General features: G+C 41.5%; 1 pseudogene; it reads left to right on the forward strand.

The window, feature by feature from the left end:
• Nucleotides 1-30,623: 30,623 nt before the first annotated feature.
• Nucleotides 30,624-37,686, forward strand: LOC101678341 (annotated as a pseudogene).
• The last annotated feature ends 16,286 nt before the right edge of the window (nt 37,687-53,972 follow it).

Here is a 53,972-nt window from a genome sequence, read left to right on the forward strand (position 1 = left end):
GAATCTGGATAACTTACTTCAGGCCTCTATGCCTGTTTCCTTGTAAGGAAGAGGGGCATTCAGTAAGGAAATGTTCCATAGACCTGTTGGAGATAAGAGATGTTAATGCTTGTCGAGTACTAAGCACAGTGTCTGGCACATGGCGAGGTTGCAGTAAATATTATTACCAATCCTCATAGTCAGCCTGATACCAACTGTATTTTACAGATGAGTAGAGGGGTGCTTGAAGACCAGATTCAGGCTCTACGTGGTTGATCACCATGCGTCCCACCTCTTGGGTATTGGCAGTCATACATTCTTATTAGATCAGACTTGACGACTTGGGTCACTTGGTCTTAAAAAGTAATGAAAGCTTCCGGCTTGTTATTTGATAATTTTGAATTCTCTTTTCCCAGGTGGTATGTGCCAAGCCCTCTGATCTTTCTCTCTCGTCTCTACCCCCCACCAGACTATAGGAGCAAACTTCTAAGTTTGCAAGGGCAGCACAGTCTCCCGATACGGTTGAGCGGTCACATCCCAGCCGCCGACCCTCCCACCAGCTGTCACACCCTCTACCTGCTGCCAAGTGGCCCTGGAAGAATCATCCAAGTGATTTCCTGCCCCGGGAAACATCAAAGCCTTCCCCCTCTCTCTCCCCATTCTTTCTAGTGAATGTGCCACTGGTTGGTATAAATGGAGGCAAGTCCTCAGTAGCCTCAACAACTTGGGGAGAATTCATGGAAGGGGGGCTCAATGGCTAGGGCAGGGAGGTGAAAGCCCATGCAATGTCCAGGGATGTGGCCAGACACTGAGGTCCCCAGAAACACCCGTGAAAAGACTAGCAGGTTGGGTGTATCGTCATATACTTGCCACCCTGCGTGGGTTTCAACGGGAAGCCTGCTGCCTTGAGTTATTATTTCTATATTGTATAATAATCAGGCCACTGTTTTGAGATCATGTCAGAGATAACAAAGCATCAGAAGCCTCTTCTGTTGCTGAAGAACCAATCAACCTAAACTAATACCTTAATGACCACTTTTCCCAACGAGAAAACAAATTCAGGCAAAAAAAAAAAAAAAAAAAAAGCAAGCAGGGCTCTGAGAAGGACCTTGTCTGGTCAATGAAAAGAAGAAAGAGACGTCTGCAGCCATGGCAATGGAGTAGGGATTACTTTGATCTGGAAAATAGGTTGCTTTTTTTTTTTTTCCTCCAGTGCTTTTTCTCAGGCAGCCAAGAGATGCTATTGAGCTTGATGAGTGAGCCCTTTCAGAATGAAGGGGCACCTCAGAGGAGAATTGAATGACTGCTTTCATGGACAGCTACTTTAATAGTCTCATGTTTGAAAAATATGCAATTAAAGGAAGTACTATTACAAATAGCCCCTATTTGTGGCTCTAAAAATACTATCGATTAACTGAAAAAATGAGAGAGAGGTGTGCAAGATTATTATGTGAAGTGTAAACTGCAGATCGTAGGAGGGAAACACACGCATACACAGACACACGACCTATATACAACCCCCGAGGAGATGTGGGGAGGGGGGTGCACATGTCATGAATGCTAAGCTCTTTATTCCTTTCCATATAAAAAATGACTTGCGGAGAAAAGTCCTGCCCGCTAGAGTTTTTAATCACTTTCTTCATGTCAGTACTGTTCATAAGAACGAGCGTTATTGGTTAAGATTCAATTTCTTCTAAAGTTAATCTGCAGCAGTTGGGGGGCTTCGTGTGTGAGAATGATGCTTTTTGGTGAATGCTCTTTGGGCATTTTAAGTGAAACAATGGAGATCTTGGCAGTTTGATCTTGCATTTTCCACGGATATGACCCCTACCTTGTAGCCCCCTGCCAACTCTCTTTCCATTCCGCCACCTGCCTGCCCGCGACGTCCTCACTCCTCTCAGATCTTGCCCTGTGTTAATTGGGACATATTCAGCAATGTGTGGCTTTAGTGGAGGATAAAGGAAGACTTTGGCCCTCCCCAAAGAGACGGAAACGTCTCTGGCTATTCTTTTAAGAGATTTCCAAAATCTCTGTCCAGGTAACCTGCCTCGTTGTCATGGCAACAGCAGGATGGCTCTGGTCTCTTTCCGCCTTCACGGATTTATTTAACACTTTTATAACTGACATATAACTGATAGATAACTGCTTTTTAAAAATATTTCTGCACACCGGTAGAAATGGAGAAGGCGAAGGTATCTGAAAGCTTTGTTTGTTCCAGATTGTGCACAGATTTGCAGATGCGGCTGAGATGAGCCTTTTCACTGTTTAGGCCCCAGCTTGATTAGCATTTATGAGGAGCTAGGCACTCTGCTATGTCTTTTGTCTATATTTAGTCCTCAAGATCAAGTTTGCATGTAAACGCTGTTACCATGCCCATTTTATAGATGAGAACCTAAATCATTGAAAAGCTGAGTAATTTGCCCAATGTCACGTAGCTTATTAGTAGCTAATGAAAAACCGATGCATGGCAAGGAGGACTCTATGGCCACTGGGGCAGGCAGGCAAGGTGGACATGGTGAGGCACAGTTCCTGGGGCCTGCAGCTCACCAAAAGCCTCTGGGCAGCTCAGACTCCCCTCAGGGATAGGTTGGCCACCCCAGGACCGAGTTTTTGTGACATGCCTGAATTGGAAAACGGCTAATGTCCATTTCAGGGCAACCAGAGCCTCACCTGAAACTGTCAGAGGCCTACAGAGAGCTCCTTCAGCTGCTCTACGTAGGTTGCTTGAGCTCCTCCTGTGTCTTCAGGTGTGCAGGGCCTTCTGCCTGGACCATCCTTCCTCTCCCTCCCCAGTGACTAACCTACCTGAGAGGAAGGCTGGATTCCTGGTTAAAGGTGTGGTCTCTGGGCACCAGCCTGCCTGCATTTCAGTCTTCCTTCTTCCACTGACTAGGAACCCTGGGCTAATTATTCTCCTTCGGCTCCTCTTTTCTTACTGGTAACATGGAATAAGGTTAGCATCTTTTTAATAGAGTTATTGAGAGAATTATATGAGATTATATGACACATTAAAAGTGCTGGGAGGAGAAGGCACATTTGGTAAGAATTTATTGTAATTATGACACAATCCTTAAAAGTTCAGCCTAAACACCACACTGGCCAAACAATCTTCTTGTAGCCCCACAGGTTGGGGTGGCTGGTGCCACTCGGGGCTTCGCTAGGACCTGTGCTTCTTTGCCTCACACAGTTGCTTGTTTGGCCAGGTTCCCAGTCAATGGAAGAGGTTGGTCTTGCTTACCTGGGCCCAGCATGTTGTTTGTGGGTATTTGCCTGGATGGCATCTGGAATAGGAAAGCCAGCCTGGACTTGAGGAGGGCAAATAGAAGGTTTGTTAATGTCTTCAAGTCCTTGTTGAAGAGCTGCTCTGTTAACCTAGTATAGTCTTGAGCATGATGGAGACAGAGAGAGAGAGAGAGAGAGAGGAGACACATGCCACACAATCTGTGCCTTCATGGAAAAGCCAAGCTGGAGGACACATCTAAGACATGATTGACAGATCAGTGCAACCTAAGAGAGTGATCAGTATGAAACGGGATTTTGTGAGAGAGACATGTGCCAAAGCCATGGTTTTGGTGAGCTTGACGGGATCTAGAGGATTCAGTAAATCAGAGGAGACTAATTTAGGAAGTGAGAAGAACGGGGATAAAAAGCGCTGAAACACCCAGGGAGTGGATGTAGAATGGGGAGGAGGGTTCTGAGTAAAGAATTCACAGCTCTCTAGACGATCATCTAACAGTAGTGATGAGCATGGATTTTTTTCTCCCCTGTTTTATTGGGAAATAATTGATATGCATCCCTGTATAAATTTAAGGCATACAACAGGATGGTTTCATTTCCATATATTGTGAAGTGAGTACCACAATAGGTTGAGCTAACATTCACCTTCTCATATAGATATGACAAGAAGAAAAGTGAAAAGGAAAAAAATTCTTTGTGATGCAGACTCTTTACTCCTACCAACTTTTCTATTTGTTACACAGTATGGTTATCATGTCATACATCGTATTCCTAGCACTTATTCATCTGAATACTAGACATTTGTATCTTCTGACCACCTTCCTCCATGCCTGTCTCTTTCCACCAGCCCTCTGATCTCTTTTTCTGCAAATTTGGTTTTGTTTTTTAGATTCCACATGTGAGATCATGTAGTATTTGTCTTTGTCTCACGTGTTTCACTTTGCATAATGCCTTCAAGGTCCATCCATGGTGTTGCAAATGGTAGGATTTCCTTCCTGTTTTAAATAGGTGAATCATATTCCATTGTATGTGTATATACCACAGCTTCTGTATCTGTTCATCCATTGACGGACACTTCAGTTGTTTCCCTGTGTCTGCTGTTGTAAATGATGTTGCTATGGACATGGCAGGGCTGATATCTTTTCAAGTTAGTGTTTTCATTTCCTTTGGATATGTTCCCAGAAGTGGCATTCTCCATACTGCTTTCCATAGTGACTCTACCAATTTACATTCCTTCCGGTGGTGCACAAGGGTTCCCTTTTTTCCACATCTGTGCTAGCATTTTGTATCTCGTCTTTTTGGTGATGGTCATCCTTACATGTGTGAGGTAAGCTCACATTGTGGTTTTGCATTTCCCTAAGGACTAGTGATATTGAGTAGTTTTTCATGTATTTGTTGGCCTTTCATGTATCTTCTTTGGAGAAATGTCCATTTCGGTCCTTTGCACAATTTATAATTGAGTTACTCTTATTATTTCTTGCTATTTTATCCCTAAATATTTTATTGTTTTTGGTGCTGTTGTAATTGGAATTCATTTCTTTTTCAGAAATTATGTTGTTATTCTATAGAAACATGGCTGATTTTTGTAAGTTAATTTTGTATGATGAAGCTTTATTGAATTCATTGATTAGCTCTAACAGTTTTGGGTAAGTCTTTAGGATTCTTTATATGAAATTATGTTATCTACTACAAAGGTAGTGATCTGAAGGGGCACATGCACCCGAATGTTTATAGCAGCAATGTCCACAATAGCCAAACTATGGAAAGAACCTAGATGTCCATCAGCAGATGAATGGATAAAGAAGATGTGGTATATGTATACAATGAAATATTATACAGCCATCAAAAGAAATGAAATCATGCCATTTGCAACGATGTGGATGGAACTAGAGGGCATTATGCTGAGTGAAATAAGTCAGTCAGAGAAAGAAAATTATCATATGGTCTCTCTGATATGAGGAATTTGAGAGGCAACATAGAGAGTTTGGGGGATAGGGAAGGAAAAAATGAAACAAGATGGGATCAGGAGGGAGACAAACCATAAGAGATATTTTTTTTAAAGATTTTATTTATTTATTTGACAGAGATTATAAGTAGGCAGAGAGGCAGGCAGAGAGAGAGAGGAAGGGAAGCAAGCTCCCTGCCAAGCAGAGAGCCCAATGCAGGACTCGATCCCAAGACCCTGGGATCATGACCTGAGCCAAAGGCAGAGGCTCTAACCCACTGAGCCACCCAAGCACCCCACCATAAGAGATTCTTAATCTCTCTAAACAAACTTGGGGTTGCTGGGGGTGGGTAGGGAGAGGGTGGTGGGATTATGGACACTGGGGAGGGTATGTGCTTTGGTGAGTGCTGTGAAGTGTGTAAGCCTGACGATTCACAGACCTGTACCCCTAGGGCAAATAATACATTATATGTTAATAAAAAATTATGTCATCTACAAGTAGAGGTAATTTTATTTCTTCCTTTCTAATTCTGATACCTTTTATTTCTTTTGCTTTTCTTACTCCTCTAGATAGGACTTACAGTAATATATTGAATAAGAGTGGTGAGAGTGGGCACACTTGTCTTGCTTCTGATCTTAGAGGAAAAGCTTTCAACCTTTCACCATTGAGGATGATGTTAGCTCTGGGTTTGTCATACATGGCCTTTATTATGTTGGGGTTGTTCCTTTCTTTTTCTATTTATTATGTTCAATTCACCAACATATAGTACATCATTAGTTTTGATGTAATGTTCAATGATCATTAGTTGTGTATAATACCCAGTGGTCATCACATCATGTGGCCTCCTTAATACTCATCACCCAATTGTCCCATCCCCCCACCCCCTCCCTTCTGTAACTATCTGCCTAATTTGTTGAGGTTTTTCAAAAAATCCATGAATGGATGTTGAATTTTGTTGAGTGCTTTTCTATCTCTATTGGGAGGACCATATATTTTTTTCATATATACTATTAATGTGATATATTGATTGATCTGTTTATGTTGAACTGTACTTGCATGCATCATGGTGAATGACTCTTTTAGGTTGGTGAATGACTGAATTCAGTTTGTCGGCATTCTGTTTTAAAAATTTGCATCTATATTCATCAGGGATGTTAGCTTGTATTTTTCTTTTCTAGTAATTTCCTTTTCTGGCTTTGGTATCAGGATAATGCTGGCCTTCTAAAATGAGTTTGGAAGTGTGCACTCTTCTTCAGTTTTTTTGGGAAGGGTTTGAAAAGTATTGGGGCTAAGTCTTCTGTAAATGTTTAGAAAAATTCACCAGTGAATCCATCTGGTCCTGGGCTTTTCTTCAGCAGGAAACTTTAGATTACTGATTCAACCTTGTCACTAATAATTGGTCTATTTGGGTTTTCTATTTATTTTTTATTCAGTCTTGGTAAATTTGTATGTTTCTAAGAATTTTTCCATTTCTTCTGGGTTGCCCAGTTTGTTGGAGTATAATTGTTTATACTTCTTATGATCCTTTGAATTACTGTGGCATCTATAGTAATGTTTCCTTTTTCATTTATAATTTCATTGATTTGGGGTTTTTTTCTCTTTTTTTCCTTAGCTAAGGGCTTGTTAATTTTATTTATCTTTTGTTTTGCTTAACTCTTAGTTTGGTTAATATTTTTTCTATTGTTTTTCTATTCTCTGTTTCCTTTACTTTAAGCATTAAGGGTTTTATAGTCAGAATACCCAGGGTTTGAATGTTTGCTCGGTTGTCTGCTGGGAAGCGACAATGGGCAAAAATACTTAACTAAGGCTCAGGCATCTTCCCTGGAAATTGGAAGTAAGACTAGCTCGCTCTTAAGTTGTACATCTGAAACTAGCATCACATTGTACACCAACTATACTTCAGTTAAACGAAAAAAGACTAGAACCAGGACTAGAGTGTGTCCATCAGATTTATTTTTATTATTATTTTCAGATTTACTTTTAAAAAGTCAAACCTGAAGCCAAAAATAACAAAGAACAGTTGTCACATTAAAAAAAAAAAAAAAAAAACGCAAAAAACAAACAAAAAACACAAAAAGCCTGAGCAAGGGCTTGACTTATCCCCTATCAGTCTACTAAAAAAACATAATTGGTTAAAAATATGGGAAAGGATTAGGAAAAATAAGTCTTCCTCTGCTTCATATAAAAAATACAACTTTTGTTTAAAAAGAGAGAGTATCTCCCTTATAAGATTCCTGAGAGGATTCAATGAGAGGAGGCATGAATGAATTGAAGGCTCACATGGTGAGTGCTCAGCTATTAACTTGCTTACCAAATGTAGCTCTCAGAATTAAAACAAAAGCAAAACAAAACAAAACATTTTTTCTTGATTCTGACTATTGATGAGACATGTTATATTTCCAGGTCCAGTAAAGGAGAGTTTTATCTATTCTGCTTATTTAAGTTACCTAAGTTTTATCATTGATTGATCATGCATACAGCTACATGAATTGAAATTAAAATTTGCCAAAGGATTATTATATTTCAGTAATCTTCTTGTGAAGTAGGCTGAGGAAGGGTGGTTATTCCCATTTTCTAGCTGAGGCAACTGAGACAGGGAAATGTTGGAGGAGTTTTCCAGGGTTATGCCGTTAGTGGCTAGGGATGTTACTAATAGACTTAGGACTTCTGACCCCAGAACTTCCTCCCTCTTGTACCAGCTGGATGTGTATTCATGGTGATTGGCTTTGATGAAAACAAAGTCCTCTTCTCTGATGTCTGCCTTATCTTTGTAAATTTATGTCCCATCATAATTTTCAAACTTGGCAAAAGCAAGAATGGATAAAGGCATTTCAAGAGCAGTGATTTTGTGATATTATCTCCAAAGGACTATTGCAAGAAGAATATAAAGAAAGAAATCAATTTATCAAATAACAGGCTCAAAAGGACCAAGAATCAATTGTACCAGGTAGATGGAACCAAAAGGGACTGTGTGTTTACTGCCATCGGCGTCATGTATGCCGTGTATATTATGGGTCACTGTAGAGATTTTTGTTTATTTTGATATTGTGGAGTTGATGCTATCACATATTGGAGTTTTGCTTTGGAGTATTTGACTCCACTAAGTGATGTTGGCAGAAGACCTCATCACCCTTGCCTACTATAGCAGGAAATCTTCAGCGACCAGAAGAGGACCTTTTTAGGAGAGAGTTGGCAACTGTTGGTAGTGGAAATCCCCTCTCAGGTACTAAGAGTAACTGAATGTTTCTTCCAGCTGGAAACTGAGTAGATCCTGTATTTGAAAGGACTTCTTTGAGCCTGCTGGCCATTTTTTTCTTAAACTTCATTTCTGGAATTCATGTGGTGATAGACTACTCAAATAAAAAGTTCTGAAGCCACAAGTATGCTTAGCTTCTGATGGTTTCTGGGGTACAGACATAGGTAACAATTGTACCTGTCATAGTTCTTCTAAGACATTTGATAATTTGATACATGGTTGGGATTACTGAGGTGCTATTTTTGTTGTTGTTTGGTTTTGGTTTGTACTTATTTATTTATTTATTTTTAATTTTTAATTTTTTATAAACATATATTTTTATCCCGGGGGTACAGGTCTGTGAATGGCCAGGTTTACACACTTCACAGTGCTCACTGTTTGTTTTTAAATCCAAGAACCATCAGCCTTTGTTCAGAGGCAAATTTCATAAATGAAATCAATGATCTAGTTAGGACATTGTTGCTTATACTGCATAACTGAGCCATCTGCCTCAAACTATAAATTTGGGAATTTCTTTAAGATTTCATTGTGGGGAAGGAGTGGCATTTCTTGACTAAATCTTCAAAACACATGATATAAGGTGATAGAATGAGAAAATGTTGGAAAGGGACAGGATCACAAACTAGCAGAGAGCACTGTGGTCCTGATCATTTCCTACTGAAGAACAGTTTATATAAATACAGAATTGTAATCCACATTGAGAGGGAACCCTTGCTATTACTGTAGTGCTTAAGAAATTCCACATATGCTGTGAGAGGAGTGGTGATGCTTGTATATTTCTTTGGGGGGTTTCATTCAATGATGGGTTTTTATTCAATGATGGGTTTTCATTGTATTTATAAAATCAATTTTGCATTTGAAGACTTTGAGTAGTACATGTGTCCACACACTTCCCTACACATCTGGGAGAACAACTGGGAGAATATCAGTGTCACTCCAGGTTTTCTGGTCTGTATACACATAGTGTACTTCAAGCATGTCGCAAAGCTTTCTACTGTTAGACATTCCCAACTCACCTTTTCAAGTTGATAAAATTGTCTAACATATTTTAAATGATATAAGACTGATTTACTCTTAAACCAAAAAAAAGGGGGGGTAGGCAAAGGAACAATTCTGTGAAGAACTGGAAAAGCTCATAAGCAATAAAAATGATTTTTTTTGCACATAAAGGATGGTGGAAAAACTGCACTGTTATATCAGAAGGCCGTTCATCCCTACATTGGCTGAGCCATTTGCATGCAATTGAGTTAATTCAAATGAGAACGTTAATAGATGCCTTATGTGTTGATGTATAATTGATGATGACATTGGAAATATTGTCAATGAGTGTTAACATATTCCAAGCTATTCAGCTTATTCTACCAACGGTTTTTTCTCCAGGGGAATAGATAGAGAAGTCTATGACCCACATTATTTTGTGGAACTTTTCGAATATGCTCATAGATGGCACTCAAGATGTATTTTTGAAACAAACTCTAGCAGACTCTCAGAAAATGGTTCAAGATGCTCTTAATTCCATTGCAGAATCCTGCTGAAAAGTCACAGCATAGAGTTTATGTATTAGTCTTCTATTGTTGCACTTACTCAAGCTGTGAAACTTCTGTTTTGGGAAGGAATCCTTTTGAGAGCAAGCATTATTATGTCCCGGGAAGAACTTACTGTTAAGGTTAAAATCTTGTAGGTTAAATTAGACAATTAGATCCCTGGAAAATTCCAACATCTACATATGGATAAATAATGAACATAAGGTTTACATATGTCTTACCAAGGTCCTCTTTATGTACCATAGTTTAAACCCATGTGCCCCTGACATGGACAAGGGTAGCGACCATCATAACAATGTTAATCAACTCTACCTTCAAAACATTGGAAACAATCTGAGGATTTCAGAGGGGAAGGGGTGGGGGGATGAATGAGCCTGTTGATGGGTACTAAGGAGGGCACATATTGCATGGAGCACTTGGTGTTCTACACAAACAAAGAATCATGGAACACTGCATCAAAAACTAATTATGTACTGTATAGTGACTAACATAACATAGTAAAAATAATAATTAAAAACAAAACAAAACACATCTCTAAACAAAAGGTTGTTTTTCTCTCTCACTCACCACTATTTCTCACCGGGCTACCATGGGAGTACTACTTGAGTACTGGAGAACTAGCTAGCCTTCTGACTTGTTCCCAAGCATCTTTCCTTACCACTTCAAGATCCAGGCTTCACATTGTAGCCAGAGCTACATTTTTGAAAGGCATGGCAAACTATGCCTTTCTTTTGCTTAGAATTCTCCAGTCATGCTTAGAATAAGATCCAGATTCCTTCCTTGGGCCTACAAGCCTTACCGCATTCTTACGTATGATTAGGGGCTAGTATCTGCTTCAGAATGGGAGACTTGCTAGTCTCTTGCTTATCAGCTGGCTGGGAGAGGGTAAACCAGATCTAGGAGGATAAGCACAGCTGTAGGAATGTATTGGATCAGAACATCAAAGGCTGTGGCAGATTTGGGTCCAACACAGGCTGGATTCAATATACTTAGAGGGTCAGTCCAGGAGCAGGGTACTAGAATAGGGCTCTCGAATTTGGTGACAGCACTCCCCAGGCTAGTGATTCCAGGCATGTTAAGGTCGGAGCTCTACTCCGCAGCGTCCAGCCCTCCCACCCCCAACCTCTCCCACCCTCGTGACAGCTAACAAATCACCTGTGTTCAGGACTCCAGTCCAGGAGGGAACTGGTTTACGTTCTGGGATCCAGCAATTGGGAACAGGGAGGAGGAAGGAAGGCTACATTCTTGGTAGACTGACGTATACTCAAGGGCAGAATGAGACGTTGTGGGCTGCAGCTGCTATGGAGCTGCATAGGACTCATATTAACTCAGGGTCAGGCAGGACAAAGCCCTGCGTTTGATGGTTTTCAACACCCATAGCTGGATGGGGTCCTTTGGAATCCAGAGTTTGTTCTGAGCCTCAGAGCAAGGCTCTTTCCCTCTGAGTGGGGACCCGCTTCCTATTTCACTGTGACCTGTGTTGCCACAGAGTTCAATCAATCCTTGGTATTTAGTGGAAAAGGTCCTAGTCAGAAAAGTGTTTTTAAAATTAAAAGCTGAACCACAACTTTCCCTTCATACATTCAGCATGCTGGCCCTCACAGAGGGACACTTACTTATTTTATTTTAATTTAGTTTAACTTAATTTTAATTTCTTTTGTTTTATTTTATTTTTCGTTAAGGCTGAGGTACTTCCCCAGCATTCAGTGTCTGGTGAAGATGTTTGATAAGCCTCTGAGGGTGACAATGGAGTCTACATTTTCCTTTGAGCTTAATATGGTCTTTTCCATAGTTCCCTTAAGCATCTTCAGATTGGCCTATGTAGTCACCTCTTCACATTTCTGTCACTTCCTCTGGTAGTTCTTTCGTAAGCAACATTAATCCTTTTAAATCCTCAGCTTGTCCTTAGGATTTGCCTCCAGCACCCTTATTAGATCCTACCTAGCCTACTTTCTCTTTCCATTGTTTTCTTGCTGGGGTATAGTAACACTTCCTCTGCATTTTGATTCTCTGTTTCCCGTTTAAAAAGAAATCAAGCTTCTCAAAACTCCAAGGCACCAAAGACCATTTATTTTCAACCTTTAATTTCCTGGTGGAGAGAAAAGCACACATATTCCCTGGGAAGGCTCCTCGGATGTCCTTCATGAGGCCGATCTTGTGCTGGCGGGGGACATCAGAGACACGCCCAGCAGGAGGTGAAAGTTGATGTAGCTCATCTTGGGGAATTGAGAATTTTATTGTCTTGAGCCTCTTTCATCTGAAATATAGAGGTAAAGGGCAAAGAAGGAAAAGAGAATTGGATTGTTTCAAGAGGAGCATTCTCAGTTCCAGCAATAAAGGTAATAATTAAAGCATCAGTGAGTCATTAGGGTAGCTTACCCAGTGTGTTTGCGGAGTTCTTGGAAATCATTGAGAAAAAGAAGGGACAGTCACCTGTCTAGCTGGTTTTGGCAGTGTGCTGCCTTGCAAGCAGGTGGATGGGGTGCCCTGGAGATAGAACAGAGAACAGCTGACAGAATAAGGGAAATCACAGGTAGATGTGGGAGCCAGGCCGAGCATCTCCTGGACCAGGACAAGCAGATACTCTAACCCTCCTCATCTCCTTCACCCCTGTATCCAGCATATACACAGGATTGTGGTTTTAATTAGTTTTAATTATTTTCAGTAGTCCCATGTGCCTAGGGCTGCTATACTGGAGAGTACAGGACACTATGGGAGCCCACTACCCAGAACAGAGAGGTACTCAAGAATGCCCATTGGCTGACAGAATGAATGAATGAACACAGGAAAATAATGAAAATGATGAACGAACAATGGAGAAAATAAATATCTATCTACTAGTCTCACAGCATTGCTAGGAGGCTCAAGGGGTTTAAGATGCATGAGAACTTTAACAAACTTTCCAAGCTGCTCTTCTAGAGGAAAGTGCTACTTGGAAGTGAAACACTACTTAAAAATTTGCACATGACTGAATTTTATCATTTTTGGATGGAAACATATTAAAATGTAGAATATAATTTGTTGCCTTCTTAATCCTTCACTTGGTTGAACTTTGAGTATTTTTAAGAGCATTAACTGCGGGGAAGAGTTGGGTGCCCCGTGTCAGTTCTTCTTACCACATTATCAACTTGCATCTTCTCCCGTCATTACACTTAGTTTAAAAGCCCCGTCCTTCCCTTCCCCTCTAGTCTGTCTATAATCTGATATGTTCTGAACAACCAAGTAAAGAAGCTGATTAGAATTATATCGCAGTCAGTGAGTGCTGGTAAGACTCTGGCTGACCTACTGCATATGACCAGTAGTACATACAGACCTGTGTCTCCATATCTGGAGGGGATAGAGGTCAGGAAGGCATTCTCATGGAATTGAATTCAGAATTTCAGACATTGTTTGCTCTTACTTATTGCAGGACTTTATACAGAAAGAAAAGTATTGCCTTTTATGTGGTTGTGATCTTACTGTTTTGTGTGATTTCTACACAGAGTCTAAGTTAGGTTTTCTTGCAATGGGAATCTTGATCTATAGATAGGCCCCCTCTTGCAAAGGGATCAGTCGAGGACTAGATTGAGAGTATTAGGCGATGTTGTCTCCATTCCTGGCTTAGACAAAGCTTCTATTTGACTTTGAATGCAAATGAAATGAATGCTTCATTCATTCCACTACTTTGTTATGCACTTAAAAAGTTAAATAATTTTGATGGTCTTGTTGTATTAATAAGAACTGTGTCTTGTAGGTTTTTCACGAAAGGTTCCGACCAGTGCTTGAGAAACTAAATGCATTGTCAAAAGCAGCTACTAGCCTTCAGGCTTTGTGGTGCCTGGGACAGTGCGTACCCAGCACTTAAGACAGAGACAGGCACGGATTAGAGCTCTGTAAATAATTGCTGAGCGACTAGTGAATGGATGACGAGTGAATGAACCAGTATGTCTATGAAAGAACCAACAGTGCCCATAACTCACCACTCAGTTTTCGTGGGATTAGGCACAACCCAGTTCTTAGCTAGTCTGGGGAATTTGTGCTGACCTTACTTGATTGCCTGGAAGATTTTCCCTGGCACACTCAGACACAGCTGTCTGTTCAAATATTATCCAACAGCAGCCTGGTTTGTCCAACACCAGAAGCTGGTAGACTTGGTCTTTTTCACATCTTTAAGCAACATGAAATGAATATTACAAAGAGTCACTCTGAACCACCTGCTGGCAGTCACTATTTCCCTAGGGCCAGCTGAGTCAGAGACATCGACTCGATCCAATTTCGTCTCTCTGATTTAATTGGCAATTTTGCTGGGTAGCTGGAGGGGGCATGCTTTCATCTTTGGCAGATCTGGCTAAGTTGTATGTTGTAAAAGGGTGTGGAAGGGAACTGCTTTGGGACACTTGGGCCTCACTGGGCAGGCTGCTGGATGCCTTCTTCCTCAGGGTCTCATAAAAGGAGAAGCAGGGAGTGGACAGGCTAGAGCTGTCAGGTCAATAGCTCGCCCTGCAACTGGGATGTCTAGGAGGAGGTGCTCACTGCCCTTTTCTTGCCCCCAGGGCGCCCAGTGGAGGAGGAGCAGAGAGCCCTGGTCTTGGGTGTGGTCAAATTCACTTTGCTGTCTGAACCCCAGTTAGAGAGAACCAGGGGCCAATAGGCCAATTTGTACAAATTTTAACTTTTTTTGTTCTTGGAGAGATGGAGTTTCATGAAAGTAACTGACAAATCAGCCACATGAATTAATGTTCACATCAGAGGCACAGTGAGAGACCTGGCTTTCTAAGACATTTTCTTCAGACTTATGGAAGCCATTCTCATGCTGGGGGTGGGGAAGGAGGAAGAACCCTTCTTCTACTTTTTTTCTTTCCTTTCCACCCCAGTCTTGCACTGTACAGAGTTTGAAGTGGGCCAGACCATACATGGACCAAAGTGACTGTAGAATCACGGACCGTATGGGAGAGAGCAGATCAACAACAGTGGTGATCAACAATGAAATCAACAGATCCCAGGGTAGCCTGAATGTAGGCCATCCTGCAGGGGAGAGACTGATCAGCACCACTGGAGGGGACCGGCAGCCTTTCAAGGAGAGTAGTGAGCTATCCAGAGGCCCTGAAGTGGTCCAGGAGGAGCTGAGGCTCTAGCAGATTTGCCAAGGGGTCTCAGTATGTATACTCCCCTCCCCATGTTTGACTTTAACTCTCTGGTCTTTGAGGTCTGAGAAACTGGATTATGTTTAATTACTGATTCACAGGACTGCATTTCCACCTGCATACACTTAAACATCTCCTCTTGGATTTTTCCTGATGCTTTTGGGAGAGACAGGGTGGAATTAAAGAAGTCATTCACTACCCTCGAGGAATTTCAGTCATGTCATAGAAGCTGTAAGTACAGTGTTGACAGAAGTGCCAAATGTGTCAATTCCATGAGAGAAGACTGGATGAAAAACTTCTCTGAAGGTTTAGAAGAGATCCTGACTCCCACCAACTATTATTAGAGGGGGTCCTTCATAAAACTATGCCACAGCACCGCTAAGGAGCATAACTTTGAGGAATGTATACCTAAGTATTTGTTAGAGTGTGCTTTCACATGTTTTACTCATGACTGAATATAGAAATCTACAAGTGCCCCCCCCCCCCACACCCCGAACCCTTTCTGTAAGATGCTGACAAAATAGGTAGAGGTCTTATACAAATGTTCGGAGAAGAAGATAGGAGTGTTACATGCCAAGAGTTGATTGAAGGAGTAAGCATGACCCACGCTATTAGGAAGTCATACTTGACTAGTTGCAAGCTGATGAGTTAATTGAATAAAGTCAAAACAAAAGAAGAGCAAAGTATTTAAATGCACACACATAACACACACACACATACTACACACACACACACCCGCTGAACTCAAAGATCCATTAGCTTCTCTTTATTGTAAAACCTTAACTAATCAACCCATGTCAATCAGATGGCAAAACAGATAAAAGCGAATGATTTCATGCATCTGACATCAGAGATGGATTGAACACCAAATAGTCATCTAGGCATTGGCATTACTGACAGGTTTTTGGAATATCAAAAATATAGGTCTTCAAATCCAGTATGAACATGAAGCCTTTGGAATGAGAGCTCTTCAGAGATTAGAACCATCTTGCTTCAGGTTGACTGAAGAGTTCCAGCAAAGCCAGAAACGATGCTTTTGAGGGGGGGGGGGGAAGCCAAGCAGAGGTTCTCTCTAACTCGCATGTGCCTGAAAACCATGTTAAACCATTATTAAAATTGCACATTCCTGGACCCCACCAAGAGAGGCTGGGATTCAGTAAGCCCCAAGCAGGACTAGGGAATCTTCGTTTTTGACAAGTTCTCAGATGAGTCAGGGTTACATTCCGAAAAACACTGATCCTATGGCTACCATTGAATAATAGTAAATACTACATTAGCCATTTTCTTACTAATTTCTTTAATAAAAACTGATTAATCAGAACCTCACATGTACCACTGGCCCACTACCTGCTAGAGGAAATTAGTACCTAGATCCTATAAAACAGCTTTTGACTAACCTAGATGGATTCTAATAATCTAGATCGTTTGAGAGGATGTTATGCTATCATGTGAGTAGGCTTAAGGACTCATCTTGGTGTCCTAAAAAGTGTTATTCACCATTCTGGGTCTATGGAATCCATAGCACAACTAGTTTTAAGTGATCTCTTAAGATTATGCTGAAAATGAGTTGTAAAGCTAGAAAGTGAATTTCTGTTCCTAGGTACTGTTCATTAAGAATTTGTGATAGAGTATCCTTTATGTTTTCTCTTGACCGTGTTTCCTGGGGGAGGTGGGAATGACTAAGATAGATGTCTATGAGAGAATGAATATTGATGATACATTATGTAAGGCTCAATGAAAGTTGTGAATTCACCAGATGCTTAGAAAGTCAGCAGCTTCTCTATTATGCATTTGCTTGGTCTAAGCTTGGATGTTTTCCAAGAAGCGGTTACAGAAGCAAGTGGAAGGACCTGGTGTCAGTGAGTGTGTGTGTGCATGTGTATTTGTGTGTGTGTAAACTCTAACTTGTTAAAATGAGGAATGTGTGAGCAACTTCCAAATCTTCCTTTAACTGAATGATGAGCTTAGATTTTATAGGAAATCAAATTAGAGGCTGAAAAAAAAAAAAAAACCACCAGGATCCTTACTTCTAAACAAGCTGGCCTCTAGGCAATCGTTTTTACGGGAACCAGGTCCTTACTGCTAAGTTTGCTTAGCAACACGTTTTCTTGATGACGGTTCTCAAAGCAGAGGGAAGTGAATGGAGGTTTGATTAACCACAGGCCATAATGGCTATATCAGTTTCTTTTGTAAGTGAAAGATTGTCTTTGCATATTCATAAGGGGGGTGTCTAAGCAGCACTGCTGGAGCTGTCAAGACCTCTAAGCTGTGCTGGATTAGTAAGTGCATGGGAGGCCTCCCAATGGGTGGCCCTGGGGACATTTTTTCACAATCAAGGAATTCAGATTGTACAGAATTTACTCACTGTAAAAGTTGTTAGGCATAGAAGGAGGTTATAGAATTTATTTTTCCCATAGATCTTTAAGGACAGGACAGAAACTCACTGAATAGGTTGGACTCAATACAATCCCAAAGCCTTTGAAATGAACTATTACTAGAGTAATAGAAGGGCTAAAGGAAATGGAGAAACCCAGAAGCATGAAAGTCAATCCAATTATCTCAGCAGCTGGGGGTCGGGGTGGGCATATAAATTGGACATTGTGTGGGATGAAGGATAAATTTTGTATTTTAGGATAATTCAGATTTCCCTGGTCACATGCTACTGTAATGAGCTTGGCCCAGTGGGTCTAACCTGTTAAAATGTATCCATATACTAGGGTCATCTGAATTGGGAAAATAAATAAGAGGCTCACATTATTTATGCCAGAGTCAACCAAAGGCTAAAGTTTTATTTCATTCCTATAATTTTTTTCTTTTAAAGTCACTCATCATATATTATTTCATTTTATGCTCCAAACAGGTTCAACTAAATGATCATGGTCCAGATAACATTATTTGCAACAAACTCTCAGAATTATCGGCAAGGCTAAGGTTAGAATCTAATGCTCTTTCCACGAAACCATACTCCTTCCTTCCAAACGCTTCTCCTCTTGGCATTATCTTAATTCTGCAGTTTTATAAAAGGGTTCATGTGTCAAAGAGTATTGCATTCCAGAGATCTGAGTCAAGAGAGGTGATCACATGGGGTGCCTGGGTGGCTCAGTGGGTTAAAGCCTCTGCCTTCAGCTCAGGTCATGATCCCAGGGTCCTGGGATCAAGCCCTGCATCGGGCTCGCTGCTCAGCAGGGAGCCTGCTTCCCCTCCTCTCTCTCTGCCTGCCTCTCTGGCTACTTGTGATCTCTGTCTGTCAAATAAATAAACAAAATCTAAAAAAGTAAATAAATACATAAAAATAAACTCAAAGCATATTAAAAAAAAAGAGAGAGAGAGAGAGAGGTGATCACAGCTACCTATGTACGAGTGAAACGACACAGATTTCCATCCCCACCGGTTCCACTCTAATCTCCGTGTCACAAAATCTTTGGCGAGGAGCATTGCAAGAGACAGATGTGGAAGGAGGACTTAAATGCTCACAGCCGCTTTCAAACAATTCCTACGCAAGATAAAAACTTAGTTTAGCGAATACACACACAGAGCGATGAACATTTTTCAGGGAGTTGGTTTTGCCTGTGAGCTCCTAGAGACCATTTTTTTGATCCCTAAATTCAGCTTCCAGGAACCTTTAAACAAATGTACATTGCTTTATCCTCATTATTCAATTATGACAGTCTTTCCCCCAGCATTTTAATTAGCACTCATTTACTGAGAATTAAACTGTCATTTTAGTTGAACTCAAAGGAGTACCCCAGGGACATGCATTCCACAAGATAATAAAAGCACCATATAATTCTGATGCTTCAACAATTTAGATTGGAGCCACGACAGGGTTTTTTTCTGTCAGCCATCCCTGACGGGACTTAATCATTGAGCTGGAGCGAGGATTGGAGGGCACCATCTTTCTGTCCCCGAAAGTCGGAGGCCAAATCATGTTGGGTCAAGAAAATCTGAGCTTTGATGCCTGCTTGATGCTGTTCAGCAGAAAAGTCAAAGGAAAGGATCAACATGTTAGACATTTGGCTCCCAACCCCAGTTTTGCCCCAGGACTGCTGTGTTTTCTAGGGGAAGATTGGCCCAGCTTTCGCACAGGTGTGATTGAAGGGTATGGTCATGACGGGGCTGTGATCGTGGCTTTGGCTGCTTTCTGGATCTACACTCACTCTTCAGATCCGACCCTTTTCCTTGCTGTTCATTGTAGAAGACATTTCATGTCTGACTGTGGCAGGAAACTCTGTCAAGACTAGGAGATAAAGAAGCACTGTAGAATATTCTGTTGTTATGTGATATTTACCACTTCCTTTCATTTCTCCAGTTTCAGGATAGAACCAGTTGGGTTTTGTTTTGTTTTGTTTTGTTTTTAGCGGGCTTGAGACCTGATTTATCTTACAGATTTTCATGGTGAATACTCTGGCAGCCAAGTAATTCTCCAGTTTTGAAAAGCTGAATGACCTCAGTTGATTAAAATAAGTAAAAAGCATCTGAGCACAATTAAAAGGTACAAACTTCCAGCTATAAGTTAAATAAGTCCTAGCATGGGGACTATAGTTATAATGATGTATTATATATTTGGAAGTTGCTTAGATAATAGATCTTGAATGTTCTCATCACACACACACAAAATGGAAATTATTTATGGCAATGGGTGTTAACTAAATTTGTTGTGGTGATCATTTCACATTATCTACATATTGAATCACTAGTTGTACACCTTAAACTAATGCAGTGTTATAGGTGAATCATATCTAAATAAAACTGCAAAAAAAAATCACAGGACCACAGGATTGTAAAAGAGACATGGCCTTGGTAATCCAGTAATATCCAGCACCCCCATTTTATAGTTGGGAAGACTGAGGGTCACAGAAATTGGGTGACTTTCCCAGGGCCAAATGGCTTAATTTGTGGGAAATGAAAACTAGAGCTCAAGTATCACGATTTTCATATATTTGTCTTCCCTATACCTAGAAGGCAGGCAGTACACTGTAGTGGGGAATTCCAGGAACTCTGGGTTTTACATGCCTCGGTGTGAGTCCCAGCTCCATCCCCTCCTACTGAGTCACTCTGAAAATGTCTTAATTTTCATGAAAGTACTATCTCAGTTCTAACATACAGTAAGTGCTCAAAAGCATTCTGTGTTGTTGATAGTATATCTCCCTATTTTCTATAAGTCCTTCTAGCCACCACAGTGTAGGATGCAGGCACTTGTGTTTTGTTTTTCTGTCACCATCCCTTCTCTTCTTCCACTGTGCTTTATACCAGCTCTTTGTGCTTTATATCTAAACCTCACAACAAACATGCCAGGTGAGTGGTATCTATCCATCTCTAGGATGAAAAAAAATAGGCACAAAGAAATAATTTGTCCAAGGTCCACAGTGAACAAATCAGGATTCTCTTTGATTACAAAATCGAGACAACTTCCATGTATGTTAAGTTTGTTATCACTTACAGTTCACAGTCTAGACCTTTCAGATGTTATCTCTTGTCATGGAGTTTGTCATTAAGGAGGGGAGGGCGGCGTGCATTTTCCCAAAACATGTTTTAGGAGTACGTTCTATTGTTCGCTGGTGAGATGGCTTTACCTCTAGACCTCTTCCTCTTTGGCAGTAAAAGCTTGATCTTTTCTTACCTCAGATTCCCTGAAAATCATGTACCTGGAGAAGAAGTTTAGAAGTTCTGTGAGAGAAGAGGGTGAATTCCTAATAAAAGTGAGAGTATCTCACTTTTTGTTTCTTGAGGTTGTATTTGGCCTTAAAAAGACAGAAGCAGGGGTGTCTGGGTGGCTCAGTCAGTTAAGCCTCCAATGCTTGGTTTCCACTTAGGTGGTGATCTCAGGGTCTTGAGATTGAGTCCCTAGTCAGGCTCAGGGCTTAGCGTGGAGTGTGGTTGAGATTCTCTCTCTCTCTCTGCCCCTTCCTCTTGTGCTCTCTTTCTCTCTCTCTCTCAAATAAATCCATCTTAGAGAAAGAGACAGAAAAAAAAAATCTTCTTTGAAAAATAGATGAGAATAACTGGACTGAGGAAAAAATAAGAAAAAAAAATTTTTTTTTAAACTGGTCCTCACAAAATTCTCCAGGAATATTTGCTCTGCTCTCAGTGATAGCCTGCCATATCGATGTTCCCCGTACCGAAGAATGCTGAAGTCCAGAGCTCTTAAAGACTTCTTGTGAAATACTTGTTTCCTTTTAGTTTAAGTGAGTTCTTTTATTCCTGTGTGTGATTTTGAATTTTCTTGGCAAAGCTAAGGGGGAAAAAAAACTCCTACTGAACAGATGAGGATCTCTTCTCTTCATATCGATTTGAGAAAAGGAGCTTCTGCCACATACTTTCATCAGGATTAAAGTGTTCTGATGTCTGCCCTGCAAATGTGAAATTACAGGAAGTAGCCATGATGGAAGGAAGGTTTATCAGAAGCCAGCATGAAACAGGCTTTGGCCAGTTACTCCTGAATATCGTAAGAGTAACTGTCAGTCTGTCAGCCAACATTGGCTTATTCTAGAACCATCAGTGGACAAATGGCATCTTTGACCTTAGGAATTTACTTTATAGTAAGAAGACAGTAAAGACAGAAATAAATCCAGGACCAGGCCATAAGCTAATAATTATAGTGCGTATGTAATAATAAGTTGTAGTTCACTAACTGCTCTTCGTTGCATTCTCTCTCTTAATCTTCAGGATTAATTGTGGTTTTCTAGGGAGGTACTGGACACTGGAGTGGGAAACATATTCTCTCCGGTTATCTCTCATTTCTGAGAGACAGCCTTCCTATCATGAAGGTTAGAGTCTCTTCCCCTCTTTGAGCTCTGGGTCATCTTCTTGTCTCTGTGACTACTCTCTCCTGAGGTGAGCTCATCCATTCCGATGACTTTCCATATCACCATCATATTGATACTCCTAGATCTGTATCTTCATCCCTACTTTCTCATCTGAGCTGGGGATTCATATATTTTACTATATAACTAACTACAGTTGATACTGTAATTAGGTACCTCACAGGAATTGCTGTGTTAAGACATCCAAAATGGAACTCTTGATTTTCCTCCTGCTCTCAAACTCGTTTTTGCTGCACCCACCCTCCATCCCTCCCAGTCCTACCTCTAAAGAAAAAGGGCCTCACCGGCCACCCTGGGCTCAGACCAGGAACTTAGCAGTAACCCTTAATTTCTGTCCTTCCATCATTACCCACATCTAGTCTACAAGCAAGTCCTCTTAATTATACATCACAGTTGTGCAAGACACTTCAGGCTGTTTTTTTTCCTCCTCTTCTCCTCTTGCCATCATCTTAGCCCCAGTCCTCATTGTCTCCTGGCCATGTACCTGCAGTGGCTCCCTAGTAGATCACCTTGCTCCCACTCTGCTCTTCCACCCATCCCTGACAAGCCGAATGGTATTCTACCCATCCCTGGCAACCCTAGATAGTATCTAGAGAGATCTGTAAATAGCAAAACAAAACAAAACAAAGCAAAACCAACTTGTGTCTTTTCCTGTTAATGATCTCCAATTCTACTTAGAAGACATTTAAACTCTTTTCTCTGCCTTAATTACCATGCAGGATATGGCTCCTGCCCATGGCCTAAACTCCCCAATCTCATTCCAGGCTCCCATCTCCATTGTCACCATTGTTCAGCCTTCCCTGGCTTTCTGAGACTTTGTAGAACACACCAAGCTCTTTCCTACACCAGGAGCTTTGCACCTGTTGTTTTCTTTCCCTTTCTGGCTCTTAGCCTGGTTCCTCCTCGTTTTCCACACATCGTTTTATATTTAACCTCTCCTGGTCACCCCCTCCCCTTACTTATTTCTCTGTCACCACACCTGGTGGATTTTCTTCTTAGAGCTTACTTTTGTCTAAAAGGATTTCAATTTGAAACTGGGATCATCCGTGTGTATCCCGGCAGTTTTCCAAATTTCCCTATTTGGGGCCTGATGTTAAGTCATCTACTTGCCTTTTTGTATCAATAACTCACAATGGCCTCTCCTAGAATCCTGCCTTGATTTCTAACAAGGCTAAGTGATTTATACAAGCCACATAGAGGCAAGTGTTCTGTTTGCCAATCAAAGCTCTTTGCACTTTACTGAAGCTTAGGTGACAGGGGTGGTTAATGGGCAGGGGGACCAATGGCTTTATGAAAAAGTGACAAAGAATGTGCCTGGTGACTGCCTATGGCTGATGCATTTTCACTAAGTAAATTCCAAAACTATTTGTCAGGGATTTTCAGTTAGCTACTACTTGTGTCTCTCTTCTCTCTCTTTAGTATAATGGAAAGAAAACTCTACTTGCCCTCATGTGGACACAATATAAAGACTAATGAAGTCTTTGAACTAGGAAGGCATACTTGTAACCTGGGTAATTTACTCTGGTTTTATTTCAGAATGATTTTGAAACCATAAGAGGCAGGCTTCTCAGGACAAACATTTTGTACTTCTAGCTGCTTTCTTTTCTTGCTCGTAGCATTGTCATCCTTGTTAGATGCCCACTTCAGAGTAACCTTTACTGTAGAGAGAATGAATAAGACAAAGGAAGGAAGACATGACCCCAAAAGGGGGTGGTTGGGTCGGAGTGCAGGAGAGGCCAATATGAACAATCTCTGCTCCTGCCTGTTTTAATCATCTCACAGTTAAGTTCAACACTCACTTCCCTGTGGCTGTCATGAGCTGTGACTTCAGCTCATGGTATCTGAGCACGTTGAAATTTAACACCACCGATATTGTAATGATGCTCAGTACCACACTCTAATTAAAGCCAGCCACTGGCAGCCATGTGAACCCTTTGTGAAGGAGATGATGCAGTGAACCCTGATGCCTGAGAGAGAAGGGAGAAGCAGTGAGGAAGGAGCCAGGCGGCACAAGAACTCTGAAGTCTGTACGAGGAGCACAGAGTCCAAGTGTTGACCATTATCTGCTCTTCCATCCTTGTGGCTCCTAGGGGATCCCCCTGCTCCGGTTTTGTTTCTGCAGAGTGAGGAGAGGTAATGTGGTTCAGTTGGGAAATACCAAAAAATAAACACACACTCAAAAAGCTTCATTCCACAGGGAAGAAAACCAAGGCCTGGAAGAGGAGTATAATAACAAACCTGAGCTTCTCCCAGATCATTTTTCACACAACTACTTAAAGTGTGAAGCTTAGCAGTGATCAATGAATTGATAATGAATCTGCAGTATTGGCAACTAAGCTCCAGTGATTTTTCTTAAGAGACAGGCTGCTACTGGCTTGGCCATGGAAACTGCATCAACTGTATTGATAAATGGAGACAAAGTCAGGGTCAGTGTCATCTCCATTGACTCTCCTGCCTCTTCCTACCCCCAACTGATCGCAATAAATAGCACCATCTCATTTGGCTCTTGAAGTTGAATCCTAGGGGTCATCCTTGAGCCCCTCATTCTGTCCACATCCAGCCCATTGGAGATTTCTAGCCCATCTTCCTTCATTAGTATGGGATGCCTGTGCTATTTCAAAGTCTAAGAATATACCTTACAATGAAGTGCAAAATCAGTTATTTCTGAGAGAAAGACCTGAGGAAATCATATCACAAATAAGAAGGGCACTTGCACAGATAATAGTCACAGTAGCGCGGGATAGCCAGAGAGGGACAGATTTATCTTGAACATAGCCAAGGCTATTTCTTCCATTCCCGTATTGCTTAGTGAATGAGAGACTTCTAGACATAATAGATTTTCATACCATATCTCCTAGCAAAAAAGTATATAAAGAAGGTTCTGGAAGGATAGTGACTGAAGGTATGAAGCAGGTCCTAAATGGACTTAAATAATATCTTCCATTCATCCATTATCTGGCTCCATCACCACCATAGTCCAAGCCAGTGCCCTCTTGCCCAGACCACTGGACATGACCCCCGAGGAACCCCCTCCACGCACTCAACCACCTGTCACTGGGACAGCAGCAGAATAATGTTTTTACCATAAATCAATTCACTTTCTTACCCTGTTTGAAAATCTGTTTTCCATTACTTTTAGAAAAAAATTCAAACACCTCACCCTGGCCTATAAGTCCTTATATAATTTGGCTGCAGCTAATTTCTCTGACTTATCTGGTACCTCTCTCCACATTTCTCACTATACTACAGCCACACTGGTCTTCTTCTGTTCCCTGAAGATGCTAAAGCCATCCCTCTGTAGGCCTTTTGTAGCAGCTATTCACTCTGGAATGCTCTTCCCTCAGACACTTTCCAGGCTGATTTCTCATCACTCAGAACTTAGCCTCAGATGTCTCCTTCCCAGAGAGCTTGCCATAGACAGTCATCACCACATTATTCTGCTTTATTTTCTTCGTGGCATTTACCACTCTCTGAAATCATTTGATTATTTCCCATTGTCTTTGACTCTGCTCTCTAGAATGCAATGCACATGTGAGCTAAGATACTGTGTCATTACCCATTTTATTCTCAGTGCCAGGAACAATGCTGGGTGCCTAGAAGGGGCTTGCTCAATAAAAAGTTGTTGAATGAATAAAAGAGTGAACACATGGAAGGTCAACCATCATTAATACCAACCTTATAGCACCTGTGATATACACCAGGCATATCACCTCCATCTCCACAACTACATGATACAAACATTACTCCTGTCAACTGACAAACAAGGAACTAAGGTTAATAAGGTTATGGAACTTCCCAAGTTGGCAGGTAGAGAAGAGTGAAAGCAGTCTGTCTGGCTCTGAAGCCTCTGCTTTTCCTCTCTCACACTGTGGTTACGTCGCATGGCTGGTGCTGCTTTGCTGGGGCACGGGTCTAAATCCATCCACGTGTTCATTCTTTTATTTTATCAGCTGTTTATTTGGGACGAGTTGTGTGCAAGGCGATATATGAGGTGTGAATTTTATGAATGAGGTAGAATTCTTGCTTTCACTTCTCTTACACTCCAGCAATTATTTGGTTAATGCTCACGAGCTTCATTCTGATGGTGTTCATTGGCTCAGGCGGCCATAACAAATACTGCACACTGGTGGCTAACACAACACAAACTAATCTCCTCACAGTGCTTGAAGCTAGAAGTCCAAGATCAAGGTGCTGGCAGGGATGGTTTCCTCTGAGCCTTTCTCTTTGGTTTGCAGAGAGCCACTCCCTTGCTGCATCCTCACATGGCCTTTTCTTCACCCCTGAGCACCCCTGGTGTCTCTTCCGCTTCCTCTATGGAAACGGGTCATAGTGAATTAGGGCTTCATTTATGTTATGACTCCATTTACCTGTACCTTTTTAGTTTTATTTACTTATTTATTTAGTTAGTTAATTTATTTATTATTTTTTGAGAGAGAGTGTACGTGCACGTTTGTTGGGCGAGGGGCAGAGGCAGAGAGAGAATCCTAAGCGGACTCCTTGCCCAATACGGAGCCTGACACAGGGCTTAATCCCAAACCCTGAGATCATGACCAGAGCTGAAATCAAGAGTCAAACGCTTAACCAACTGAGCCCTTGGGTGACCCTGCCCATACCTTTTTAAAGGCCCTATCTCCAAATACAGTCACATCCGGGGTTAGGGCTTCAACATACAAATTTGGGGAGGGCACAGTTTGGTCAATAACACTAATCATTTAAGAATAGGAACTCTTTAAAGATGTGAATAAAAGCTGGATTTCCAACTGGATTAATACTACTATTTTTCTAAAAGATTTTATTTACTTTTATGAGAGAGAGAGCACAAACAGCTGAAGGAGAGGGAAAAGGAGAAGAAAGCTCCCTGCTGAGCAGGGAGTCCAATGTGGGACTTGATCCCAGGACCCCAGGATCGTGACCCAAGCTAAAGGAGACACTTAACTCACTGAGCCACCCAAGCACCCCCAGATTAATATTACTATTGTGTAAGTCCTAGATTAAACTCATTTATTTTAGTATGGGATGCCTATGTTTTTTCAAAGTCCAAGACTGTATTTTAAAACGAGGTGCAAAATTAGTTATTTCTGAGAGAAAGACCTGAGGAAATCATCACAAATAAGAAGGGCACTCGCACAGATAATAGTCACAGTAGTGTGGGATATCCAGAGAGGGACAGATCTATCTTGAACATAGCCAAGGCTATTTCTTCCATTTCCTATGTGAATGAGAGACTTCTAGATATAATGCATTTTCATACCATATCTCCTAGCAAGAAAGCATATAAAGAAGGTCCTGGAAGGATAGTGACTGAAGGTATGAAGCGGGTTCCAAATGGACTTAAATAATCTCTCCCAGCGGATTTTGCAGAACAGAGTGATCTAAAGTTTGGCTGAGATTCGACTGTATTTATGACCTTTGCCTAGAATACCAGCACTGATGATTAACTGATGGAGGGTTACAGTGGTCCAAATACTTAAAAAATAGTATCTCTGCAAGAGCATCTTTCTATTTGGGCTTGAAAAAATTATTATGCGGCTCTTTGCCCATATTCAAAAAATACAAGTTTTTATTTCCCTTAACACGTAACGAATTTAAATTCTAAAAGCTATCAGGTTTAGGGGAGAGAATGGTACTCCTTTTTTGTCTATAGAATTTAGCATAGAACCTAAAAGAGGGTAATGTTCAAGAAATGTCAGATTTTTGGAAAGCCTAGTTAAACAACACAATAACAATAAAAATATTGCATTGTTATTAGAGAAACAGCTTGGGTGGTAGGAATAAAATGGGTATAAAATAGGCTGAATTCTGGTCCAAACAATGCCTCTGACTGGCCAGGAATCTTAAGAACAAGCAGACCACCCACCACCTGACAAAAATCTCTGGGGGAGTCTGGGTTTCCTCATATGTAAAATGAGTCAATAGGGCTGGTTCCAAGTTCTGTCTAAACTGTCCTGTTTTAAGGGTGTTGGGTGATGATTACCAGTTGGATATCAGGTAGGGTTGCCAGATTTTGCAAATAAAAATACAGGTGTCCTGTATTGTGTGTCAACCCTCATATACCCTGAGAGGCCCCTGAGAAAACAAAGTCCTCATGAATAATCTGTAATGTGCATAATCTGTTGGTATTTAATAGAGACCTGACTGCTTCTGTTAAGTTTTGGAACTTGCAACATTTCAAATTGGTTTGGGGCTGGTTCTGAATGCTCCCATCCCTACTGATACAGCCCCAGGAACAGAACTCAGAACAAGCTAGGTGATTAAGTGCAACAGAAACTGATAATATTACACTATATGTTAACCAACTAGAATTTAACTAAAAACTTGAAACATGAAAGAAAGAAAGAGAGAAAGAAAGAAACCATCATAATCCCCTTTCCCTGGCCCTGCAGTGGTTTTCTGATTGGGCAAAAACCCACCAGTAACACTCCTCATGCAATGTTCTGCTGGGGTTGAGAAGGCAGCCAAATTCTTGCTATGCCTCTGCCCTTTTATATGAAGTCATACGTTGGCATTCTGGAAGAATTTACGTGCATAACAATGTACTATCATAGAAAAAAAATACATGCATCATGTTCTCTGGGATCTTGAACCAGATTCAGCCCCAGCCTGGCCACGTTCTCATGGGATGGCGAAGAAAGGCATTCCTAGGTCAGGAAAAACCATCTCCTTGAAGAACCTTAGAAGAATGTTTGTGTGGCAAGAAATCTGTATAGAAACCAGCAAGCTATTTGTTCTTTGTACCAGAATAGTACTGCCCTTCTGGCATTTTGACAACTGACTTATGGTTTGGGTCAGACACAGTAAGTAAATTCACCAGCCAAGTTGTCCAGCCCATAGCAAAGAGAATGTGAGTCAAGCACAGCAAGAGAAGGCATATGGGTTCTGGGTTTTGGGGTCGTAAATACAGGTTAGGAGCTTCATACCAATTGCTTCTATCCCTTGACACATTTCCATTTTAAGGTTAAGTAGGTTTAATTACACAGCTCCTTTTCCCATCTTTGCTTCTTTTTGACATTACATAAGGTATTTTAGGAACAGAGAAAGGTTAATGGGCCTATGATGGGGCCTAGAATTAACTTCCTTAATTAAACCTCCAGAAGACATCTTTTCATTTCTTTTAATGACCTGTCTTGGTTAAAAAAGACCCAAAGCTCCTGCAGTCTTGTGCAGGTCCTGCTTGTGTAAGACCCACACAATCCATCATATGATTGAAGCTTTGTCCTAGATGATGTTTCTGGCTTAAGCAACTGCTGTCATCAACAGGGGGGCCGAGGCTGATGGGCAAAGAGAAGATTAATCTGTTCAGTGTTGTGACTTTGTAAAATTCGCTTTTGTGGATTTTGACACTTACATTTCAAGCATCAGTTTATTTTTAGAGAGTAAATAGATGACTACATCCATTCTCAAATTATCCTTATCAAATATTTGTAAATTAACTTACAATTTAAATATACTGGTGAGTGAACTACAATCCAAAACCTTGCTATGAATCTTTTCTAAAACTCTTACCATACTCTGAATTTATCTCTTATTATTTAAGAATTTTTAATATGTGTTTCTCTTCCATGAAGGCTTACTATACGCTAATTTTTCAAATGAATTCCTTTGGGGAACTGTCAGCATTCAGGGGATTTTTCAGAACCCATTTCAATGTGACCAAATTCTTTTTATATTTAAGGACACTCCCTGTAGTCCTAATTTTTGGGCTTAATTTAGCGGTAACTCATTTACATTTCTTGGTATTATTGGAGGAGAAAATACATATGCTATTAGTGTTCTTGTTCTTCCAAGATGGAAATTTTAGCAGTATTTCCTAATCAATAATATGTATCTGAATCTCCCTTTAAAATTATATATATATATATATATATATATATATATATTTATATGCATTTATTTATTTATATGTATATTGCATATATTTCTATCTGGCTGGCTGGTTCTGGTTTAGAGATCTGGACCAAGAGAATGAAATCTAATCTGTGTTTCGCAAAGTTCTCCAGAGGATACTGAAACCTACCCCATATGTGTGTCTGGAAATGTGGTCTGCTTTAGAGCTCCAAACCTAGGGCAGTGAATTGCTTCTATTCCTTCTTCTCTAAGTCTTCTCTTCTACCTGATCAAAGGACTGCCTGAAAGGGGGATTGTTGCTCAACAGCTTCTAGTGACATTGACCTCAGCTCTGAACGTGAAACAGAGAGCTGTTATTATCTGAACTATGCAAATATGAGAGTCAGTGAATGTGCACTTCATTGAAAAGGCTTGTGAGGAACAAAATCCTGAATCTGTACCAGGTGCTCCCACAGTTCTCTTTCCTAGGTAATGGAGCACCAATGGTTTGTTTCTTATGGTGTGTAGATCCTTGAGTTTGCTAATAGACATCCTATGTTTCATTACAATAAAAGAGTTTCAGGGATCCAGATAGATGCCTAGATGCCTAGGAGAAAGTCTGCAAGGTTGTACATTCTTAAAAATGGCACCTCATCTTTCCTCTTCCTCTAATTCAGACAGTATGTGGTATGGGTGCCTGTTATCACTTGGTGTTTTATTCATATTACATACTCTGAGTTTAATTTTATGAACATTAATTAAGTATCCCTATTAAATAGAGTGGGAAATAAATGGCCTTATATCTCTCTTTTGCTGTCCTCTTCAGGACAGGGCTGGAATGAGCAAATTAACCTGTAATAGGATGGCCAGACTGGAAGGTGTCAGGGGACATGTGTCAGGGGACGGAGTGTATGCAGATCCAGCTGCAAAGTTCAGAGCATAATATCCAAAAAGTAAGGCAGCCCAAAGTAGTTAACATCATGGAATCTGCAGTAATTAGACAGAACATGATCAGGAGAAACCAACAAGCAAACAATAGATGGAAACTTGTCTGTGTTTCCCTCATCTGTAAAATGTAGATAATTCAGTACTTAATAAATTGGTTTGTTGTGAAAATTAAATTTGCTTCATACACCTAAAGCACCCCGAATGGCGCCTGGTGCATAGTAAGGTTGGATTAATGTGTGAAACAGCATTATTGTTACTGTCTTCATCAGCAGAATCCAGAGTGTAAGGTGGGTTCTGGGCCTTGGGAGCAGGGGCTAGGAAGGCAAGGTGGAAGACGGGATGCAAATGTAACTGGACCTCTGATGAAGAATACTGAGTTGGAGCTCTTGAAATCTTCCCTGCTTGAGTCCCAAATTGATCTTGGAGACCAGTTGAGCTGAGCTTGAAGCACTGCGTCATGAGAGCCCTGCTGTGGGGAAATGGGGTAGCAGAGACTAAGACCCAATTTCTAGAAGTGTTTAATTAGCCTTACCTCTTGACTTTCTTTCCTTCTGACAACACCGTCATGCCCCAAGGGAAAGAGTTCTTTGACCACCTAGGAGAGTGGCTGGTGTCCATATTAACTGTCTTAGACTGACAGTCGCCAGAAGGCAAGGTTTGGTTGTGCCTTAGGCTATAATTCTTCTGATTATTAGATGTCACAGGTGATTAGGTATTTAATAAATGACATGAAGTAGATCATTTCCCTTTAGGGTAGTGGCAGAGCTAACTAACATAAGTAATTTTCACTATTAACATCAATTCCATTCCTTAATATCCATCATTGGGGGATCTCAAAGATTAATCCATTGCGAATATTTCCACTAAATCTATGTGCTGTGTATTTTTCATAGTTCCCTGGGATAACGTGGTACCTACTTCACACAGTGACTATATTCCTTTAATTGTTTCATTTGTCAAACATTCACTGAATGCTTACTACATGTTGGTGATGGTACTTGGATACTCAAGATGCAAAAGAAGAATGCGACATTGTTCCGGACCTCAAGATGCCATAAACTGGTGCTAGGACAGAGACAAGTTGACAAGCATATTTCAGGGAAAGTGCTGCTAATTGAGCAAACACAAGATGTTGTTGGGATCCAGGGATGACCAACTCTACTCAGTGGTTGAGAGTCATTGTCAAGAAGAGCTGATAGGTGTTAAAACAGAACTCCAGATCTTCCTCCACTTTTTTCAACAACAACAACAACAAAAAAAAAGATGTATTTATTTGAGAACCAAGGAGAGAACAGAGGTCATGAGGGTCAAAGGGAGAGGGAGAGAAAGTCTTTTAAGAAGACTCCTTGTTGAGTGGGGAGCCCAAGTTGGGGCCTCATCTCATGATCCTGAAATCACAACCCGAGCAGAAACCAAGAGTCTGACACTTAACTGACTGTGCCACCCAGCCTCCCCTTCCTTGGTTTTTGATGGGGTTACATCCCAGTAAATCTATTATAAGTTGAAACTACACTTAATATACCTAACCCACCAAACATAGTAGCTTAGCCTAGCCTACCTTAAATATTTTCAGAACACTTATATTAGCCTACAGCTGGCAAAACCATTTAATGTAAAGCCTATTTTATAATTAAGTATTGAAAATCTCCCATAACTTACTGAATATTATACTGAAAGTGGTTGTGTGGGTACAGAACAGTTGTCAGTGTTTGGGTTGTTGACCCGGTGTTCGTGAAGCTGACTGGGATCTGAGGCTGGCTGCTTCAGAAACCCAGTACCACAAGAGAGGAAAGTACCACATAGTCCTAGTCAGGGAAAAGATCCAAATTCAAAATTCCATGGATGGTTTCTACTGAATGTAGATACCTCTCACACTGTCATAAAGTCAAACTGTCTTAAACTGAACCATGACAGATTTGGGGCTGTCTATACAATATTTTAAAAAACAAGAAGAGGTTTATTTGGCAGCAAAAGAAAAAGTATGCATAGCAAAGAGGCAGCTTGGGAGAAACGAGAGGAACGGAACACATGAATTGGTATAAAAGTAGGAAAGTGGGAGAAATAAGGTTAGGTTAGTAAATAAAAGCACTATCACCATAAACTTTGCATGAAAAGCTTGAAAGTATTGAATTTGTCAGACATCATTAGAGGACTTGAAACAAGAAGACAATATGATCAGATTTGCCTTCAAGAATGTTCTTTCTGATGCCAGCTTGGAGGATGTGGTGGTTGACCAAAATACTATGTGGGGAGTCCAGGTGTGCAGTTGAGAGGTTATTTTAATGTCCATGTTATATATGATAAGGACCTGAGCTAAAACAGAGCAGTGGGGATAGAAAGGAGGATGGAAAAATAATTTAGGAGCACCCATATGGTTGCAAAAGGCAAGATTTCATTTATTTTAATGGCTGAGTAATACTTCACTGTGTATATATATATCACATTTTCCTTACCCATTCATCTATTGATGGACACTTGGTTGCTTCAGTGTGTTGACTATTGTAAAGAGTGCTTCAATAATCATAGGGGTGCATATATCTGAAATTAATATTATGCTGTATGTTAATTATGCTTGAGATAGATAAACAAACAAATAAATAAAATCCTTTAGGAGGTAAAATCAAAAGGACTTGGTAGCCAGCTGGATGTCTAGAAGTGAAGGAGAAGGACTTAATACCAAATATATTTACTGCTGGCTATCACAGTCCACAATGCATATTCCTCCTTCAGATCCTTACTGGTGATCTGAAGCAAATCCTGCCCTAATGGCCATTAGATGGAAATTGGGGTTGAAAAACTTGTTGGAGCAAAAGAAAGCATATTTTAAGGAAGTTTTGGATTTCACTGGGGGTACTTTATTTCTCCATTTAAAAGCACAGGATACACAAGGAGGTTTGCTAACTGAAACCTTGTACATGGAGCTAATGGCAAACGGGGAGAGTCATGGTCTTCATCTCTTGACCAGTCCTTCCCAAATTTAAGGTGCATGCCGATCACCTGGAGGTCTTACTAAACTACAGGTGCTGATTCAGTGGATCTGGAGTTGGTTTGGGAACACACCTGTTTAACAAAACTCCCAAGTGGGGCAGATGCACTAGACTCCAATTTGAGTCATCTGTCTCTAGACTGTTTCACAAAGAGGGAAATACGTTTTGTTAGTGCAACAAAATGACCGCAAGCACACTGTAGCAATAGGGCAAAGAGTACAAGTCTCCGATTATACTCTGGCTACTGCTGCAGACCTTTCAGATCTTGTCTGGGTGGGGCCTCTTGGGAGCGGTACCTATCCCAGGAAGGGAGTGGTTACATCCTATAGAGTTATATGCAGTCTGAGCCAAAATTGTCCTGGTGTTCCTTCAAGAGCCATAAGAGTTCCTCTCCCCATGCTGCCCCCAGCATGTCTCCCTGAATAAGCAAGCCCTAACTCAAACCTGAAAATAACTCCAACCCCCTGGCTCATGTAGAGTCCCGCCTAGTCAAAGTGGGATAGTGTAAGTTTTGTTTAACTTGCTGTGGAGTTGAGGGATATTTGGGGTTTAAAGAGTTATAAAGGGCTCTTTGTAACAATTGCAATATTTATGTACCTGTCACCAGAGACAAACAAGACTGGAAATTAGGAACAGGCTCCCTCTCACCTTGGGAGTCAGCTCTCATCCACGTTTGACCTCTATTCACTGACCATGCGGTGTTCTGGTTATGGTTTGTTTATATATGCCAGCTCTTTAATTATGAGAACATAAGTCCTAGGGACCAGGACCAGATGCTGGGGTTGGCATTGCCTGGTGGGAGACTGGCACTGACAAATGGTCTTGGGTGGCTCAGACCCAACCTGGCCTGCTCTGGTTGCCTGAAATAGAGAGGAAATTTTTGCTGTAGGGAGACTGCAGTAGGCTCTGAAATTAAGAGGAGTCTGGTATGAGGAAAGGTGCTATCTTGGGAATCAGAAAACTAGTTCTAACTCAGCAATAATTGGTTATGTGATTTTGGAAGAGGCATTTTGTCTTTCTTGGGCTTAGTTTCGCTCTGAGAAATGAAGTAGGCTAGGTCAGTTGTGTTCAATCTGTTCTCTGCAGAGTCCTACAGTCTTCATTGAGGTACCAGGAAGATCAGGTTGGGCTAGTTCTGGCTCGTGTGATTGGTAGCTCCCCCACATACACATGACCTTGGTTTTTGCTGTCATGGTAACCTTTTGCTGTTCCATACAAGTGTTTCCATTGGTGAGGCCACTGATTCAGACTTCAGACTTTCTGTAAGAGTTCTTTCCATCATAAGCACTAATAAAATTCTGGAAGATAAGAAGGCTCCCCCAAAATCACCTCCAATGTTACCCTCAGGGATTCCTTGATCGTGGGTCATGTGCAGAAAATACTTAGAGGAAAAGCACATTAACTGTAGGAACATGATAACATCAACTGTATTTCTAGGGTATACTCTCCTAAGAAAATTGACTTCTGAAACATCAGCTCCAGAATTACTTTTAGTAAACCAAATCACAACAAATCTACTTTTTTTTTCTTAATGTATTTGACAAGGAGAGATCAGAAGTAGGCAGAGAGGCAGACAGAGATAGAGGAGGAAGCAGGCTCCCTGCCGAGCAGAGATCCTGATATGGGGCTCGATCCCAGGACCCTGAGATCATGACCTGAGCTGAAAGCAGAGGATTAACCCACTGAGCCACCCAGGTGCCCCAGAATGAATCTACTTTTAAAAAATGCATTTATTTGGGGTCCTGGACCATAGGCTGGAGCAACCACTAGACATGTCTTTATCTCAAATTATTTCTTCTAAGTAGCCTATAATCTTAGCAGTTCATTTAAAAGAGGTTGACCTATTTTTGTTGTCTTGATTGTGTACTCATATGTGTTAAAATCCTTTCTGAGGTCTGTACTGGAAGGATTGTTACCATTCTAATATTTTCGCAGGAGGGTTTTCCTTTAGCAGGTTGTATGGCTTTATAAGGACTGAAGTGCCTAGGAGCAAAGCTCAATAAAAATGGCTATTTATATACAACTTGTACTTATAATGGAGCATTTCACAAAGAATTTCCCTTTGTAGCACTGACAACAGCACCTTGAAAACAGCAGGCATACCTGTTGAATGACTGAATGATCTTTCATTCATTTATTCATTCCATGGAGTTGACTGTATCACAGAACTTTGTATGAATTACTGTTTTCTGCTTTGGAGAACTGAAATGAAGCTATGCTTCTTCTAATAACTCTACTTTTATCTTGGTCACTGAGCCAGATGGGGCTTCAACTTGGCTTGGAAGATCAGTCTTTTAGAAGGCAGAGTCTACCCACCATCGTTCTACTGTTGTTTCCTAATAGGATTCTCCTCTTTGGCTCTTCCCCTTGACCACAGAAGGATCATTCAACACAGAGACTACTGACAAAAGGGAGTATTTTTTTGTGCGAATAGGGTAAGTCATGAGTAGTTAATAGAAATTTGATTCTCAAAAATATAGCAAAATCTAAGGGATTTCATTTTCGAGTGAATGTGGTTCTTAATTTGATTATTTTAGAATATACAAGTTCATGAGGAGAAATTTTGAATTTGTTGAGGTGTGTTTCATATGACAAGGAAATACCCAATTGAAATTTGACATTGGAAGACTGATAAATTGGACTCAGCTTCCCACGGGCTTGAGAGCATCTTCAGAAAATAGTGTTACATTTCTACCTTCCAGGAGATGGGGAATTGGCTTTTTTAAGCATTTTTATGAGAAAGGTGATTAATAAACTATAAAAGATGTGAGATTATAGACTCTAGAAGATCTGCTTTGGAACTTAAAGTGTCAATGGGTCCAATGCACTTAGCTAAGAGATCTATGGGAGAGCTAGTGTGAGACACATGAGAAGGTCAGGAGAGAAGAAAGCAGGAGATTGTGCTTTCTGTCTCATTACTTTACCTTGAGCCTCTGTGGAGCTTAGCATGCCCATCCACAAACTAAGAACAGAGGATCTGGCTCTCACTTTTCAGTGATCTTGGAAGTTTGTGGAGGTAGTAATAATGACAGGAGCATTGATGTTAAAAGTGTTGGGGTGTCTGGATGGCTCAGTGGGTTAAGTGTCTGGCTCTTGATTTCACCTCAGGTCTTGATCTTAGGGTCATGAGGTGGAGCCCCACATGGGACTCCACTTTCAGAAGGGAGTCTGCTTGGGATTCTCTCTTGCCCTCTCCCTCTGCTCCTTCCCCATCTCTCTCTCCCTTTCTCTCTCTCAAATAAATAAATAAATTTTTAAAAATCATGTTTAAAGAGTCACAGAGGATTCACAGACCTATATCCCTGGGGCAAAGAATACATTATATATTAATAAAAATAATTTAAAAAAAAAGTCACAGAGGAAGAGACACGACTTTGAGTTGTTTGCAACTATAACAGAACTCTGGGTGCCTCACTCCAGCTCCTGACTCACCACTCTTCCCTCTGGCCAAGGAGCAAGTTTTTAAAGACATGAGGAAGACACCCAGGGAACCAGGGGTGGCAATTTTCCGAATTCGAATTACCTTAGCCAGCCACAACGTAAAATCTCTGGAGAAGATACGTGCTGACCTGCTCAGAGGCACAAAGGAGAAGAATCTCATTGTGAAGGGACCGGTTCGGAGGCCCACCAAGACTATGAGAGTCACTACAAGAAAAGGTTCTCAGACTTGGGATCCTTTTCAGATGAGGTTCTACAAGGGACCATTGATTTGTACTGTCCTTATGAGATTGGTAAGCAGATGACCCGTCAGCGTGGAGATACAATTTGAGGTTGAAATCACCATGGCAGACGATTGAATCTACTTTTCCTGTAAATTGATTATCAGTTGTCAAGGGAAAAAAAGTCACAGAGATAGGAGAGTGGCTCATCACAAGACACCTGTGGTGAAAGCACAGGCATTAAAGCCACTCAGACCACTGTTCAAGTCTGGAACTCTGCCGCTTATACTTTGATAAAGACATTTAATTCCACCTTTAAAATGGAGATAATAAAGTTGGGATAAAAAGAAAAGTTATGGAGGTGCCTGGGTGGCTCAGTGGGTTAAGCCTCTGCCTTCAGCTCAGGTCATGATCCCAGGGTCCTGGGATCGAGTCCAGCATCAGGCTTTCTGCTTGGTGGGGAGCCTGCTTCCCTCTCTCTCTCTCTGCCTGCCTCTCTGCCTACTTGTGATCTCCATCTGTCAATTAAATAAATATAATCTTAAAAAAAAAAGAAAATTTATATAAACGAAATACCAGACCTCACAGAGTATATGTTCATATCACATCACACAGTTCGGCTCTCATCACCATCATCCCAGCTAAAAAATAAGTTCATTTCCTAAGCATTCATTTATTCAAGGTATTTGGAGTGTTTGCCATGAACGTTGGAAATTAGATATGATTTGATGTCGGCTTATGATGTCAGTGGAGCCAAAATGAAATCATCTCAATACATTCAAAGGGACTATGTTGCCCTTAAGCAGTGTGCTTCAGTTCATAACTGACTAATAGGATTTCAGCTGCACACAAATTGTTTTTCTTTGTTCTTAGATTTGTATAATCCATTATTCATATTCTCACCCCAGTATTTCTTGTGATTAACTGTGTATTTGCAGGAGGGTCACAGAGTGAAGTAAAGTTGGAATTTAAGCTAATAAACAATGGACTCCTTGAGAGCAAAGCATACATCATAGTTCATGGTGCTTTCGGGGCCTAGGAATAGCATATAGACTTTGAGTTTTATTCTGGAGGAGATAGAGCCTTCTGAAAACTCAGAGCAGAGGAGTATCGTGAACTGACTGTATTCAAAGAGATTGATTCTGCCATATGTGGAGGACAGCTGTTTAAGGGGGCAAGGGTGAAGGCGGGCAGGCCCTTGGATAGTCATTGCAATAGTAAAAAGGTGATATTATAGTGGTTTGGTCTTGAGTAGCTATGGTGGGAGGTGGTGAGAAATGATTGGATTCTGGATCTAATTTGAAAGTAGCATGACCAAATTTGTTGGTAGATTATAGCGTGGTGTGAGAAAAAGAGAAGAGTCAAGCCCGAGTCCAAGGATTTGGGACTGAGCAATAAGAAGAAAGATGTCACCTTTTATTGAGATGAAGAAGACTGGGAGCAAGTGGGAAAACTCTTGAGGGGAAGATCAAGGGTACAGTTTTATATGACTTAAATTTGAGACTTCTATCAGATACCCAGGTGAACACGCAGAGTTAACAATTGGATTATTTGAATCTGCATTTCAGGGGAAATGGATCAGGAGATAGAAATTTGGCGATCATTGACATATAGAAGGTATTCAGTATCAAGGGACCAGATGAGCTCACCAAAGAATGAATGTAGACTGCAAAGAAGATGAGGTCCCAAGTGTGAGCCCTAGAGCACTGCCATGTTCAGAGTTCAAGAAGACGAGAAGGAACCAGCAAAGGAGGACAGAAAGCAGGCTATAGGAAGGAGGAGAACTGGAAGAGAGAGTGGGGTCTCAGAGACAAGAAAGATAAAAAAATAAAGAGATTTCAAGAAGAGGAAGCAGTCAACTGTGACAAATGTGGCTAATAAGCCAAATAAGATGAGCACTGAGAATTGATCTTTGGGTTTGGCAAAGTAAAGCTTTATTGATGACCCTGACAAAGACTGGTACTGGAAACTTTGGAATGGTGACCTGATTGGAATGTGTTAAAGGAAAAGAGAAAAAGAAACAGGGAGAATGAGAAAAGACCTCTGTTACAAGGATTTTGCTATAAAGGGGAGGAAAGGGGGATGACTTTCAAGTGTAGGGTGTAAGCAGGGACCTTGCATATGGCCTGGGGACTGTTAAATCAAATCGGATGCTGGCTATAGGTCCGGAGCAGGGTCTTGGAGGGCCCTGCTGATCCAGACTCTGACCTTCAGTTGCTGGATAATGGAAGGTCCTGAAGGTCCCAGGGAAGGGTTTGGGTTGAAAAAAGTGGGAGCAGGGATACTTGGAAAACTCAGGGTGGTGAGTGATTCCCACCAGGTCCAGAAGTATCTCAATACTTTTAACACTCATAACAGAGGTACCAGCGTGTTTTAGATGAACACTGGCCTGGATCCATAAAGAGGTTTTGGTCTTCATTACCTTTGTTTTTTAAGAAGAGGATATTGCGGCATATTTTCGTGTTGATGAAATGACCAGAAGGGAGGGGAGATTTGGAAATTCAATTATGTAGGAGAACAAGGTGACAGTTATAGGAGAGCTTTGAGTTGGTGAGTGGGGAGGGGGTTAAATAAAAGGGATGGTTTTGGTGGAAACACAATTTGTTGTTGTTGTTTTTGTTGTTGTTGTTCCTTGTAGCAAGAAGGAGCACAGAGGAGAGGGGCACAGACATGGGTGAGCTCTTAAGTGGTGGTAGAAGGCTCGTGAAATTTCTTCACTGGTTGCTCCCAGCGTGTCTGTGAAAGAGAGGAATTTTATTAACACCCCAAAATCTAACCTTCCTCAAGATCACTATGCATCCACATTTTATCAGCGACTTGGTAGAATTCTGGGGGAATGCTGGTCATTCCACCAACTTTTGATTCAGTGTCTTTATCTCCTGCCAGGAGATCTCCAGCTGTGGGATTTTGATCCCACCTCATTCCATGAATGATGACTGGAGCCCAGCTTTCTTTGGTTTGCAGAATGTGAGGACCCCTGGCCCTCTCATGCCCTGCTTTGCTATGGAGTGGCCCTGAAAGAAAACATTTCTTGCCTGACACAGTGATGCATCTGGGGCCACGGCAGAACCTGACTGACAGTAGGTATTCAATAAATATTTGTTGAATGACATAGAAAGGGAAGGAGGGCAGGAGGAAGGGAGGGAGGGAGGAAAGAAAATTCAATTTGCATCTAGAAGGGAAACCACTAATCTAGCCTAGTTGCATTATGTTTCTGCTCAGGAGATTTACATCTTGTTTATAACTAATTCCTCTGTTACACGTTTGGCATTCTAAGATTTTTGCCAAGACTCGGGAATACATCCAAAATGGCTGAAGGATGACAGTGTTTGATTGCTTGCCTCTCTCTCTACCTCCGAAGTTAATATGATAGTATCTGAGTGCAAAGGCACAGGCAGGCAGGAATTTAATGCAAATTTAGCCAGGAGTCTAGTGCCACTTCACAAAATATTGATTAGGTGTCTGATTTGCTCTCCCCTGACAATGGGCCATAGGAGTAAACCAATGAGGTGGGCTCAACCCCAGCTCGTCATGGTCATTCGATAAAGCCAGGCAGCCAATGAGGAGCAGCTACCTTTTGATTGGGCGAGAGGCCAGTGAGGGGGGAAACCATCTTAGCAACAGCAGAAAATATTGCACACGCCCTTGCACACACGCACAAACACAGACATCCTGCTTTACCACCCTGCTGCAGGGAACAGTCGCCGATTGTGTCTCTTAAGGCTTTTGTTTAACCACACTCCTGCTTCCAAAGGACCAGTTTCTGCTCACCGATCACACTGCCTACCTGGTCAGTCAGCCCATAATCCCTTTTTAATGGAACGCAGGAACAACACTCCTCTCTGTGCCCCCTCCAATGTACATCTTATTAAGGGCAAACTTTGTCCTGCAGGTGGATGGCCCAGGCTTTGTTCTGAAACGCACTGTCCTGATCCCTTTCAGGAAGCCGGCCCATCTCTGTCCTTTCCTATGTGGCAGGCAGGGTGACTGCTGGGCTATCGTTTCTTCTCCTCCCTGCATGCGGCAGAGCTTTCCCTGGGGGCAGCGCAGGCCCCGGGGGCCATGGAATTTTCCTTACAGGCTTCCCCTTTCATTGTTCGTGGCCTTCACATCCAGGGCCCAGGAAAGCGTGCCTGCGTTCAGTGTGACATCTGGCAGTGTCTTTCTTAGCCGCTGGGTTCCAAACATTTTAGCACTCCCATTTGAAAGGCTCCCCTCCTCTGGTCTCTACTGTGTTTTCGTTGCTTTCTGAGCTGCTGCCCTTGTTACCCAGGTGCCGGGGCATGCGGGCAGCCTGCCAATCCCTGGTTTCCCCAAATTAGGAGCTGCCTTGGCCTTCTTGCCTCAGTTCTCTCCTCGCCCACCCCACAGCCTGGCTCTGATGGCCGCTAGTGATGGCAGGTAACGGGGACGGCTCATTGGTGCTCAGCATCCTTCTTTCCTCCATGAGCTTTGCTTTCTCTGCTCTCTCAGCTCCTTTAAGCAGGAATCTTTGATTCAAGGGCATCTGTCCATGATTATCCAGTCCTGCTGGTGGCTCTCACTCTGGTTCCCTGCTGACAGTTACAATTCGGTCTGAGTAGGAAAGCCCATCCGTTAGGACGACCTTTCAACCTCTGAGGCGTGTGGCTGGTCTTTTATTCTAGAGAAGATGAAGATGAGATGGTGTCAGAGGACTTTTCCAGCCCAAGAAGGATGCCTGTCTAGGAAATGGCAGCCAGCTGTTTTCTACCTTCCTGCCTCTACACAACAAAGGGAGGTGGCTTGAATTGGAAGCCAGAGGGGATGAAGATGGTCATGAAGCATGAGTTTCTGAATATTAGGGTTAGCAGAACCTGGAAAGTATTATCAAGTGGGCCTTCAGAATGACTTTCTGCTTCTCCCAGAGTTCTGTGGGTATTTTCTCTTCTCTCACAGAGGCAGTGACCTAGATGTGATGACAGGGTGGCATGGTATGGACTTTGGAGTCAGATTGGTCTAGATTCAAGTTGCAGATTTGTTGCTGTTAAACAACATGGTGGTAACAAATTTCTTAGCTTCTCTGGACATTTAAAAAAAAATCTATAAAATGGAAGGTACAATATCAGCCATATAGGTCTAAATAAAATCATGTAGATACTATGCCTGGCTTAGGGCTTACTATGTAATGAGCATTCAAAAACGACCAGTCTTCCTTTCAGTTCTAGAACTCTCAGAGCTTTGTTCCATCGATACACTTGTGGATACAGCATCGTTCCTTGATTTTTAAAAAGTGAGCTTCTACCTGGAGCTTAGTGCTGTGAGGTTTACATGTAGTTTCTGCCCAGACAATTTACCCTGGAGGCTGGAAAAGAAGCCAGACAAGGTACGTCACAAGGGAGTAGAGCTGAGGCAGGGAAAATGGAGGCCAGTTGTCCACAGCCAGTAAGTATAATAGGAGTGGGATCCTGGGTGAGGAGCCCCTCAAGAAAGCATGATGGGAAAGTGGGGGCTTGATTAGAACCTTAAAGAACAGCTACATTTGGGATAAGTCAAAGGAGTGGAGGTAGAAAGAGGGAGCATCGTGGAGGTTGAGGTGACAGCACTGGCAAACCCACAGAAGAGGAACTGAGTGTGCAGGTTGAAGCAGGAAGGTGGGGTGGCTGAAGGATGTCAGTAAGGGGCTCGGGCCCTAGAATTAGTTCTCCCTTGGTTTTGGTTCAGAAGCTGCCACTTGTGTCCTCGTGGGTCAGTTTCCTCAGCTGTAAAATGGGCATCATGGTAGGATTAAATGGTACCAGAAGCAGATAAAACGTTTCAGGCATGTTTGACTGCAAAAACCATGCTTTAACCCACACATGCAGCCTTTGTAATAGGACCGCCAGTCAAGTATTATTAATGTGAGATATGAATAGATAAAAGGTAATAGCTCCAAATGACGGTCGCAGGACAGAATTTCCTGGGCTGCTGTGGAACTCCGTGACGGTGACCTCTGGTGTTCTCCCAGACAGCTGCTGATACCCACTTTTCCCTCTGTGGGTTGTGATTCAGCACTTAAGCATTTTCCCTTTTATCTCCCCATTTGCATGCTCAGATTAGACATGGATTTGGTTAGACCTGCATCTGTTGAGACGGCCAGCCAATAATAGAAGCCCCATAGGGACTAATGCCGTCTGGTTTCAGGAGTGGGTCTAGCGAGTGAGGTCTAGGTCAGGAAGCTATTAGCTGCAGAGTCAGGGAATATATTCAGCTGTCATCACTTTTTAATTAAAAATAGCCTGGTGGCACTTGCATTCCACCACTATGTTGTAGAGAGCGGAACACTACACTCTCCCCTACCGTGGGTCCTCCCGCAAACAGGACACCTGTGTTCTCTGTGGTCCCAGGTCTCTAGAGCTTGTCCAGAGACCATGAGAAACCTAAAGACCACTTTAGGAGGGAACAGGTGCAATGCATACATACCCTCTTCCCACCTCTACGTTTAGTAATGGTAGGTTGGTGATACGACTTAACACCGTTGAAATCTGCAAATGCTATAAATCAGGGCTTCTTCCTTGGTGGAGAAGACCCTTTCAAAGTAGGACTTTTTTTGATATTCCAGGTTTGGTCCCCATTTCCCATCACATTAAATCCATTTCTCCCATCGCTTATATGGAAAAGAACCTTTAGAACTAATGTGCCATCAGTATAAGAACCCACTCCACTAGAATGAAGTTCAAATCCCTGCTCCTGAATTACCTGTCATATGTCATATACCTTGTCTACTTTGTGAGGCATTGGTTTTCTTATCTGTAAAATGGGGCCAAGAATGGAGTCAACTAATTAGGTTCACTGGGATTATCAGTAAAATCTTTCATGTGAAGGATTTAGTACCATCCCGGCATGAAACAATTACGAGGTAAACGTCAGGTACTTTATTAGTCCCAGAATTTACCATTCTGGTTGCGGGACATGGTAAAAAAAACTGAGCAGGTATAGAAAACTGGGTGCTATGGAGCTTGTCATAAATGTAGAAGTCTGATAAGGATGTTATTTGACACAGTTCTCTGAACCATGTAATAGTGAAGCGTACCAATCGGGGCTTCAGCACTTAATTAAAATGTTTAATTTATTACTCTGGTGTTTTTTTGCATTTAAAGATATTCGTGCAAAACAAAATGCAGTACAGTTCCCACTCTCTTAAACCAGCATAATGTACAAATTATATATTCAGCATCTTATAGCAATATGCATATAAAATATCTACATATTTGTAGCTTTGTCAACACAAAACATTTCTTTTGTGCCTGTTTTCTATAGGCACACCAGCACAAAATCATTTTTTTTAAAGATTTTATTTATTTATTTGACAGAGAGAAATCACAAGTAGGCAGAAAGGCAGGCAGAGAGAGAGAGAGAGGGAAGCAGGCTCCCCGTCAAGCAGAGAGCCCGATGCGGGACTTGATCCCAGGACCCTGAGATCATGACCTGAGCCGAAGGCAGAGGCCCAACTCAACTGAGCCACCCAGGCACCCCAGAACAGAATGATTTTTGACAAATACGGTCAATTTCTACTCTGGAATAAATCTAATTTATACTCTTTTAGGGTTTATGGTAGGAAAGAGAACACTGAGATCCCTCTCATTAGGTAGGCAGACAGACAGATGAGAGAAAGAGACAGAGAGTGCTATAAAGGCAAATAAAAATGTTTGTACCAAGAGCTAGTTCATAGAAATGTGAAGTTATTTACCTGTGTGGTGAGCTAGATAAGATTCATTTTGGATGAATGTGAGTTAGCCTTGTTGGAATCTTATACATGAGCTAGTAAACTTTGATTAAATCTAGTTGCCTATAGTGACTAATTTTAATTTGGTTTTCTTTACGGTGCAGTTTGCTTTTTCAAAGTTAGCCAGATCAAAGGTGGGGGTGCAAACTAGCACAGTCCAGTGGCAAAAGTCACCCAACCTTTACTAGCCTATTTACTACAATACCTGCCCCCTGGTTGCACTGGTTCTAATGGCAGCTCTAGAATTCAGTGGCTCTCTACAAGGCTCCTCTGTGCAGCATGTCATACATTTTCCAATGAAGAATCCCTAGCCAAAGTGCAGGAGAATCACCCAGAGTGCTTTTAAAAATGAGCATTCCTTGGCCAAAGTTCAGTCCTATAAATCGGATATGGGCAGATATGGGACCCAGGAAGTTTGCATTTTATCATGGGCTTCAGATAGTTACTGTCCACACCAAACCATGGCTTTTGATATACTTCATATCCTCGGCTTCCTTATTCCTTCTGCTGCTGCCTGAGTTCAGAGTCTCAGCCTGGCTCCTACAGAAGGCTCTTCATTGGTCTCCTAGTTATCCTCTTTACTATAATAAATATAAACTGAATAAAATTCTGATCTTATAGTGCCAGATCCTTCATCATATCCTACAGTAGGGTATTTTCTAGAGGATAATTTGCTCTCTTCTCTAAGACATATAAAACCCTTCCCAGCCTTGTCTTCTGCCATACCAACTCAGTGGTCACTTGCACGCTGCCACCACAATGATAGCTCTCCCAGTTCTCTGGACACATTTGGCTGTGTCATAGTCCTGGGCCTCTGCTCCTGTTCTGGCATCTTGCCAGAATGACCTCCCTTCTACCTCCTCCTGGCTCTCTTGAAAATACCTACTTATCTTTAACATAAGAACAGAAGAATTACCTCTTCCATGATGACTTACCCAAATTGGTACCTGTTTTTATGCCCCCTGCCACCTCCCTCTGATCTGTGTTTTCTTTGATGACAGCACCTGTACCACTCCACTGCAGTATTTGGGCTTTTGTTTGTTTGCTTTTGTTTTAAAAGATTTTATTTACTTATTTGAGAGAGAGAGTGTGCAGGCAAGAGAGAGAACAGGAGTGGGGATGGGAGGCAGAGGGAGAGGGGTGAGCAGACTCCCTGCTGAGCCGGGAGCCCAATGGGAGGTTCAATCCCAGGACCCCAGGATCATGACCTGAGCCACCAACGGCAGAGAGGCTTAACTGACTGAGCCACCCAAGCACCCTCCACTGCAGTATTTACTGACATGTCTGCCACTCCCTTGAAGGCCCAAGCTCATGTCTCCTACCCTTGGTATCTGAAGGAACATATTAATGTTTTCCAGAGTAAATGAATGAACCCAAAAACTGTACTCAAGGGAGTTTCAGTGTATTCCCAAGCTGAATTTGCAGCTCAAGAGTTGGCTGTGTCATCTTTTAGTGATGTACATCTTATCAAGTTATAAAGATCACAAGAAAAATGAAACAACTTGGAGTTTGTCATATGTGAGCAGAGTTCCTATATGTGAGCAGGGTCAATCCAGTTTGAGTAATAAGTACTAAAACTGGATGAAGCCCACAAAATGCTCCTTCCCTCCAGGACAGGGAGACAAAAAAAGGAGAATGAGGTAAATTAAACCAATGTCTTTGTTATATAAATCTCAGGGTAAATTTGGGTAAATGAGCAATCTCTGTGGCAAATGTAACTGATCTTTCTGGAGAGTTATTTGATTTAATTGGTTGATTTAATTTCCTAGCAAATGAAATCTGAAAATACTATCCTTGAGAATACTTGCTTGCTACAAATCCCTTCTCTTATCTAAACCTCATTTATTTCAATTAATTTCCCATCATTCCTTCTCTCTGTCTATAGTGTAATTTGGGTATCTCCCAGTTTTCTTTCAAGGTGACGGTTCAAAGATCAAACATAAAAAAGCTGAAGACTTGCCATTCTACCATCTAAGGCAATTTCAAAATCAGTGGTTGCCCTCATGGGTTGTGGGTGGGAATGTAAAACAGAACAGCCACTTTGGAAAACAGTGTGGTAGTTTCTTAACATGTTATATGAAAACTTAGTATATGACTTTAATCAATTTCACGCCTAGGAATTTACCCAAGAGAAATGTATATCCATGTCCACATAAGGACTTATGCATGAATGTTCACAGCAGCATTATTCACAATAGCCAAAAAGTGGAAACCACCCAAAGGCCCATGAACTGGTGAGTGGGCAGACAAAATGGGGTGTATCTGTACAATCAGATACTACTCAACAACACAGAGAAATGGAATATTGGTATATGCTATAACACAGAACCTCAGGAACATGCTAAGTGGAAGAAGACAGACATGAAAGTACTCATATTGTATGATTCCATTTATATGAAACGTATGAGAGGGTAGATTTATAGATATTAGGCAGAATAGCAGTTGCCTGCGTTTGGGGGTGGGGAGGAGCCAACAATGAATACAGACAGGCTTGAGGGAATTTTGGGAAATGTTTTAAGTGAATTTTAAGGGAATTTTGAGTGAAATGTTTTAAGACTGGATTGGAGTGAGAGTTGCCCAATTCTATACATTTACAGATCACCATTGAATTTTAGTTATAATGAGTGAGTGCCATTTCATGTAAATTATACCTCTACAGACCTATAAAAATGGTTGACATTGGCATCCTGTAATCTTCCTACTTTTATTTTAGTGATATTATAGTTTAAAAAATCTTTCCCACATAGTGTTTTTTTAAAAAAGTGTTTAATCACAGAATCTAGATTTTAAGTTGGCTTCTTTCCTCTTCCACAACCCCCCGAGACCCTTCACCTTTATACCAACAGAGATATATTCAGACTATAAAAACTTTCTCTCCTTCAAACTAATTAAGCTCTGGTGACATCAGCTGTATTTGGAGTGCACCTGATTAAGGCCATAATGCTAATTAAATTCCTGAATGATTAGAAATGCAAATTACCAGACTTGGTTCTACAACAGGCATTGCTTGTAGGCTCCAGAACAGTAGAGGAAGTAGTCCACCTCATGTCAGGTAATGGAATGCTTTTGAGTCGAATCTGAGTCTAATGGGAAAATAATATAAACTATGATAATATAAACTATAATAATATAAACTATGGGGCAGTATGTCATTGATAGAGGCTGCATGTTTCTAGGTGGCTCATAACCATGTGAGCTCACTGAGAAGTACTATAGTGGGATAGAAGGACCCCCCCACCACCAAGTTTTGGAGTTATATGGAACAGAGTTCAAATCCTTTCTCTGACACTGCCAGTGGTGTGATCTTTGGCTAATTATCTAACTTCTCTGAGCCTGTGTATCTTCATCTATAATAAGGGATTCAGTTATCTAAGAGGATTTGAGGGCTAATTCAATAAGATCACTTATATCTCTGGGCCTAGCATACAGGAGGCATGTAATAAGTGGAATATATTCATGGAATAGCTTAGATAAACTGACTCTTCATTTATTTGACAAATAACTGAGAGCCAACCATACATTTATTCCTTCCATGCAGCAAATATTTACCACATTCAACTTACTGTATTCCTGGTAATACTTTTAGTGTGCAGGATACATCAGTGAATTTAAAAAGACAAAAATCCATACCATAGCAAAGCCAACTTAGATAATATCTGTACACATAATAAATAACTAGATTTTATGATCGACTACAAAGAGGTATATCCTATGGAAAAAACCAAGGTGGGGGCAATGAGGATCTAGAACGATGGAGGTGGGGGAGAGGATAGGTTGCAATTTAAGGCAGTGAGGGAGGGGGTCACTGAGTAGGTAAAGAATGAGCAGAGCCTTGGAGGAGATGTAGGGAGCCTGCACTGAGCAGCAGATATCTGGGGAAGAGCCTAGGAGGCCCGGTAAACAACGTGTACAAAGGTCCCCAGGAGGAACAAACCAGATACCTTCAAGAAGTACCAAGGGGGCCTGTTACCATGGCAGACACTAGTTGTACAGTGATAAATGGAGCAGTCAGAACCAAGTTCAAGTTCTGCCTCTGCCACTTACCAACTCTGTGATCTTTAGGTAATTGTTTAACATCCCTGAGCTTATAGCTCTCCATTTATAAAATGAGATTGGAATATCTAAAATCTATTTCAAACGATTATCTATCCCCAAATATTGAAACATTTACTGTAAATCATTTCTGAAGCTAGAATCTGCAGATTTTGCTCTAGCAGAACAGGAACTTCTCTTTGATTTCTGTCTGGTTCTGATCCATTTCATTGCATAGGGCCATCCTCTTGTCCTGAGCCTATTCCAGAACTCCAGCATGGTTGGTGGGGTATTGAGGAGGTGGGACTGGCAGGGATAGAAGTCCTGTTTGGAGACATAAAAAGGGATGAGAGAGATAAGCCTTAATTTATTCACTCAGCCAATAGATACTGAGTTTCTGCTCTGTGATAGGCATGGAGAAGAACCATGTGGAATGTGTTAAGGTGTTAGAAATACCAGCCCGGCTATAGGTTTTATACATATGTAAATATGTGTCTGCGTTTGCATGTATGCATGTAGTTTATCAACTGTGCACCAAAGGTGATTCAGATGTTTCTGGAATGTTCATCAGAGACTTCAGGTGAATAATGTATTGGAGGTCAAGATAACAGAGAAGGGAGATGGTGACTCCTTCAGTGTTGGTCCTCTTGAACTTGTCTCTCGTTGTCTTTAGCTGGCTATGAATGGTGTCACGGAAAGAATTCTGGATTCAGAGTTGGAAGACATTGCTTAGATAGCCATTCCTTTACTTTTTAGCTGTTTTTGTCTTGGGCTTGTCATTTTTTAACTCCCCTGAGCTTTATTTTTTTCATTTACATAATGGAAATAAAACTTATGCATCATGTGCCTCCTAAAATGTCAAAGGTCCAATGAGGAAATGGATTTGAAATCATCTGATAAACTGTAGAATGACAAGGTAAGGCAAGGTATAGGCCTTCACTAAAGAGAGAGGCTGATTGGTTACTAAATGTGGGAAAGAGCAGTTTTGGCATTTCTCCACAGAATAGACATTTGGTGCTAATTTATGCACATTAGTGAATTTTGTGCTGCAGGGGGCCCTACTCCCTGGTGGGTGTGCCATCCGTCACAAAATCAAGAAAACCACGTACCTTAATACTGTGATCCTTCCAGGCAGGGATGAGCCTGAAGGAGACAGGCTCTTGAGGGCCACCTACTTGGCTGACAGTTCTGCTTGAGAACACCCTACGGAAGCCTAGAAAGTTAGATGAATAGAAAAAAACCTTAGCCCCCCACCAATAGTTAAGTTCATTTTTCACCCCAGCTTTCTAGTCCTCCGGGTTCTATATCTTGGGCATGTTGGAATATTGTCACTCCACGGTGAGTGGTGGTGTTGGGCCCTTCTTCCCCGCCATCTGGGGTGGCTGAGAGTGAGAAGGGGAGAGTGGCATACTTTCAGTGGGAGAGAAACACTTTCACGAGTCAAACTTAAGGCACGTTCTTGGAGAAAAGAGAATGATTCAGGAGAAAGGCAGCCAGATGCTCTGTAGAAGCACATGTCTGATCGTAGCATACGTTGAGGGTGGGCAGGAAAAAATCACCAAATCTGAAGAATTACGGAACCCTTATTGTGGATAAGACTCAAGTAAACCATAGATTCCTGTGCACCTCTGGTCCCACCCTCCGGATTGCAAGCCATTCCTCAGGAGGGGCAAGGATTTTGCATTTTGCTCTGTCTCTGACGCTTACCCTGGGGCTTGGTCTCCACAGTGTCTCCAGATATGTTCTTGAATGGAATGGTGACACTGGCCCTTTCCACACACCAAGGTTGGCCAGGGAAGGAGAGGAGTCCTGAGTCTTCTGTGGGTAATTTACCTCAGTGTTCCATAGTTCTTGACATTTGGGGAAGATTTTCATTTAATTAAGAGATGAAAATATTCCTCTTCTTTGGTACCCATTAATTTTGAGTGTGCTTGTTGCATCAACAGTGGGCTAGAAGTGGACCAGAAGGCAGAGCTTTTCAGGGCTCTGTGACAGGCCTGGGGTGCCTAGAGTAATTTACAAGGTGTTTTCTGAGATGTGGATGGTTATAACTTTCTTGTCATGGTAAAATATGAGAAAACCATTTTGATAACTTTTAGACATTTTCAGTTCTATTTGAGCTTCAGTGTATGGCTTCATCTATAATCTTCTTGACTTTGGTAAGGAGTTTTTGAGTCCTGAAAGTCTTTGAATGGTCTCCATCACCAGAGTGTTCAGGGACAGCTACAAACAATCCACTTCCCCCTATTTACCTGTGAATATGTGCTGGTGTCTTAAAAACAAAAACAAAAAAGGGTCCTGGTCTTAGTTCATTTATGTTTTGGTCATGATTTGTCATAAGTTGTGCTCTTTGTTTGGCCTACAGTGTAAAACGTTAGGGATTTCTTTTTTCTGATTTAATTTATTCTTGTATTTTACATTTTTTCTAATAACGTAAGAAGCATATGTGATTTTAATCTTTACATCTTAAAAATCAGGTATCAGGTATTCCTAAATAGAAAATGATTTATTTTACTGGAAGAAGTTTTAGAAAATCCATATTTTTTGTCTTCCATAACATTTTATCACTATAAAAGTAATGAATAAAATTTAATTATTTGTATGCCTAAGTCTCAAACAGAATCTCCCAAATTCTTCCTAACTTACCCCAGTTACACAGTTATAATTTACTGTGTGTGTCATGACGTGAAAAAGGTAGACAACACAAATGTAAATGATCGTTTTAAGCAATTTTTCGCCCACTCCTTTGGACTGGATAGAAGGGGGAAGAAAGCTAATCTTGGAGGAAAGGATTTGGTAGAAGACTCCGAGATGTTATGTTCACGTTTAAAGTTCCATTTGCTACAATAGTGAAATAAAGAGGGTAAGTTAAATTTCAGGATGTTTCACAATGGTGAACGCAGTCTGATGAGATTGCATGTGTTTTTGCGGGTTCCTGTCTTGCCAGCTGGATCTCCCTTGCTTCCTCCAGGAGAGAAGGGGTTGAAAGAGCCAGCAGGAACTGAGAAGGTAAATGTCACTGCTTCTAGACTGCCGTATTTTGAAGTTAAACATGGATTTAACAGATTTCAATGTGGCATAGTCATACAATTCCTACAATTCATTAAGCCACGTTTAAACGAAAAGTAAGTGACAACCCTCCCATTTAAAATTAATTGAGCAAGTGTTTTTATATTGAATTGAAACACTCCATCTATTGAATAATACACCCAGTATGGGAGTAAAAGCACAACATGGATCTGAAACTGACCTTAGATTACTCTTCCAGCTTGTTAGAAGTGTGGGCAAGGGATGCCCCCTTTTCTTCTTGGAGGGCTGGGGAGAGAGGTCAGGGCTGAGAAAGTGCACCTGCAGCTTTGAATGGCCCTCTTGGGACGGGGTGGGGGCGGGGTCAGGGACAAGGCGTGAAGTCTGTGCTCTCAGGGGTCAGGTTGCCATATTGAGTATATAAAAATACAACCCATTCAATGTTGGGGCTATACTTCCAGTAAAAAAAAAAAAAGTCTGTTGTTTACCTAAAATTCTAATTTAAGCGGGCATTCTGTCTTTAACTGGCAACTCTGTGTGGGAAGGAGTTGCACGGAGAGGGATCTGGCAAGAATATCAAGAAAAGGGAGTCTACAGAGTGATGGGTAAATATTAGGATAGGGGGTGGAGATAGTATTATTTCTAGGTCATGTACTTAGACCGAGATTTGTACAGAATTTCTAAGAAAGCACAGGAGCAAGGTCCTGGTCAGGGAGGCCTTCAGATGATATCAGTACTGATGCTTGAAGAACAGAAATTACTCACGGAAGGAAAATGCTGGGGGTTGAGGAAGGGTTTTCCAGGCGGAACAAAGCATGCGCAAAGGCACAGAGAGATAAAACAACACCAGTATCCACCTCTGGGAAGTCCTTCTTGTCCCACTTGGCGGGGGAGGGGTGGCAGTCGTCCTTCCTTGCTTTGTGCTCTCCTAGCCCTTTATTGGAGACTGAACCCCCTTCTGCTTTCTGTTGTTCAGATGTCTATGATGAGGGTCCCATGGAGTTGGAGGGGGGAGGTTATGGGACAGACCCCAGACCCATCCTAGGCTGTCCTAGTTGGGCCGTGCAGCCAACAGTGAACCTTAGTTGAGCAGACCTCACTTTTTGCAGAAGATTGAGAACGAGCACATGAAATGTTCCAACAATTTTCCAACCAGTGCCGGATTTGGGTGTATGTATATGTACTTAAGCAAACATAGAGAATTGATTTATAGGACATCAGAGCTGAAGTTCCTAGGAGTGTTTCCCCACCAGAGAAGTAAAAATATGAAAACAAGCCAATTGGAAATGGAAATCAAATTGGTCATATTCTCTAGGCTTTATCCGCAAGCCTACCCACACTGCCTAAGTGAACGAAATGATTTCTCTCTTGCACCACTCAGCAGGTAACTGCCTTTGAATGTTATTTTTCAGAGAAGAGGTTGTCCTGCATCTTGCGTGTGATGCTTTTATCCCTGTGCTTAGAAGCCCCACCTGCTTAAAGTTCTTCAGCTTAGGGTGCTGAGTACTCAGATAAATAGGACCGTGTGCTTGGGGGCACAGAGGCTGAGGAGTTCCCGTGTGTGTGTGGAAAGGAAAACTTGCTGGCCGCCCTCTTCCCAAGTGTGGGTGTGATTCAGAGGCGAGCTCACCCAGAGATAAGAACATCAAAAAGGTGGTTTCCCCTAATAGCTTTGAGATGTAAATGAATTTATTTTTATTTAAAAATGCTGTTTTCCAGGGGTACCTGGGTGGCTCTGTCGGTTAAGTATCTGCCTCTTAATTTCAGCTCAGATCATGATCTCAGGGTTGTGGAATCAAGCCCCAAGTTGGACTCCATGCTCAGTGCGGTCCACTTGAAGATTCTCTCTCCCTCTCCCTCTGC

Source organism: Mustela putorius, unplaced genomic scaffold (genome assembly GCF_011764305.1).
Source record: "Mustela putorius furo isolate JIRA1106 unplaced genomic scaffold, ASM1176430v1.1 tig00000460_pilon_pilon_pilon, whole genome shotgun sequence".
NCBI classification, from domain to species: Eukaryota; Metazoa; Chordata; class Mammalia; order Carnivora; family Mustelidae; genus Mustela; species Mustela putorius.